This window comes from Ambystoma mexicanum, chromosome 2q (assembly GCF_040938575.1).
Source record: "Ambystoma mexicanum isolate Mex_15411 chromosome 2q, UKY_AmexF1_1, whole genome shotgun sequence".
Lineage (NCBI taxonomy): Eukaryota > Metazoa > Chordata > Amphibia > Caudata > Ambystomatidae > Ambystoma > Ambystoma mexicanum.
Window position 1 is genome coordinate 912,495,403 of NC_090924.1, and position 72,089 is coordinate 912,567,491.

Here is a 72,089-nt window from a genome sequence, read left to right on the forward strand (position 1 = left end):
GGCATGATGGCAGTAGGCAGCGGGTGTGGGCCCTGTGAAAATGCTAGCATCCTGCTAGTTTTCTGCCGGAGCTGGCGTTTGGGCTTTGCAAGCGGTAGTGATGGCTGTTTAAGGGCAGCGCCATGCTTGCTAGGATGTCTGAAGCAGGCTGTTTCCCAGATGGTGGAGCAACAGCAGGACAAGGACACGAGTCATATTGGCGCTAGTGTTTCCTCTGTGGTGCCAGCAGCTGAAATGATGACGTTGGCTGGAGGTGGGCCGACATCGGTGGGTGGAGGACAGGCGTTCCAGCGGTCCCAGCTGGAGTGCAAGTTCCTTTGGAACGCAACATTATCTTGAAATGCAATGTTGTTTTGGCCGGCGTCGGGGGTGGAACCTGCTCTGTTCTGGCGAGGAAGTTTAAGTGCTTGATCGGGTCACGGGCTAAAGTTGCGCGGTCCACAACAGGAGCTGGCAGTCCTAGAAACTGTTCAGCACAAGTGAAGAGCGCGGTGGTTATGACTGGATTGGGAGCCATCTACCATGTATGTGCTGGGAAAAGGTCCAGGCTGCAAGGAGGTGGTGATCCGGCGAGGAGGTGGGCAAGGAGGTGAGCGCTGGATACAGATCTGTGGGCTCATGCATCCTTAAGGACCATCAATGATCTAAGTAAGGTGGGTGTTCGGGGAGGCCTGTGTCAATATTATTGTTGTTTAATGTTTTGGCCTCGGTGTTAGGATAGGTATGGTGGGCTGTCCAGGGTAAATGTTAGTTGTTAAAGGCCTGTTCAGTTTTATTTTACTGTTCTTGTCTATATGTTGGTGGCCTGCTGTTAGGATATTCCTACTGCATTCAGGTATGGACTTGTGGGTGCAGGGTCCATGGGCAGTGGTAATGTCTTTGCATTTTATACAATCTTTTTTATTTGCAGGATGGGTGTGGACATGTGGGCGTGGGGATGACGCGGGGACTTTGGCACCATGTCATTTTTACTTGCCCTGCATTATTCGCCTTGTATTTTGGGGACATGTTGGCGCAATAGGACTTTAGCGCCATGTTATGTGCAATTGTTTTGCATTTATTTGCTGTGCTTTCATGGACATGTTGGGGTTGGCACAGGGACTTTGGTGCCATGGATTTTATCTGGTTGGGTTTTTGCAGGGTTTTATGTGTTGTCCTGTGATGTTCTATGTTGTTCGTAGGGGCATGTTCCATGGTCATGTTTTTGGGGTGCCATCAGTGGTTGTAAGGGGCAGTGAGGTGCTGTCTGGTGTTTTAAAGGGCAGTGAGGTGCTTTCTGGTTATTTTAAGGGGACTGTGAGGTGCTGTCTGGTGGGCAGTGAGGTGCTGTCTGGTCACGTTAAGGGGCAGTGAGGTGCTGTCTTGTGGTTTTAAGGGGCAGTGAGGTGCTGTCTGATGGTTTTAAGGAGCAGTGAGGTGCTGTCTGGTGATTTTTGGGGCAGTTTGGTGTTGTCCATGTTATGGCTAAGGGGCAGTGGGGTGCTGCCTATGTTTTGGTTAAGGGGCAGGTAGGTGTTGTCTAGTTAAGTTATGGGGATAGCATGTTGCTGTGAGGTTTGGTGGTAGGATCAGAGTTTTGTTTGGGAGTTTTGTAGTTGGACATAGACATGGTGGCCACGTGTCTGTGTGGGGCTTGGGGGTCAAGTGGGTTAGTTTGGTTGTGGTGTGTGGGGTCTCCACCGGGGAAGGATTTGTTGTTTGGTTCCTTCCATTGTTGTTGTTCTTCAGCGGGTTTATAGCTGAGTGGTTGTTCAGGCTTTGGGGAGGGCCTGTGGTTTGGGTTTAGTTTTCTTGTGTTTTCCATTGAAGATCTGGGCTAGATTTTTGTGGTGTAGCAGTCTGGCTCAGTGGGAGTTATTTCTGAGCTGGTGTGAGCTGTGTATTTCTTCATGACGATTGGGGTGTTTTTCATCTTGGTGGTTGGTGAGCAGTGTTGCAATCAAAGTGTTGTGTTCTAGTGGTGGGTCATAACTTTTCTTGCAATATTGCGGTTGTGTTGGGTCTCTATTATGGCTTTAGTGTTGTGTCAGTGGTAAGGAGGGAGATGTGTCATAATCTGTGCTGGGGCCTGATTATGGCCATGTGTGTTATGATGGTGTGGTGATGTCACTGGCATTCTATGTGGAGTGTTGGTGTGGTGATGTCACTGACATTCTATGTGGAGTGTTGATGGATGTTTGGAGTGCTGGGTTCTACTGGGGCAGTTGGACCTAATGTGCTGGGCTGGATGGATCTCCCAGTGCTTTCTCTACCTTATAACTACAGAGAATAAACCTACATGTAAACTACTTACGTTCCGGTGTTCCTGTTCTGTGAAGGAGGCTTAGTTTACCTCACAGTTACGATTGGAAATTACACAAGTCCTGTTGTATCTTTTAGAATACGCCTCCAGTAGTCAAGTACATGACATTCTGTGCTTTTCTGGCCTCAATATATCACATTGTGAATGTTCTGTATACTTTTGCCAGAATCTCTCATCCATTTAGATGAAGCAGGGGCTCTGAAGACTGCCTTGATGCTGCCATCAGCAAGACAGTAAGGTTGAAAATGCTTGAGCTGCGGTGCATATTATGTATTTTAGGCACCCTGACCCTCTAGTTTAACTTGGGCCATAAAGATTGGTTGGGTCCCCACTCCATACTTTTACCAAATTCACTTACCCATCATGTATTGCAGCGTGCATTCCCTTGCAGATTGGTTGTCCGGGTATTATGTGTGTTCGTAGAAAATGTTATTTTCTTACAAATATTTGTTTGGACATTCCCTTAGTTTTACTTCTGACAGTATTGTGGTTCCTTTGAAGCTTCCACTGCTGATCCATATTGGCTAAAAGTACAAATACAGGTAAAGGAGGTATAGACTCTCTGCTTTTATGTAATTAGCTCTGGAAATTCCCCTTCCCCGGTATCAAAAGCATGGCACGCTCATGGGATTTTCTATTCCCTAGTCACTGAACAGCAAATGCCACGTAGATGTAGGTTAAGCAAGGTCACTGGGAGTCTGTCCACCTAATACTAGCCATTGGGAGATAGCACATAGGTTGTACACTGTTACATCTCCTGAATGTAATCTCCTTCCTCAAACCAACTCTGAGATTTTCTGTTGGCTTGTAGTCTCTCTTGTCACAGAAAGGGGTACACTCCATTAAAATCAATGAAAGTAATCTTCCGTCTGCCTCCAACCAAGTCTTGGATTTTCTTCTCTTTTGTCACTGACAAGAAATGTCACATTGTGCAACGTGCAAGGTGCCCTTATTGGCATTCACTCCTCCCTAGTGGTCAAAAGAAGATAGTCCACCTATTTCAGTTTTCTACCTCTCCCTCAACTAAGTCCTATTCAGTACTCTTCAGTACCTCTCTGTCACGTAAATTCTATTTCACTTGTGTACCTCTCCTTCAACTACTCTAGCAACACCCTCGTCTGTGGCTACCTGACTGATCATGATCTCCAACCGTGCATGCCGTAGATGACGTGAAAGCCTGAACATACACAAACCTGACCAAAAACCCCAAAGAAAGTTCAGGAAAATGTGGTTTGAATAAATCGGTGAACACTCAGTGCTTCAGAGTTCACCTAAATGAGTTTGCCTGGGCTTATCTCTGAATGAGCTCACTTCCACAGCACCCTGCACTGCCAGGGAGAGCTAAGCAGGCAGGGGGGAAAAGCTGGCCAGACCTTATATGTGGGGCCAGTGGGATGGCCCCTCTACCGTCCTTAGAATGCAGCCTGATCCCATCTACTGGAGTGAAAACCAATGAAGGAAGTGACGAGCATGCCCTGGCTTTGATCCTAGGCGCCATGGTTTTCACTGGAATCACGGAATTGTTCACAGCCATCCCGTACCCTCTTTTTGACCATGGCGTTTGTGTTGCCAAGTGAGATCTATTCTACTGTGCACAAAACTGCATTTCAATTTGCTTTGATGAACAACTGCTTTTGTGACACTCAATCTTTCGGGTGCTAATAAGTCTCTTGACATTTACCTAATTTTTGTGAAAGCACAGCAAATGTCATGAAGTACAACGCATAATGGGAAGAGACAATCCTGTGCAATTGCACAAAATACACTGAAGCGTATAATTCGAACCAGACACCACTCTTGCGTTTTTGTTTCTTTATATATACTTTCATTGCGAGAACTAGAGTCACTAAAGATTTCATGCAAGAAGGAATGCTTGTTGTTTGCTAGCAGTAGCATCCCCTCTTGGCTAGTAAATAAAGCCAACATCTTGCGACCATGGAAACATGATCAAAGGCATGCATTCAGCGCCGGCAAGGGCAACAATCTGGCATCTCAGGGAAGAGCAATCACCGAGCTTGACATTTTGTTTCTTCTGGAGCACAGCCTTTGCCTGAATGTTGACATATTGACTGGGCTACTTTCCAGGGCATGGACACATTCATGTTAGGAAGGCTGTCTGTATCCTAGAAACATCTCTGGGAAACGCGCATGCAGTTCCGCTTTTGGCTCTGCGTCCGCTCACTCGACAGCTTCTCAGCTGGAAAGGAATGTAGATGAGTTCCTTGATCTGCATAGACAGGGGCATCTCGAAGCTAGGAGGCATGCAAGGATAATGAGGTGCGCCTATTTTCTGCAACCTAATGACTGGGAAAATACACATGCTAAAGACATTTCTTATGATGTTAATACTGTTGCTCACTTTTTTTTTTTAGGTGCGTGCACGGTATCTGTCGATCAGAGAATAAACAATATTACAATGTACATTTTAATGAATTCATATGAAATTATATGTTTGTGATTATTTCAAGCAATTTAAATCCATAGGGCGAATTCAGAAACCGTTTTCCTTCTTGGGTGTGTCCACTTTGAAAGCGAATAGAATTAAGCACTGGCAATGGGTCTGGTTTGTTTGTTTGTTTATTTGGTAATGCGCGCCAAATCCATGGGTAACCGGGCGCAACAGATTACATGAAGACTTAAGCTTGTTACAGTATTTGGCATGAGTATATACAACACAACGGCAATGGGAGCAAAAATAAATGTAAAAATATATACACGCATATGCCTATAAAACACAAACGGCAAAAAAGCAAATAAATACAAGGATATATACAAACATATGCCCAGGAACAGGGCATGTCTTGGGGTCACCAGGCGAGGGCTAGGTAGTGGCTCGGAGGGAGTAAGCTAGGTGTTAGTCAAATTATGTGTCATTGGTGCACAGCCAATTGATTATCTTGTGCCTAAATTTCGGGTATGGTTGTTCAATTCTGAGGTCAAGTGGTAATTTGTTCCAGCAGTGAGCAGCTTTGACAGGAAAGCTAGTTCCTCCCCCGGTGGATCGTTTAAACCTTGGAATCTCTAATTTAAAGGTGTTGGCGGATCTCGTGGGTCGCATGGAAATGTTCATGTTGATTTTTTCCATTAGATGGGGGGGCTAGGTTGTTTAGACATTTAGATGTGAGGGATGCTGTTTTAAGTAGGATTCTATCCGTTATTTTTAGCCAGTTGACCTCTTTTCTGCATTTAGTGATGTGTTTTCTGTAGGGGATATTTAGTGCTGCTGTCAGGCATTATTCTGTAGTCGGTGTGTTTGTGTGTGTGTGTGTGTGTGTGTGTGTGTCTGTGTGTGTGTGTGTGTCTGTGTGTGTCTGTGTCTGTGTGTGTCTGTGTCTGTTCATGAGTGTGTAAGTGTGTGTACTAGATGAATGAACATGAATGTGCTTGGTTTTGTATACCCAATTTTTGCAACTTTAACAAATGCATTTTCGACGATTTAAATAAACCAGTTTTTTTACCAAAGATGCTGAGTTTGGGCAAGGCAGATAGAAGAGTGGGGCGTGGGAAGTGGAAGTGGAGTTGTAGGGTGTCTACCCCCACTTTCTGGGGTAAACCAAAGTGCTAAAAACAGTAGAGAAAATGTGGTGAAGTTGACAGTCGGCAAAAAGAATCGGCAAACCTTCATAGAACCCTCTGTTTTGGTATGCTACTGATTTAATTAAAGTGTCTGTTTTTAGTTACCCGCGTAAGACATGAGTGCTCCCATCAGCAGGCGGCAGGCAAGGGCTCAGCATGGAAGGAGGGGAACAGCAGCAATTATTTTTGTGAAAATTGACAATAGTGGTTTGTGCCTATTTCTTTGTGACAATGACAGGTCTAAGATAGTGAGCAGGGGCATAAAGAGGGACACTGGGGCATTAAGACCTTTCTTAGGTGTATCAATGGATTGTGTCACAAGAGTGGTAATAGTTGTTATCAGAGGACTGAAAAGTAGGCAACAAGAGGAGAAGGGGCTCTAAACAATAAGGAGCTCATGTTCTAAAAAAAGGGTATTGGCGGAGGAGCTTCTGCTTCTGGGTTAGGAGGCCGGTCCAGATTTTGGGATTAGGCCTGCATAGGAAGATCAAATGTGTTATTCACTCCGGTTTGCTGAAAGCAAGTATGGAAGACCCCTTTCCCTTAAGGATTTCCTCTAAAAAGGGTTCTGCCCTCATACAGCTGCCATTCCTAATGGGCTTTTTATGGTTTATGCCATAATTTTGCTTTTTGTGTGCCGCCTAAAAAAAGACTGGCCGATTTCAGGCAGTCAGCAAAAATGTGAAATCTCTCCTTGCCTTATCCCCCACTCTCTCGGGCCAGATAACTTCTAAATCAGGGGTGGGGGTACCACCCCCGAACCTACATTCTTCACCTGCCACCTCCTCCCTCCCCACCCCAGAAATCCCTGTTCCCAAAAACACACACACAAACACGTAACACCCACACACATCAACACTTACCTGTTCTCCTGTGCTTGTCAGCCCCTGCACACACTCGTGCGGTCACAGAGCAGTCTTTCTGAATGGACCTTTTTTTGTATAAAGTATTTGAAAAAGGACTTTTGACCTAATACCTTTTTTACAGTTCAACTGATGTTCTTCAGGGTGTGGTTGCGATGGCCACATACAGTCCATTGGCCAACAGACAGAAGATAGTTGGATAATGATGTGTGTTGCCCACTAACAGGTAATGAGCATGCGTGGCTCTGCATTGTGGTTCCCCCTGTGATTTTGATCTAAAGACCCACAGGGGGAATTTGCTAGAGGTCCTTGTTTGTTGTCACCTAGTCTCTCTTGTGATTTGAATCCTTCATTGTAATGATAAGATTTCAAAACTTTGTATATGCTGATTTAAAGCCCCCAAGGGGGGAAAAAATGTAAGATCCCCAAGGGGGGTTACTCAAAATCCTTGTGGTTAGATATGATGATGCAAAAAATTCCTTGTGATTTGGAAAGTCCTCGACATGTGTTTCCCCACTCATAGTTTTGGGTGGTTCTTCAGGAGGTGAATTGGTCTGGAGACTTACTCCAATTGGGTTAGAAATGCTGTGTTAATGATGGTTCCAGTTTAGAGTTCCGCTGAGAAGAGTGGTGAGATTTGTGTTTTGTTTTAGCCTGAGGAAATAAAATGACAGTGATGTATTCACATGTACACTCTTAGTGATAAATAAAATGATTCAACATGTGAAATGAGTGTACTTACGTGAGTGTTTGTCCTTATTGCCTCAAATAATAGTACAATATATTGATACATGAGCGTTTTCTCCTTTTGTTCATAGTATGTAATTGTAGGAACAGGCGATAGAATCCTATGGTAAAAAAAAAACAGATTTGAGAAAACTCTATTACTTTTGATGCTCATATTGGTTAAGAATTGGTGTATATTATGTAGTATTTGCAGTTATTATAAGGATATATGGCCAGATTAGATAGCCAATTGGCATTGGAAAATGAAAGAGACAGGGAGGTGTTGCAACAGTTCCCTGTTGCTGAAAAGTTAATTTGCAATAGGTCAAAACATTATCTTTTTCGCTATAGTTAAAAGTTAAGTCCTAATCATGGTGAGTCTTACCTTGGAAATATTCTGCTGCTTGTTCTGTTCGATCCAATTAGATGGTCCAATTGCCATAGTTACATGAAACAATAGCTGCCTTAAATAGTGTGCATATGCGTCGTTGCATCGGCGTGATGATGTCAGGCGTTTATGCTTAGCGTAAAGACGCAATGACGCCATGCTCCCTCGATTTGTTGGCCATTTTAAGGATGCAATTTCTTAAACTGTAATCATTTGTATTGGTGAAGGATATGGTCATCTATATTGGTAGATGACATGGTCATTACCATAAGTATATTAACTGCCGGAAAGATAATTTTATGATATTGTTCAAAGCGATGTTTTAATAGCCGCCTTTAATGATCTATATTCGCATAGTTACGTCAGCGTAGTGACGTCATGCGTTTACGCTTAGCGTAATGGCGCAATGACGCCATGCACCTGTGATTTGTCGGTCATCTTGAGGATGCAATTTATTAAAATTTGATCCAATGAGGATCTGTTGTATGTATCTAATGTTTACATTTACATTTATATTGGCAGCGGATATGGTCGCTGCTATAAATATATTTACTGCTAGAAAGATGATTTTATGATGTTATTCAAAGTAATGTTGGTCTGCTCATATATTTTAAAGTGTAGAAAAGCTATAGATATTGGTCTGAAGTTCAAATACACTTCGGTGCTATGGATGATGTGTTTCTGTCACTGGAATGTCCAAAAAGGGGTTTGTGGCAGAGATGAGGAAGAGGTACTATATGGTGTGTGTAATATTTATTGTATTGTTTATCTTGTGTGTGAGTTTATACAGAATAGGTTGAATGCAATTTATTGATGGAGAGATGGGGAGTAGAAGAAGAGAAAAAGGGGGAGAAAAGGGTGAAAGGGATTATTATGTGGAAAGGAATATTACAGGGTCAGTTTAGGTGGTGAGTGTGCCTATAGGAAGTGAAATAACTCTTGGTCGGTGTTTAATCCGGTATTGCACGTGTCTATAAGACATATCCAACGTGCTTCTTGTCTTCTTAGAAGAGGTTCGGTGTTGCCTCCTCTTGGTGGTGGTTTTGCTTTTGCAATTGCTAAAAATCTTAGGTCTTTTTTAGAAGAGTTCCAACAACAAAAACTGATGAGGAATTACCAAAGAACAACAAATGCAAGAAAATCTAGTTTGACAGAACCTCGAGAACAAAGCGAGGCAAGAGAGGGGGGAGATTCTTACATTCCGGGGGAAATAGGAGTACAAACTCGTTCACAAAATCCATTTCCCCCAAGCAAAACTTAGTATCAATCTATCAGGAGAAGAACTCTCAACTCCACTTATTCAGGCAATAAATATGGGACTGAATGTTTGTCCCCACAAGAACTAAGACTACTTTGAGGCAATAGTAGATGTATACTCGTTTTGCAGAAAACTGAAACTTAAGACATTTTTGCAAACATCGATGTATGGAAAAAGCATTCTGAAATTCAAACTGTACCCTCTGACCTTCCGGTCCAACATGTAGAGAACACAATAGACCTCCTCAATATAACAGATTCAAATGACCAATTCACAATTGAGAGGTTCACAGATGAACAGAACATTGAAATGAGTCTAGCCACCAACACAAAATTGAAAGACAAATCAACGTTCACGCCAATGCTATCTAAAGAAAACATAATCGACACATTCTTTAAAGTAGTACAAAAAGAATTGAGAGACAACTATCTAAATACAAACAAAGGCAAAAGGAAAAGCAATTATGCATTCAATTTAACGAAAAAACAGACCATGGCACTCAAAGAATTAAGAGACAATGATAACATAACCATAAAATCATCCAACAAAGGAGGCAATATTGTGCTCTTGAAAACAAGTGATTACATTAAAATGGCATTACAACATCTCAACGATTCTGAGTGCTATGAACTGCTTACCATCAATCCATTGACCAGACGAGGCGAGGAATGGAAATCCTTCAGCAGTCATTGGAGAGACATGTCACTCCTCACAGAAGAGAAATACCAATATATGAGTATACCCTATCCCATCATCCCAACTATTTACTTTTTACCTAAAATTCACAAACATTTCACCAATCTAACATCCAGCAGGCCTATAATCAACGGAATTGGATCCATAACGGAACATATTTCTGAATACATTGACCATCAGTTACAACCATTGGCTACATCATTGTCCTCATACATCAGAGACACCTCCCACATCATACAGCAAACAGAAACCAGACCATGGGATAAGAATTATTTGTTGATCACAATGGATGTTGCAGCACTATATACCAGATGCTATATACTATATACTACACAACAAAGGATTTACCACCACTGAATACTTCCTTAAAACCAGATCTGTTTCATTCAACAACCACAACAACATGATCCTTCAAATGTTACACTTTACGCTTCAAAATAATGTCTTCACATTCAATCAGCAACTATATCGTCAAATCCAGGGGATGGCCATGGGAGCAAAATATGCCCCATCGTATGCTAATCTGTATATGGACCACTATGAACTCGAACACGCATGGCAACATCCATCTTTCACCCATCTCAATAACATTATATTTTGGGCCCGCTACATTGACAATATTTTGATGATATGGAATGGAACAATCCAATCATTTCAGGAATATTTAAAATACCCAAACAACAACACCTACAACCTAAAGCTCATGATGGAATACAGCCAAACCAGCATCAATTTTCTAAATGTGACGCTGTACATTGACAACAACATGATATACACAACACTCTATACCAAACCCACTTCAGTCAATAGCATGCTCCACACCTCAAGTAATTGTCCAGAACTCAGAATATCCCATTTGGTGAAATGTTGAGAGTAGAAAGGAACTGCACAAAAGAGATGAGTTTACCAAACACATAACACGAACAATTACCAACTTTAAGGAAAGAGGTTACCATGCAGATCTAGTGAACAAAAGCTATCAAAAAACATTGACAAGATCCAGACAGGCACTGTTACAAGTGAAACTGAAAAAGGACAAGAACATTTCAGATATGGAACAAAAAAACAACTTCATCACAACATATAGCTCGAATAGCAAAGTAATCATAGAAATCTTCAACAGAAACTGGAATATACTAAGAACAGATCGAGACCGACTCCCGGCATTGGGAACACGACCTACCATGACTTTTAGAAAAGCAAGAAATCTAAAATAACAACTAAGTCCCTCACATTTTGAAATCAAAACAACAAAACCAGGCAGAAATCTGAACACCATGTGGCTACAGAAACCACTTCAAGGGAACTACAAATGTGGACAATGTTCTGTCTGTCAATACACAGGCAATGCAAAAACCGTCATCGACAGACCCAATGGCTTCAAATACACCATTCAACAACTTATCAATTGCAATTGTAAATTTGTAATATATGGCATAAACTGCGTATGCAATCGCCTCTACATAGGTAGCACCATATGCCAGCTGAAAACCAGGATAAGTGAAAACATCAGAGCTATAAAGAAACAGGACATGAAATCACCTTTAGCCACCCACTTCTATGAATCTCAAAGATCAGAACAAATCAAGAACTCAAGATTTTTTGGAATTGCAAAACTAAGAACGCCACCAAGGGGAGGCAACATCGAAATTCTTCTAAGAAGACAAGAAGCATGTTGGATCTGTCTTATGGACACGTGTAACACTGGATTAAACACAGACCAAGAGTTATTTCACTTCCTACAGGCACATCCACCACCTACACTGACCCTGTAATATTCCTTTCCACGTAATGATCCCTTTCACCCTTTTCTCCCCCTTTTTCTCTTCTTCTACTCCCCATCACTACATTGCATTCAACCCATTCTGTGTAAACTCACACACAAGATAAACCATACAATAAATATTACACACACCATATAGTGACTCTTCCTCATCTCTGCCACAAACCCCTTTGTGGACATTCCATTGACAGAAACACATCATCCATAGCACCGAAGTGTATTAAAACGTCAGACCAATACCTATAGCTTTTCTACACTTTAAAATATATGAACAGACCAACATTACTTTGAATAACATCATTAAAAAAATCATCTTTCCATCAGTAAATATATTTATAGCAGTGACCAAATCCGCTGCCAATATAAATGTAAATGTAAACATTAGATATATACAACAGATCCTAATTGGATCACGTTTTAATAAATTGCATCCTCAAGAGGGCCGACAAATCGTGGGCGCATGGCATCATTGCGTCATTACGCTAAGCGCAAATGCATGACATCACTATGCCAATGTAACGATGCGAATATAGATCATGAAAGGCGGCTATTAAAACATCGCTTTGAACAACATCATAAAATTATCTTTCTGGCAGTTAATACACTTATGGTAGTGACCATGTCATCTACCAATTAGATGACCATATCCTTCACCAATACAAATGATTACATTTTAAGAAATTGCATCCTTAAGATGGCTGACAAATTGCGGGCGCATGGCGTCATTGCGTCATTACGCTAAGCGTAAACGCATGACGTCATCGCGCCGACGCAACAACGCAAATGCACACTATTTAAGGCGCCTATTATTTCCATGTAACTATGGAAATCGGGCCATTTAATTGGATCGGACAGAACAAGCAGCAGAATATTTCCAAGGTAAGACTCTCCATGATTAGGACTTAACTTGTAACTATATAATTATATATATATATATATATATATATATATTCAGTGAAAAAACTTAGTTAAAGGGACGTTATGGTTCAAAGTAAAACTGAAAAAACCCTGAAATTCGGCAGATTTGGTAAGATAAGCAACCATAACTCGCGCCACCGTGTACTGCTAACACTAATACCCAGGACATCAAAGATGACATCACAAATGTCATTGATGACATCACTGATGACATCACATGTGTATGTACTTTTCATGAAAACTCTGTACAAGGGATTCTTATAGTGCTGACCAAAAACTGTCAAGGATCAATGGGATAAATATCATGAGCTAATTAGTGCATTAAGCAATGCATTGATATAAATAGCATTCTATTATGAAGTTCTATCCAGTATAGTAAGCTACTCATGCAGAAACATAGGCAGTGTGTGCAGCATACATGATGAAGGTGCAATATTCATAATCTTGCCATGTTGAATAGTGAAAAGATAACTGCTTTCTTATTAGAGTTTTGCGTACTGTGAAGGTACCGTGATTAGCACCAAGGTCCCTTTGCGGGTCCAATCCTTTACGGCTGGTAAAACCAGCCGTTAAGGTGGGAACCCGCAAAGGGACCTTGTAATCAGGCGCTAAGGGATTACCGGTACCGGTACCCTTACCGGTACCGGTAATCCCTTAGCGCCAGGGTCGTAATGAGGCCCCTTGACTGTTACTGAGCAAAACCATGTGGCCTAGATATGTCAATAAAGGAAAAAAAGGGGGAGCCAGACATGTGATGTCATCAGTGATGTCATCAATGACATTTGTGATGTCATCTTTGATGTCCCGGGTGTTAGTTTTAGCAGTGCACGGTGGCGCGAGTTATGGTTGCATATCTTACCATAACTGTCGAATTTCAGGGGTTTTTCGGTTTTACTTTGAACCATAACGTCCCTTTAACTAAGTTTTTTCACTGAATTTTATAGATTTTTAGTAGCTCAACTTAACCATAACGTCCCTTTAACAAAGTTTTTTCATTGAATTTCATAGGTTTTTAGTAGCACAACTTAACCATAATATCCCTGACTTCATATACATGTAACATAGAACATACTAACCCCCTCGTAGTGATTTTCATGTCCGCGGACTACCGCCATGTCCGCGGACATATCGAAAATCTGAGCGTGGTGAATGTAAATTTAAATATTGTGCCCCATTTCCCCTTTGAAGTTGGCTCTGAAAAGAGCCGTTTTTTTGTTTTTTTACAGATGCTTGACAGACACCTGTTATTTTGTATTTTTTTTCTTGTTTTTTTTTCTTACTTTACTCCTAAAATCTTTACATAACCTTCTCCAAAGCAACCCTTACATTCCAAAATAGAAAGGCATTTCCCGTAAAAGATAAAGAAATGCCATCTTCTTTAAAATTAACAGCATTACTGGCATCAATATTCTCATTGTTACAGAAGAACATACCAGCTCTAAGCATGAAGGCACACATGCCTCTGTTGATGACACACCTAGCAATGTTTTGCTGAGGACAAAAAACTGAACTATTGTCCCATATTGCCCTAGGTAGTAATCCAGAAAAATTACTTTCGCATTTGGAAGGATCTTCATTACGGCTTGAACCAAGCGTTCCAAATCAGCCAACAAAGTAGGGGTACTGATGTTGCCCAAATGGAAAGCATCATAGTGCAAAACTACCACATGCGGACTGTTCATCGTGGCCATATCCTCACAAACTTGTACAATTCCCTGTACATTGCAATCAGGCACAGTGCTCCACACCACCTCCACTCCTTTCACATCAAAGTTCTTTGTAACATGCCTGCATTCAGCGTAATGCTGTAAACCATGCACAAACATATCTCCAAGCACCAATACCCTGACTTTCTCCACTTCTGCCATCTTCACCACACACAGTCTCTTTCAACACAAATCCACAACCTCGACATCTGATTGGCTGATCCGTACAGTCTTCTTTCCATGTTGGATTTCCTAGAAAAACCCGGATGTAGCACGCCCTGTCCACGAACAGCCGCGGTGTCCGCGGACGGCGTCCACTTTACTCTCTGTGCCATTCCCTCATTGCATACAGCTAAGCAATCACACAATACGAATAACGTCCTCAGAACACCCCCATTTTATGAATTTTCGAACATTTCAGGACAATTATCATTTCATTATTCAACATATTAACATTACAAATATTATACTTTAATCTTGTACTCGGCACACAATGCTATGTTTCTCCATTAGTAGCTCAGTATACTAGATAGAATCCCATAATACAATGCTATTTATATCAATGCATCGTTCAAAGCACTAATAACGGTATGATATTTATAGCAATATCCTTGACACTTTTTTCGCAACATTATAATAAAAATCCCTATTACACAAATTTCATGAAAAGTACATACACATGTGATGTCATCAGTGATTTCATCAATGACATTTGCGATGTCATCTTTGATGTCCTGGGTGTTAGTCTTAGCAGTGCGCGGGGGTGGCGCGAGTTATTTTTCATAGCTTACCATAACTTGCGATTTTCAGGGGTCTTTCGGCTGTACTTAAAACCATAACGTCCTTTATCCAAACTTTTTTTAATATCACGCAAAAAATATACAAACATGGCATGCAAAAACCAACTTCTACACATGGCTTTACACAGAATGTTGCAAAGTAAGAATTTATGCTTGTTTACAGTGAAGGTCAGCTGCTTCCATTTTTTTCTCGGGCCCCGGAGAGGCTCACGAAGCGGACTATAAGGTTGTATTGTATTTTGACCTTGACAGACAGAGATTGTGATGAAGGACTTCTCTTGAAGGAGTGTTGCTAAAACGTAAGAGAAGATAAGGATGAAATTTATGAAACAAAACCACTTTTATATATTATATCACTATGCGAAAGATCGTTGGCACACGCAGAGTCATATTTTGGCACTGCACCACTCGTAGACAATGGAAATTGCAATTGTACTGTAAGTAACCCTTCAGATTATTTTATACCAAATATAATTACAATAGCGTAGCATTAAAGACCGCTCAAGTTGAACTTGTTCGTTGAAAGTGGCATAATGTTTTCTAACGCGCACTATCACCACCGAATTGATCCCCTGTTGTTTAGAGGGCTCTGAAAAAGGCAGACGACACAGGGTGGGTTAATACAAATAATTTCTATAGGCGGTCAAGTGCTCTACTCGCTGTGCCACTTCACTGTAGCCTGTCAAATGGCACAGCGAGTACAACGCTCGCTTTGACATCCGTGCACAGCTTGCTAACGCAAGTTTGAATCCCGGCAAGGCCAAACTCAGCCTTTCATCCTTCCGTGGTCGAAAAATGAGCACCACACACCGTGGTTAATAATAAACACTGCTTAGATACCTCACGGTTCTTAGCGCTATATGAATGGGAAAATATTATTATTTTATTATTAACATACTCCTTTGCACTATCTTCGATAGCAAATAGTTTCACGCCCTAATAAATAAAATTATGATTTTTAATGAAGATCGGCTGGTGAGACTAATTTATGTTTTTTAAAACAGGTAAGTGGCCCCATTTTGCATATGTCACGATTTACAGACTCCAGCGGATGGGGTCTTCAACTGCCAGGTGCAGGTCCAAATATGCAACTTCATGACCCTCACCATTTTATGGGTCAATCGCCAAGGACCAATATGCCCTTACGCAGTACTAGTGGCTACAAACAACATACCAACCGATAGGGTGGTCTAATAGCTCGTTTTTGGAGCAACCTTCCAATTATCAGAGCGACCATTTACTGCTTTTATCATAAACCAACAGCCTATTTATCGCAAAGGAACAACGCGTGGCTCCAAATAAACTTTTGCTGATCGACAGCAGAGACAATAGCAAATCGCTGAATATTCACTAAACATTTCATGTGAAATAAATGTACTTTACCAAATGTACAATCCTGCTGTTTACTTTTAAACCACAGTTTCATATTCCGAATTGTGGCGCACTGAGTTGTAAGCTGATCTAACACCCTCTGTACCGCAAAGGAACATTGCGTGCCTCAACATGAACTTTTGCGGATCGACAACAAAGACACATGCAAATTGCTGAATATTCTCTAAACATTTGATGTCAAATAAATGTACTTTACAAAATTTACAATCTTGCTGTTTGCTTTTAAATCACTGTTTCATATTCCGAATTGTGGCGCGCTGTGTTGTGACATAATATGTGTTGTCTTCCGGGTTCTGTGTAAAGTCACTTAAGACTGGAGAGGACTGGGCGCGTTTGATGACGCACCCTGTAACGTCACGGAGCGAGGCGGGGAATATGAATGCTTTGATAATATCAGGCTTAGGGGCGGGAGATATGATTTAGTGTCGCAAAAGCAAGTCAGCCAGGTCAATAGCGCCAGTCATAGGATTATCACATAATGTCGGCGCACACCAGCCGGATTTATCGTTTCTTTAGGAAATTGTACTATTAGCGGACAAAAGGACTGGTCTTAAAACACTTTCACCCTGACAACGAACAATACAAACAACGTTCTCAGAACACCCCCATTTTGTGTAATCGCAACCATTTCGGGACACCGCGAGTGTTCTTAGAACACATTCAACTAGACAGATTACAATACAGACAGCATCCTGAGGACACCCCCAGTTTGTGTATTTACGAACAATTAAGTACACCGCGAGTTTTCATAGCTCATTTTTACCTTCCTTGCGAACAAAAATGACACATACTCCGTCCTCTAAACACCCCACCATTTAGTTTATTTACAAAATGTCAGAACAGCCGTGTTCTCCGCGGACAAATCGAATGCAACAAAAACATCTAGCACATAAAAAAAAACATTGAACCTATCTCATACTCCCCCACCTTCCCCAAACACTCTTACACACCAACACAGGGCACTAAATACAATTTTTTATCCACGTTTCACCGCGCTGTACACGGTCGACTGCAAATACAAGAAGGTGGGCGCCACAGAAAATCTGACGCGCTCCATGCCCCTCGGGCCAATCGGGGTGCTGTCCGCGGAGCGAACAGGGAAGTCCGTCCGCGAAGCGAACACAGATATCACTAATTTTTTTGCCTTACATTTTGGTCATTTTTTTAAAAACTACTGGACGGATTTACACCAAATTTGCAAAAGCACGCTTTCAGGACCAGGCCGCCACTCCTGCCGCAAATTTGGTGTAAATCCGTCCAGCGGTTTGGGCTGTAGCCGTGCGCAAAGTTTTTTCCCATTCAGTCTATGGGAAAAAAAAAGTTTTGGGACCCCCCCTATAACTTTCCCCCCCCTGGACGAATCCTCACCAAACTTTGCAAAAACATTCAGAGTGGGCCATATACTTATTTCGCAAAGTTTGGTGAGGATTCGTCCAGGGAGAGCGAAGTTATAAGCCGCCCAAAAAGTGCTCTTCCTATGGAAACACCAATTTAACCATAACTACATGACCACTAACGTGGCCATGTAATATATATATATATATATAAAATTGCTGCTAAAGCACTTAGCACTTTACACTGCTGCTAAAGCACTAAGCACCTTATATTGTCTCAAGACTGCATTATTAAGTTCGATTTGTATTACACCTCGCATATGTATGCGTAAACTTAGACTTACATGACTATATATCTTTGTTTATTCGAGACCAACTTTGGACACTTAGAATGGCTATATTTTGTCTAGTGAACACATTATGTTGTGGGGCTGCTTGGACAGCGTTGAGGCAATGGCTGCTTCAGACGTTATAACATGGACAGACCTACAAGGCAGGGCTCGTCATTTTTGGCGGTTGCCTTAGAATGGCATTTAACTTTATTTAACCTTGGGTACCAGCCTTTGTTGACAGACATACCATTGGAAAACACACGTTTATTTTGAACGATGTGTATTTATATATATTTATATATCCTTTTTTTATATATATTTTTCCTTTGATACTCGTTATGTACCTGAGGCCTTCTTTTTGCCATTTTCCTCCACAGTCCTCGCAGCCAGCACATCATCTGTGCAATTGTTGCTATATTCTTAATCATATAACATTTGGTTGATGTATTGACACTTACGATGTGTTTTTATTTTACTAAACACACTGCATGTTGAAGTGCCTTAAATGTTTTAAGATGGCTGCCATGTGTTCATCATTTTGTACCACCTCGTGAATGGGGACATTCTATGCACTTGTATCATAGAGGTTTTTAAAGCATACATAAGAAGTCCTTCTTCCATGAAACACCCTACCTACGTGAACAAGCGGTCAGTGTACCGCGAAACGCGTCATTTTGTAACCAGGCTTTCCCTTTTTGCTGCACCTTTTTTTTAATAAAGAAACACTTGAGCTGCATGGATTTGCTGTCATGCCCTTTCCTTGCTGAGACTGGATTTTGTTTCTCAGCTGCTCTTGGGTGTGCAACCGATCGAATTTTGCCCTGTCCTAGGGCATTTTTTTCCTTTTTTGAAAATATCACCGCGCTGTGGGATTCACAACGCTGGACTTTGCACCCATCCATTATATTTGAAGCGCACAACCTGTTTCCCTCTCGAATCCTGTTAAGGGCTTATTTGCTGTGCTCTGGACTGTCCATTTCGACTCCGTGTGGCGAGGCTGCAGAGTTACGGAGCACCACTACATCCTGCCTGTGTCTCAGAATGGTATTTCGCTGCATCGGAGGACGCGGTAAAGTGCCGGCTGCTCAGGTAGGACTACGTGGATGTTTTGTCTCTGCCTGTTTCTACTTGTGCCTAGCGCCCATTGGACTATCCGCACGGATATATTGGCACGTGTACTGCATTTGCGTTCGTGCTAAAAGAGCTAACACTGTTTAAAGTTGAAGAGGCTTTTCACGCATCCAGGCGGCTCAGTGCATACTAACCATGGCATCACAACAAGAAAGGGAAAACCAGAGAAAAACGCAAGCAGCTTCACTTTTTTGTGAGAAGCAACCTGCCAATAAACCTACACTACCAGTGCCTACCCTGGATTTACCATCTAATAATGAAATTAGATTGCTTAAAGAATTAGAAAAATGTAGGCGTCGCGAGATCAGCAAGTGGTGGGAGGAACACTCCCTATATTGATGTTGGTCGCATGCCGAGAGGCCTGCGTATCCTTACCACACCATCTTTTGAAGAACAGGATCCTGCTATGCTACAGGAATGGGGCAAATCCAGTAATACCTGCTCAGACACATTTTTGAACATTTTGATCAAATATGCCCGTACGGATCGTCACAAGTTATTGGCTAAGATCCAGGACATTGAGGAGGAACTGGAAAACCTCGATCCAAGTGAGGAGGGTAAGACCCTTTGTATTAGCATTGAAAATGGATACAAAGCATACGAGGAGGACATAAAACTACGTAAACAAAGGAAATTCATCAGGGATAAACAAGATTATGAACAAGGAAGAGTACTGACCTTTGCAAAACGGTTTGATACTTTACGTCAGAAGCTCCCTAAACAAACAGCTAATACCACTGATGATATTCCTACTGATATATCCTCCTCTGATGTTGAAACTACTGAAAGTGAAGGTGAACAGCCCTCTAGAAAGCTTAATTTTTTAGAGGAGATGAGACTGTTGGGTATGGAGGGAAGGTTAAACAGTGGCAAGAAAACCAGAGGCCGAGGAAGAGGGAAAGCCTCTGGTCTAAGAGGCCGAAAAAAACAAGGTGGGGAAGGCGCAGCATCAACATCTAGCGCGGACAAAACAGGGCGACTAACACGCTCTGGAGTAAAGAAATAACCAACATGGCAATGGATCAATCGGATATGTCTATTATTAACTTGTCCACCATCTTACCGCTGATGAAACCAATGTATTGCAAATGGGCCTCAACTTTTGCCCTACGACCAGATATGACTATGCTGAAACTCGGATTGACTTCGACAAATACATGCGTAAAGTTAGATTGAAAAAAATCTTTACCATGTATCCACCTAAATCTAAATCAAAATCTAATCTCCAGGGGGGCACTGATGTTTCTATTCACGATGCATTTACTTTAAGGGATTTGGAAGATCTAGAAACCGATGGGGATCGAGACATGGATGTTTGGGACCAAGAATCTGCCTCCATGTATGTTGACACAGCTTGGCCTGGCAAGACACAACTCAAAGCTAAATCACGCTTCAACCGGGTATTTAATCCAGGGGGACATGTTGAGGCCTTTCAAGATTTGGTTGTTCAGGATCTAAAAAAAATCAGGAAGAAACGGGTGCCTCATAAAACTAATCTTACTGCATCACACCAATGCACTATTGAACGTTTGAGTGCCATGACGGACTGCATTATCAAACCATCAGATAAGGGCATGAATATTGTCCTCATGAATTGTGATGATTATATCAAAGAGGCCCATAGACAACTACTGAACAAGGACTGTTAAGCTAAATTACTAAATGATCCATCTCGAACCATGAGTGACAAATTAGAGAACCTCTTACAGACATGGAAAGAGAAAGACCTGTTGGATGAGGACATTTGTTCTTATTTACATCCGAAGTTCCCAGTTATTCCGACTATTTACTTTCTGCCTAAAGTACATAAGAGCCTTATAAGGCCTCCTGGCAGACCAATAGTCACCCTATGTGGTGCCTTGTTAGAAAACACTTCGAGATTCATTGATGAGTCTTTGGTGTCCTTTGTTACCACCTTGCCTTCTTATCTTCGTGACACCAAAGATTTTCTCAGTCGTATAGAAGGTATACCATGGGAATCTACTTTTCTATTAACAACACTTGATGTAGTCTCTCTCTACACGTCAATTAGACATACAGATGGTCTTAAAGCATGTAAACATTTCTTGCATACCAGATCTTTGAATTACCTCCAACATTCTCAAATGATATTGGAAATGATTTAGCTTTGTTTAACCAATAATTGTTTTCTTTTCAACACGCAGTTCTTCAGGCAATTACAAGGTACTGCTATGGGTTCTACATTTGCCCCCTCCTATGCTAATTTGTTGATGGGCTGGTGGGAGAAATTTGTTGTATGGGATCCTAGAAACTGTTACCACACATCCAAGATTGCCCTATGGCTTAGAATCATAGATGATTTGTTTATCATTTGGGAAGGAACTAGTGCAGAATGGTTGGATTTTGTCGCAGTACTCAATATCAATGACCTTAATCTGCAGTTCACTGAGCGCCACAGCAAGACTGCTATCACATACTTGGATATTCTTGTTACTGTGGCTCAAGGTGAATTGACCACTTGTCTGTTTAGAAAACCTACTAGTTCTAATATCCCTCTTCACGCCAAGAGTAATCACCCTACAGATTTAAAATGGAGTATCCCCTATGGGGAGTTCATTCGCATACGCAGAAATTGTTCTAAGATCGAAACCTTTGATTGCGAATGTACCCTCATGGCCAACAAATTTAAGCAATGGGGTTACCCCAAAAAAAGTGTTGGAGAGAGCCCTCCATAAAGCTAGAGCGATTGATCGCTCTCAACTTTTGTCAGCTGACATCCCTGAACACAGAACCACAGACACCAGTGAGACACGTCTTATCTTGACTTATGGTGAGGGTGCCCACAAGATTCGACAAGTCATGCAACACCATTGGCATATCCTTAAATCATATGAGCATTTAAATACTATTTTGGGAGATCGCATTAATATTACTTTTCGCAGATCTACCTCATTTAGGGATACCTTAATTGCCAGCTTTATGAGGCCTATTGACAATGCATTGACTGATGGTTGGTTAAACACCAAACCACGAGGCTTTCATAAGTGTTCCAAATGCAAAGCCTGCACTTATGCAGTCAACAAGACGTGTTATATACATCCTATCCTGGGTAATAATGTTCAAATCGCATCCAGAATCACTTGCGATACAGAATTTGTGGTCTATGTTTTGAATTGCCCTTGCAATATGTGGTATGTGGGCAGTACAAAGGGTAAATTGAAGCTGAGAATGCTGCAACACATAAGAGCCATAAGAAATGTTGATCCCAACTATGCGATGGCTCTGCATTTTCAGTCTCAACATGAAGGTAAATTGGAGGGCTTTTCCTTCTTCGGTATTCAGACAGTGCCTAAATCACCCAGAGGTGGTAACCGGGAGTTGCTGTTGAGACAACTGGAAAGTAGGTCCATTCTCGATTTTGAAACAAAAAAACCCAGGGGCCACAATCTTGATGAAGAGTTATATACGTTTTTAGGTACCAATTAAGTATACTTCGTGAATTTTCTTGCACTTTTTTGCAATACTAGGTACCTGCAATGTTCAAGAGTGACCCCTAGTGTGTATAATATTTTAATACTTTTCCATTCCGGTCCACATTTCTATGTATTAATGTACATTAACTCTTCTTTCTTCTTTTTTATTGATGCATCTTACAGGTTCTTTCTCCAAATGATTGTGAAGCAAATCTTGCATATGATTGTTTTTAACTAGATTCTTAGGAGGGTGTTTTCTTTTGATATTTATTACTTTGATCAATATTTTTGTATAGCTTGGTTTTAGGCTTCTTAATTGCTTTTTTACTCTGTCCCCATATCTCGTTTTTTTGTCTCGCATTGTTTCATTGTCGATTGATTATTTGTAGCTTGGTATGTAGTCTTTTTAAGGTAATAATTTCCCAGTGATGTTATCTTACTTGCTGGGCTCATCGAGCGGAAAGGGTCTTTTTTATAGGGAATAGTTTACCATTCATGGTAGGAAATTTTAAGTAAAGTTTTTTGCACTTGCACTTTATTGGGGATAAGTTTGTTGTCTACTTTACAGCCGTCCATGGATGCACGTTTTTTTTGTTCCAGTGACATGGTTATTTTATCTATTTGTGAGATATATATATTTATTGACTTTCATTCTTTTATCTATTTGACTGTCAAATTGTATTATGTTACCTAGTATATGCACCACACACTTAGGAACATATTTGTGCATCCATGGACGTAGAGCACTGTGCATTTTATCATTGCTGTTGTCTGGACATTTCTCTCCTTTAAACTTTTTCCCTCCTTGCTGCTAAATATTATGCATTTTAACAACTGCTGCTATTGCACTAAGCACTTTAAAATTGCCGCTAAAGCACTTAGCACTTTACACTGCTGCTAAAGCACTAAGCACCTTATATTGTCTCAAGACTGCATTATTAAGTTCGATTTGTATTACACCTTGCATATGTATGCGTAAACTTAGACTTACATGACTATATATCTTAGTTTATTCGAGACCAACTTTGGACACTTAGAATGGCTATATTTTGTCTAGTGAACACATTATGTTGTGGGGCTTCTTGGACAGCGTTGAGGCAATGGCTGCTTCAGACATTATAACATGGACAGACCTACAAGGCAGGGCTCGTCATTTTTGGCGGTTGCCTTAGAATGGCATTATTTTTTTACTTTATTTAACCTTGGGTACCAGCCTTTGTTGACAGACATACCATTGGAAAACACGCATTTATTTTGAACGATGTGTATTTATATATATTTATATATCCTTTTTTATATATATTTTTCCTTTGATACTCGTTATGTACCTGAGGCCTTCTTTTTGCCATTTTCCTCCACAGTCCTTGCAGCCAGCACATCTGTGCAATTCTTGCTATATTCTTAATCATATAACATTTGGTTGATGTATTGACACTTACGATGTGTTTTTATTTTACTAAACACACTGCATGTTGAAGTGCCTTAAATGTTTTAAGATGGCTGCCATGTGTTCATCATTTTGTACCACCTCGTGAATGGGGACATTCTATGCACTTGTATCATAGAGGTTTTTAAAGCATATATAAGAAGTCCTTCTTCCATGAAACACCCTACCTACGTGAACAAGCGGTCAGTGTACCGCGAAACGCGTCGTTTTGTAACCAGGCTTTCCCTTTTTGCTGCACCTTTTTATTAATAAAGAAACACTTGTGCTGCCCTGGATTTGCTGTCATGCCTTTTCCTTGCTGAGACTGGATTTCGTTTCTCAGCTGCTCTTGGGAGTGCAACCCATTGAATTTTTTTGAAAAATATATATATATATATACATAAATAAATATATATATATATATATATATATATATATATATATATATATATATATATATATATATATATATAATTCACACCAAAAAAGATGCATACAACACCAGGATTGTTCAGGCAGGGTCCTCCACTAAATAATTATTCAAAATTCTAGAAGAAGAACTAGAAAACCCTGCTTGAAAGACACATCCGGGTGCACCAGCATCCAAAACGCCCTTAACAACAAAATCACAGGACTCCAAACCAAAATTGAGGACAAATGGCAACAACTCTCCAATAACAAGGTCACCAACCCTGGCCTACCTACTCCCAACAATACCAGATCGGGCTTCACATTTAAGAAAGTTACCACGACTGAAGTTCAAAAAATCATCACCTCCTTAAAACCATCGAACTGCAAAGGGGACAGCTGTCCCGCCCAGATCATAAAAGACGCAGCTAGAGAGCTTTCCCCCTTCATCATCAAACTTATTAACCTATCCTTCATCAATAACTCAGTCCCCAGCAACCTAAAACAATCCTGGGTTCTCCCACTCTTGAAAAAACAATCCCTAGACCCAGCCATACCTACCAACTACAGGCCTATCACCACAGTCCCATTCCTACTACAAATCCTGGACTGAGTCGCCTACATCCAAATTCAGGAATACCTGGAATCCAACCAACTGCTAGGAATACATCAATCTGGCTTCAGACCACAACACGGAACAGAAACTGCCCTTGTTGATCTCAAAAGTCAGATTGATGAAATTAAAGACAAAGGCAATTCCGCGATTCTACTCCTCCTAGACCTCTCAGCGGCCTTCGACTTGGTCAGCCACAAAATCCTTTGCAGTCACCTAGCCACTGCAGCTCACTTCTCCTCCTCTGCCATCACCTGGATACAATCCTTCCTGGCAAATAGAACAATGCGGGTTTTCTCAACAACAGCTGCAGCAGACCCCATCCCCATCTCATGTGGGGTCCCACAGGGCTCCTGTGTATCCCTCACTTTGTACAATATATTTACAAAGCCTCTATTTGACCAACTGGACCATCTGGGTGTCACCTATATGAATTACGCAGATGACACCCAGATACTCCTCACCATCACAGGCAATTACTAAGCAGACGTCACCCGGATCAACGAAATATTCTCCATCATTCAGGCATGGATGGCTTCTCATGGCCTCTGCCTGAATGATGAGAAGACAGAGCTCCTCATTGTCGGTTCCCACAGCAACCTAACTAAACTTAATCCCAGTTATAATAACATCACGATCGATGGTCACACCATCCCTATTGCCGAAAGCGTGAAAACCCTCGGCTTCTACCTGGATGCCAACACTAACCTTTCCAAACAAACCAATATGATCGCCTCAGCCTCGGCCTATACCGGCAAGCTCATCAGGACCAACAGACCTTTCTTATCATCCAATAGCTGCCTCACTCTTGCCAGAGCCCTCATACAATCCAAACTGGACTGCTGCAACAGCCTGTACCTAGGTGCTAACCAATCCGTAATTAACAAATTACAGGTACTACAAAATAACGCACTGCACACAGCCCTCAACATTACCAGGGGAGAGCATATCTCCACTGCTAGGAAATCTTGCAAATGGCTCTCCATACGCCAGAAAATTGATTTGAAAACCATGTGCCTCACGTACAAGTTCCTTAATCACCTAGCACCACCATATCTAACTAACAAATTCACCATGAAACCAGCCACCAGAACCACTAGATCCTCCAACACTCTATGGTTGACAGTGCCCAGATTCCACTTAAAAAGAGCTGGAGGGACAAGGTTCACAGTACTTGCCTCCCAACTCTGGAACACCCTACCTCTCAACATCAAAACTATCGAGTCTTTCCAGATCTTTAGGAAGCAGGTTATCAGCTGGCTCCAGAACAAAGAGTAGCACCACTAACACCTGACCTCACATCCCCTGTTCGGTAACTGCTGCATGTACTATAAATGACTGTATATTTAAATTGTTTGTTGCAAACTGTATATTGTTTAAACATATAACTGTAAATTGTATACCTTTATATAATCTATGTATGTAGTATAAGTATGTATGTATGTATTAAGTATGTAACACAAAGATACTTCACAATTATGTCACCGTCTTCTTAAGCGCCCTTCTACCTCTGGGTTTGGAGCGCTATACAAATAAATAAAACAAACAAACAAACAAACTATAGCGAAAAAGACAATTTTTTGATCTATTGAAAATTTACTTTTCAGCAACAGGGAACTGTTACAACACTTCCCTGTCTCTTCCATTTTCCAATGCCATACACACCTCAATTGGCTATCTAATCAGCTCATATATCCTTATAATAACTGCAAATACTACATAATATACACCAATTCTTAACCAATATGAGCATCAAAAGTAATAGAGTTTTCTAAACATCTGTTTTTTTTTACCATAGGAATATATCGCCTGTTCCTACAATTACATACTATGAACAAAAGGAGAAAACGCTCATGTATCAATATATTGTACTATTATTTGAGACAGTAAGTACACCCACTCACGTGAGTACACTCATTTCACATATTGACTTATTTTATTTATCACTAAGAGTGTACATGTGAATACATCACTGTAATTTTATTTCCTCAGGCTAAAACAAAACACACATCTCACCACTCTTCTCAGTGGAACTCTAAACTGGAACCAGCATTAACACATCATTTCTAACCCAATTGGAGTAAGTCTAGAGACTAATTCACCTCCTGAAGAACCACCCAAACATTGAGTGGGGAAACACGTGTCAAGGACTTTCCAAAGCACAAGGAGTTTTTTGCATCATCATATCTAACCTCAAGGATTTTGATTAACCCCCCTGGGGATCTTACATTTTTCCCCACTTGAGGGCTTTAAATCAGCATATACAAAGTTTGGAAATCTTATCCTTACAATGAAGGATTTAAATCACAAGAGAGACTCAGTGACAACAAACAAGGACACCTAGCAAATTACCCCTGTGGGACTTTAGATCAAAAATCTCAGGCAGATGAAAAAAGAACTGACTGACCATTTAGCTCCTTTTCTACAGGTTTGTGTACTCAATTTTTTCTTTGCTAGTGAATTTAACTACAATGTTTTGAGTTATTTATCATTTGCTATAATGGAAAAGCTCTTTTTGCTATGCATTAAAATTTGAAATGTTTTCAAAAAAACTGAATCAATCATTTAACCCAGCAGAAAAGCACAATTTTGGGACTACATAACTCTGTTGGTAATAACGTTACTGATAATCTTCTCTGCACGCCAGAGATAAGCACATCCTCAAATTCACTTCCACTCTCATTTTCCTCTTGTAAAAGAACTTCCTTTTACCATTCATCCCCCACTTCATTGTACGTGATGTTACCCCTGTTACCGTCCCATGCTTCAGGGTATTATATTTCGCCACTCTGCTCATGCTCCAGAGTTTATCATCACTGGTCACCACGTGTTTCTGACCCACTTTAGTAATTTCTATTTTTTTTTTTTTATTTTTATTTAATGTGATACAGTTTTTTATACAAAAACTTTACACATAAATTAAAAGATAAATTCTTATTACAATAATGTAAAACAACAACTTAGATTTTCTCAACCAATTATAGAATGTGAAATTAAAAAAAAAAAAGGAAAAGGAAATATATTTAAAAATATATTCACTTGCATTTCATTATTACAAATTATTACAAATTTCATGGGTCACAAGCACCTTTAAGTTTTCACATAACTTCGTAAGGCAACTCATTTCCTTCTGTTATTTGCCGGGAGATTGACTGATCCACCTGTTTCAAATTTCAAGTTTTAAATTTCAGGTTTTCCCTTAACCATATAACATACTCTATATAGAGCCAAATGTAGACTAGGATTCAAGGTATTGATACATACATTCCAGAAGTCTTTAGATTTAATATGGTCAAGATTATGTACATATCTGCTGTAGTGTTTTATATAAATTAAGCTTAGTCTAGGACATAATGTGAGGACATGTCTCGCAGTTTCAAGTGAGGTTTTGTTCTTACATATCCTACAGAAACGCTCAATTTTGGGGATGGCCCGTTGTGGGCCCAACACCATTAGAGTAGGGAGATGGTTGATACGTAGAAGTAACAGAAAACGTCTCAAATTATTCGAAGGGCAAAGGTTTAGATATCTTTGTGCCCTACTAAAAGTGTATAATACGTGAGATGTGAACCCATAACTGTGAAGACTCGCAAGATGTCTGAAATTATTCTGCCAAGCCCAGATTTTAAGACGTTCCGCCATTTGGGCCTTCAGATGTTCATAATTATCTCCCCAGTTAGGGGTCCATTCAATCATTTCAAATAAGACAGTCATTTCTCTCATAAAATAGACCTGCTTATTCCCAACAATGTCTTCTTTTACCGTCCTCAGGAGAGGATTAATCGGAGTGACCTGCACCTTAATGTAAATTTCTGCTCTTTTCTTTAAGACCAGAGCCTTTAGGGAGGGTAAGCTGAGCTCTAATCTTAGAATAGCCATTGGTATTCCCTGTGGCAAACCCAGCAGCTTACGCCAAAAACGACCCTCCAGTACCTGAAGCCAATCCAGATCTAAGTGGACTAAAGCTTCCAGCCCATAGGTTACCATAGGAATTAGGCACTGGATGTAGAGTTGGCGAGCTGCCCACACAGAGTATACACTTTTATTGCGCGTGAACTGACATATCATGGAGGTTAATTGTGCTGCTTTTATTTTACGGGCTTCAACACAGGAATGGAAATTTCCCTTACAATCAAATTCAACTCCCAGGTATTTATAGCAGTTGGTATATTGAATTTCCTGTCCTCTTATCATCATTCTGGGGCGGTTCACTTTGCCATGACTATACAGGATCAATTCAGTTTTCGTTTGGTTGATTGTGAGTTCGTTCTCCTCCGCATATTCCCAGAGCCGCTTAGCCGAGCGTAAAATACCACTGAATATGTGGTCAAAAATGACCACATCATCTGCATAGGCCAGGACTAAGCAGTGCTGAGCACCAACTTTAGGAGGGCAATTATTCACAATTCCCAAACACTCGGGGATATCTGAGACGATCAAATTATATAATATGGGTGCAGTGACACATCCCTGTTTCACTCCTCTAGTTTGCTCTACCACCCTAGTAATAGATCCACTTCCGTCTAGCCTCAACTGTACAGAAGTGTTATGATGTAATAGTTGTAGGTAATAGAGCAATCCTTCAGGGCATGCCAGACCCCTAAGCTTCCTCCATAGTTTCTCTCTATTCACCGTGTCAAACGCAGCCTTAAAATCTACATATAGGGCATACAGAGGCGGGTTATTAGGGGATAAGGCTTTTTCTCTAAGGTTATTCATAATATAAAGATTCTGGACAGTTAAATAACCGACTCTGAATCCACTTTGAAAGCGGTCCAGAATCCCTTCCTTCTCTGTCCAGAACTGTAATTTCTGCAATAATAAGGAGGCAAATAATTTGCCAGAACAGTCTAACATGGAGAGCAGACGATAATTACCTGGATCAGACCTGTTACCTTTTTTAAATACCGACACTAAGATTGCTCTTTGCCATGTCTCTGGAATTATCCCGTCCTTTAGGACTTTTTCAAAAAGGATTTTCAGAAAATTAGACCAGAAGACTGGATTACTCTTCATAAGAAGATTGGAAAGACCGTTTGGGCCCGGGGCTCGAGAGGCTTTAAGTTTGGTAATCTTGACTATCAGATCTTCCAGATGAACAGGGAACAACTCAGGGACATGGGAAGTAGTAGCACATATTGCAGGATAAGCTACCGTCATGCCATTGCGTGTCTCCAGGAAGTTAACCCATTCCTCTGCATCAATTGGGTTAATCTGGGGGGTTGCCCTGTTCCCCCTAGCTTCTCCTAGAAGTGCCCAGATGTTCCGGGCGTTTCTTGAACAGATAGTTCTCACAGTTTTTTGCCAATTAGCCAATTTCTGAAATCTTTTTCAGTATTTTAACCATGACCTATATCTGTTTTTTACCTCTCTAACCTTGGTATGTATATCCATGATAGGATATGTGTTAATTCTAATTCTACGTATATCCCTTCTCAGGGTCCGTTTAGCATCCCAAATTGTCTTGTCATAGACCTCAGTCGCGCCCCGTTCTTTAATGACAAATAATGATTTTTTTGTTACATATTTAGCTGTAAAATTATAAATCCATCCTTCTAAGTCTTCAACTGTACAATTGATAAACTTAGTATAGTAATCATTATTCCACTCACCACAATCATGACAAGCTTTAAATATATTTTCCTCAGACCATATTAATCGCGAACGGGCATGGTTAACCAGCAAACTTCCTACCGCTATTCTTGGGGAAAAATCAAAGGCACAATCCAAACTTAGGCTTAAGCCTCTGTGATCACTCCAATCATTATCTATTATTACCATGTCATTGACTAAGGATGCCACTTCAGGACTGATGAAACAGTAATCTAGGGTGCGACAAGCTACACCTGCTCTCCAGGTGAAATGTCCCTGTCGGTCACTCATAGTTCGACCGTTCAGGCATTCCACTTCCCAACTTTTCATAAAACACAGCCACTTCTCCCCTTCAGCGTCGCTGAGATCTTGAGACATAAGGGGGTGCGGGTGTAAACGCTTATTATTAGTCGTACCTCCATCCCCTTTCATAGAGCAATTAAAATCCCCAGCAAGGATAATGAAACTATTTTGACATTCATTGGTCCACTCGATAAAAAGATCATGCAGTTTATCTTGTATTTGATCGCTCTTTGATGCATCTTGGGGGTTATATATGTTGACCAACAAAAGTTTAGTCCAGTTATTCTTAAGGGGAATAACCACCTCCACCGCATTGATGTTATCCTCCGAATCAGTAGCTATTTCTCTGGATGTTATAGATTTTCTTACCCCTATCATCAGTCCCCCAGAAGGTCTCCCCATCGGGCCTTTTTTGGCATAGGTCTGGTACAATTTATACCCATCTATTATGATTGGTGCAATTAACCAAGTTTCCTGGAACATAAAGAAAGAATAATCCATAATAAAAGATAATGACCCATTAGTTACAGTAAAGTGCTTAAAACCCCTGGTATTCCAGGATAGTAGGGAGCAAGTTCAGGGTCTATTTATTGCCAATGGCAAAGCTTCCGCAAGCCACTTGAGAGTGTTCTGAATGTCGCACATTTGCACTTGGTTTCCAGTGAGGGAAGGCAACTTAGTTTTATTATCAATTTTAATAGACTTGGGATTATCTTTGATTAGGGGGTCAGCATTGTCTAGGTTCACATCTGCTCCGGGTCCTACTTGTGCTAAATTGACTTTGTGTTTACGAATCAGTTGAGCCGAGGCCAGGACCGTGCAATGCAATGCTGTCACGTTAGGATTAGTGGTGCATAAAGGCTCCACAAAGGAAAAATCCTCCGATCTAATGACTCTTAATTGGGGTATTAAGTGGAGTTTCTCGAGCATAGCTGCACGAGGTAGCCATTTATCGCGACATTGCTGATTTAGGCTCTTCACAATGCAGATCTTGTTTTCCTCTCTGTTCTCTTCCCTCACCGGTATCTGAATATCCATTTCAGTGTCCGTGCTTTCAAATGAACTATTAGAATTGTTCCTTTGAGGAGTAGAAAATTGATTAACTGCAGAATGATTGACTGTAAGAATGGAGTCTTGGCTCGCATTACTCACAGCTGAGATTTCTTTAGCTTTCTCCTCTAATATCCAGCTAGTGAGTGTACCCCTGCCTTTATTTCGATTGTTCTTTCTTTTGAGTGCCCTTTTTTTTGCCTTTTTCGATTTCTGCTGGGGAATTGCTGTGTCAGGGAGTGGGGAGGCCGTCTGTACAGGGACATTTCTTAGGGCTGCTCTTTTTGCCATTCTGCGCTGTTTCTTAGTCAGATGGATAATTTCTTTGCCTGTGGATTGTTTAGCCTCCTCATCATTAGGTAGCCCAGCCGGCATCTCGGGCTCCTTTGCCTCTGCAAGCGCTCCTTCGTATTCTACATCCGGAGTGGGAAGATTCAGCTGTAGAACTGTATTCACATGTATTCTCCCACATAATTTGAGGAGAATATTTAGCGCAAATTGAAGGGAAACTAAGGAGGCCTGTATCTCGGTGATGGCTACCGAGTTAAGCTGAGAAAGCTCGTTAGATTGGTCAGCCTTGGTTTGCCCCTGCTCGTCTAAATCGATCAAAAGGTTTGGTGATTCAGATAATCGACCAGAGCATATGGTTCTCGGAGGGGAACTCGTGGGTTGCAAAACTTGTGCCTCCACAGTAATACATGTAGCTTTCTTGGCTGTCCCCATCACAGTGGACCCCTGTTCTTCAGAATTAGATGGAGGAGCCATAGATTTCTGTATGGACAGGCATAAGTCTAATAATGAATTGTTATCAATGTCGTCAAAGATCGTAATATCCAATGGTCGGCTTCCATTATGTGCTGCCGGTAATCTTTCCTCAGTTTGATCGCCAATACATGCAGGAAGGATTTTTTTGAATAGCTCCGGAATGGTGGCTCCCCCATTTACTGGAAATGTCAGGCTCTCACCCCCGGTCTCGTTGCTAGTAGGCATATGAAGAGGGTTTGTCCTACCTTTTCTCAGGTTATAGGACGCTTTCGCCCCACGTGTTTTAGGAGGCATAGACTTAATTTAAAGTCCTAATAGAGAGATTAAAAATGTATAACCGGGGGAGAAAGGGTGTTTCACGCAGAATAAGTTATTCAATAGTCAATTACGTGGAGTGATAGAACAGAATACCTATATTGTTGGATTATCAAATTCGCTTATGGGTTCAAAGGAGATTATATTCTCCCGCAATCTCCTGTATACTATTCATGTAAAATAGAGCGCGGCTTATAGTACCTGTGGGTGGCAAATATCCTCGCCGAGCTGAAGAAGCGTGTGATACGAACTCCAGATAGCACAGCTGAATATGGCGCCCCAGCGCAAAACAGCCGCACAACAGCCAATAGGCTTGTCTCCAGCCGGGCTTAACGCCACAAGGGTGTCTTCAGGTGGCTCAAATAGTGTTCAAAAGTCACGTGATTGAGCACGGGAGCAACACAGATCCTGCCTCCTCCTGGAAGCACGTGACCAGTGGCAAGAGCGCGACTCGCTCGCAGTGCCACTCAGAAATAAATTGCTTGTGCAGCTTGTACACCGTTCAAAAGAGCAAAAAAATAAAACACACGTTCTTTCAGGTCGGAACACAAAGCACCACTCGGGCGTCTTCAGGTGGCTCAAATAGTGTTCAAAAGTCACGTGATTGAGCACGGGAGCAACACAGATCCTGCCTCCTCCTGGAAGCACGTGACCAGTGGCAAGAGCGCGACTCGCTCGCAGTGCCACTCAGAAATAAATTGCTTGTGCAGCTTGTACACCGTTTAAAAGGGCAAAAAAATAAAACACACGTTCTTTCAGGTCGGAACACAAAGTAATTTCAATTGTGTTAAAATATTGAGAACATCCTTTGGGTATTTTAAAAGGCTTTGTATCTTTACTGCATGACCCACCTTTAATCCTTGCTTCCTACTCACATCCCTACTCATGTCACTCTCTTTTGATTCATTAACCAATCCGGAAAAATGTCAGAACCCATAGCTCTACCTCTCATCATACAGAATGGTGATATGCCTGTTAATACATGTGGTGTGTCACGATGTGCCATCAACATGTCGTGTATACTATTTTCCACTCCAGCCCACTAACCAAAGACAATTGTACAGATTATTTGAAGATGCGATGTGTGCCTTCCACTAAGCCATTTGCTCTTGGATTGTACAAAGCTGTACAATGGCTTTCAATTCCATGTATTGCATCATTTGATTTGATACCAACTGAACACCATTGTTAGATACAATAATTTTGGGATAACATTCACTGGCAAACAACTTTTCCAAAATGTCAATTACAGCTCCTGTTGCTATCTACAAACTCGACTTCAAACCACCTGAAAGTATAGTCAACTACCACTATTGCAAACCTATTCTCTTGCCCAAGCCTGCACATGGGCCCCATAAAGTCTATTGCAATGTTCTCCCAAGGCCTCTCTGGAATTTCCACACTGCCTGTCTTCACTTTATGTGTTTTCAAGGATTTGTCACTTACAGAACATGGAATGCAATGTCCCACCTCAGCTTCTGCCATAGCATTCATTCCCGGAAACCAAAAACTTGACCTCAATCTTTTTTTAGTCAAACTTATTACCAAATGACCATTGTGTGCTCTGTTCGGAAGTTCACTCCAATGGGCTAAAGGGGGAATCAGCCTCACACCCCGAGCTAGACCCCACTGCGAGCTGCTTAACTCATCTCTGAATTAGTACTAGGGACTATTCTTAGCGTCACTTCTGTGCCAACCTGGCTCCATGCCTACTACAGCCTCTCTCATTTCTTGATCTTCTTTCACACCCTCTAGCTACACCTTCTTCGAAAAGACATCACAAACCAAACTCTTAATTTGTGCAATCCACTCATCCCCCTGCATCATCCTGGGGCTCCACCCCTTCCATGGGTGCTCTAGATAAATAATATGCCACCGGATTGCATTTCCCTGAAATATACTCTACAGTGAAATTGTAACTCTGTAATGCTGCTAACCACCTAGCTATTCTGGGGGTCACTAGACCTGATCCTTTTGTAGAGAATAGATGTGCTAAGGGCTTGTGGTCATTCCTGCTTTTGTATGGTATGCCTCAGATGTAAGTCTTAAAATATACAGTAGCCCAATAACAGGCTAGACTTTCCCATCCAATAGTCAAATATCTTGATTATGTGTCAGATAAGGTTCAAGATGCAAAAGCCACCAGCACTTCTCTTCCTTTCCTGACCGGGTTCAAGACCACCCCCAACCCTGACACACACACACATCCACTGACACAATAGTTTCTGCCAAGCGGTCAAATCTACACAAAGTGGGTGCATTCATAACACCTTCCTTAATACCCCTGAAAGACGTTGTTTCCTCCTTACCCCAGCAGAACTCTTTCTTCTCCTTAAGGAAAGCTCTGAGAGGTTGGCTTGGTACTGCCAGATTCCCCAAAAATTTGGAACAAAACTCTACTAAGCGTAAAAAGGATTTCAGCTCATCTTTGTTGGTAGGCAATTTCACTGCCACAATAGCATCCACCATTTCCAGACGTGCATTTATGCCCTCTTTGGTGAGCCTATGCCCTAAATGTGATACTTGATTTACTTCAAATTGGCACTTGTTTAACTTGACGGTCCAGTCTCCTTAATAATTCATAATCTCTGGCATCATGTTACTTTCATTCTTTGCACCGATTAATATATCGTCCAGAAAACATTTCACTCCTGGAATGTCCCCCTGCATATCCTCCATAATCTTTTGAAACACGGCATAGGCTGATGCTAACCTGGACGGCATCCTTTTAAATTGGTACGCAACCATCGGGGTGATGAAAGCTGTTAAGGCCAGAGATTAAGTTTGTAAGACTATCTGGTAATACGCTGATGAGAGATCCAGAGTAGTTTACTCTCATGGCTGGGTATTCCTTGACATTCATGACGTGTTTCTCAAACCCGCACCTGCGGCATTGTCCCTTGCGGTTAACGTGTACAGATGAATTATTCCCGCCAGACAAAATGGGTTCACTCCCTCCATAATCCCCCCTAACCATTTTCATGTATTTTTTCACTAAACATACTTTCGATTCATCGCTATCACTCGCAATTTCTGCCTCTGTATCTACTATGGCCTGTACACTCTTCTTGTTATTCTTGGAATTAACGTCCTTTAAACACATGCTAGTTCATTCTATGCCCTTGGCTATTGCCAATGCATCCAGTAAAGGAGGATTCTTTGCCTGCCACCACCTTTCTTGAATTTTAGGGTTGGACGTATGCATCATGAGTTGGTCTCTGAAATACTGATCTTTATTTCCCACAAAGTCACATGATGCACTCTCAGATCCACTACAAATGAGTCCACTACCTACCCACTCCCTGTCTTCTTGAGAAAAACGTTTACCTCTCTAAAACTATGTTAATCTGTTTGCCAAACTGTACCTTCATTTGCCATTATATACAAACCTTTCTCACCCCCCCTCCCCCATCAGCTGCACTATCATCCACATCTGGCAATTTTTCGATAATTCGTACTGCCCCTAAACAAAACATTAATGTTGAATATTTCCTCTTGTCCATGTATTTTTCTCCACCTGATGACACAAAATAAAATTTAACCAAATCTCTCCAATCTTCCCAGGGAATTAGAGGTTCCCCGGGTGTAGCAAAAAATGTGGGTGAATGCTCTAAATTTTGCATGGTGTTGTCGATAACTTAAACTGAACAGTTCCCAGCTATCTTCTTAGCAGAATGTCTGCCACTGTCACTGTTCTATGGATGAGGACTGTCTCAAGAACTGTAAATAAGTTATCTCCAGGTTCAAACTCCAGTTCCCAGCTACCCTCAGACAGTAGTTCCACCCACTGTCACTTACAGATGGTGCTGGGACAGTCACATAATACCAAGAATGTTCCATGCCTTTCCTAATCCCAGCTATCTTCAGATAGGATTACCTCCGACCGTCACTTCAGAAGGTGCTGGGATAGAACCTCACTCTGTGTAAAATCAGCCAGGTATGCCAATGCTACAACCCAGGTCGATTCCGCCAGAACACGTTTTTGGATACTGATTCAATATAGATATCCACAGAGTAAAACCATAAATTATGAAAATCACCTTCTTGTATTCACCATTTAATTTCAACCTGACACATCTATCCTTCCTAAGTGCTTCATATAAATATGCCCAGGAATCAAACATAGAACCATGAAAAACCTCTCACCCTCTGGCCTACTCCTGCCATGTGCCACTGCTTGCTATCCCTGTCACTGCTACTCCATGTTACAGAGAGCCACGGTCCACTGCGACATCCGAACTGCTTCACGTTATACAGGCTCGCCTCTGCTGCAGCATCGCTTGCAGCAGCCGTGCTTGGGGGCGAGGATGCACTGGGATGCGACCCAGTCAGACACCAGGCCGCTGCAAGCCAAATCGAGGATGGCCGACTGCGGTACTCACCCTGATTCCTGGATGCATGCAGTGCCTGCAGGGTCTTCCTCCTCATCCCTCACTTCGTCGCCATTCATAAAACGAAGGAAACAATAATAATGTATTCCTTATGATGTGTTTATTTATAAAGTCCGTAATAAAGAAAGACCCATTCGACAGCAAGGGGCCAGCAAGATTGTAACAGTTGAACTGTCATTGAAATGAATCCATCACAGAACGATATGCGGGGATGACTCACGAGAGGAAGAGCTGTGCAGGCCATCCCGCGCACCCAAGTATACAACAGATATCTAATTTATTTGATTTTTCAGTCAGATGAGGGCTGTGGTTTTCAATTTGTGTTGTCATGAGTGAGTAAAGAAATAAGTGGTTTTGTGGTGTATAATCTATGAACGGCCACTATTATTATTCGTTAGGGTACCAACACTGTAGTCTAGTAAACCATGAATGATATGTCAATATGCCATTTAGTAGTTCACACTGTGAACCGAATTATTGTTGCGATTAAATTATCTGCCCAGATGCCACACACTTTCATTAAGGACTACATAGGCACTTGACCACATATCTTGCCACAGTTAGATGTCCTGCAAGGCAGCATAATACAATTGTTTATTAATGTGTGGATTTAAACAGATAAAATAATGCTCTATATTATATAGTTGAATTGCAAAGGACACAGATCACATGATAATTCGGATCTACGTGATTACATCAAATGTTGTTTTCAAATCCCAAAGCATTGATTGAATTTTTGTTTAAATGCATTTCACCGCAATTTAATGTGCAGATTGACCCCCATATCCACCCCACACTCCTGTCATGCCTTCGTGGAAGATCTGGGATCGGTGGCGCCGCCATTAGGATGTCCCATCAAGTCTATACCGTTATTCTAGTAACAGTCTAGTTGTTATTCCCAAAATGGCTGCCACCCGGCATATACATAGAGAGTAGCGGCATTTCGGTGCATTGCACCTTGGATTTATCCATGCGCCTACACTCTCTCACTTTTGCCTGTGCTTGTGCTTGAAGTCCTGTCTCGTCTTTGTCACAATCATATATATGCCAAACCGGAGAAGTGCTTGTTCAAGGTACCCTCATTTTCCTACCAGGGTTACATTCTCTCATCCAACGGTGTACAGATGGACCCTGATAAGATCAAGGCTATTTTGAGATGCCCTACCCCTAAGACGGTTAAGGACACTCAGTGCTTTTTAGGACTGGCAGACTTTTATCAATGATTCATAGCAGACTTCTCAGACAAGGTCTTAGCACTCACATCCCTACTAAAGAAAGGTGTACCGTTTCTATGGGGTCCAGAGGCAGAACAAGCCTTTGTCCACCTCAAGCACAACTTCACCACGGCACCCACCCTACCGCAACCTGACCAAAGCCTCCTCTTTGTGATAGAGACAGATGCCTCGAATGGAGCAATAGAGGCAGTCCTTCTCCAGGAAGAGGAAGATGGGCAAGAACACCCTATAGCCTACCATTCACGGACGCTAACCACCAGCAAACTTAACTACTCCGTGATAGAGAAGGAACTGCTTGCCATCCGCCAGGCCTGCGAAGAGTGGTGGCATCTTCTAAAAGGAGCTGTATATCTCTTCTTGGTCAGAACCAATCACCAAAATCTCTGGATTCTCCAACAGATGGAGTGTCGGAATGCTCGCCATGCCTGCTGGGTATACTACTTTTCCCAGTTTGATTTTGCACTTGCCTACATACCTGGCAAGGAGAATACCCTAGCAGACGCACTGCCTTGCAGTATTGGAGAAAGTCCTGACTCTCCACACAGAGGTGAGCTGCTGCTGGCAGGCAAAGAATTTATTGCTGTTGTTAATACCTTTCTTCAGGCGGTCTGTGACAACTCTGCTCATGGAGTCTTACCTCACATTCGGAAGTCCCCTTTTCTTCTTAAGGACGAAATCTATCTAAAGGGACATGCCTTGTATCTACCTACCAAGAATCTCCAAGACCAAGTCCTGACATGGTGTCATGACCTTCCTTCTGCAGGCCATAAGGGTCAAAAGTGTGGGTGCGATTTCTCGCCGTCCATAACCAGTACAAGAGGGACCCTGCAATAACTCAGACAGAAAAGAGCCAAGTTAACATTACTTTATTAATGCACAAGCATTCGCGAATGGGCAGCAAGTTCAAACGTCTCGCAAAGCAAGTCGTCAAAGTGCCGCCCTTTGCCCTGCACATCGTGGTCCTTTTATACCCATCTGTTTTACATTGTCATACATTGCTGCACATAGATTATGTCCACCACAAGGCGGTTCCTCCCAGTCATGACTTTGCATCAAGGTCAACAGTTCAACATCTGCTATTGTGGTTTCCTGTTATCTGTTATTCGCTCTCTCTCTCGTGCCCCTCTGTGTATCTCTGTGCACGAGGCTGTGCTTACTCATTCCTTCCCCACCCGTAATCTGCAGATAGTTTTAGCAGGCTCAACATGCTTCGACATACAGTGACCAAACACAATTCTTCTGTTAAAAACAAGTTCTTGCCAGGTCAGCAGGTCTTAAATGTCGCTGTATAAAGAGAAGGCCTCTTCTTTTAACAAAGGGTACATTCTTTTAACACATATGGTGACTAGTACAAACTCCAAGTGTGAGCACAACATTACATATGTATGCGTACCTTCAATCCACCCTTTGCTCACACTTGAGCATCAATCTAAACCTTCCTAGCATAAGCAGATGGCAGGAAAGCAACATCATCACATACTGTATGTACCATAATCTTCTCCAGGCCTCCCATGTCAAAAAATTCCTGTTGTACATGGCTTTTATCCATTGGATTTAGGCGCGTTATGCTGGAAGAACACATGGAAACACAGCACGACACACATACCGGGAAGCATTGGATGCAGAGACAAATACCTACAACTATTGCCGCTAGAACCAGTATAGGCGTAAGAAGTTGCCATCCAATTTCTTTCAGGAGCTTCATCCACCAGCTATCTCCTGACCCTTCCTCCTGGTGGATGCTATCCGCCACTTTATGCAGTTTGTTTACTCCATCCAGGATTCCTGTACTCCCTTCTGGTATGTAAACACAGCATTGGGATCCCACCAAAAAACAGACTCCGCCCCTTTCTGCAGTGAGTATGTCTAAGACATACCTATTTTGGAGAGCCACTAGCCGAATTGCTTTCATTTCATAAGTAATGTTTTCCATTAGGTCTGCAGATTCTTCGATTACGAACTCCAGGGCCCTGTTTAGCTTTTGGATTTCTTGACTGTTCATAAAGATGCCCGCTGGAGGAACCAGGACCCCCATCAGATCTATAAACGTTTCCCATCCTGTAGGTTGATACGTAGGAATTTTTGGGTTTACTGCTCGTTTATTTCTGCTGTGTATTTCTTTATGCAGAGTAGACGGGGCATATACCATCACAGCCGGCATTATTCTGGCTATGTAACATACCCCAACAAAATCTTTGGCTAACCACAAATAAGCCCTCTTGTTACAGACGTAGGCATGTCCTTCAATCTGTAACAATCCCTTTGTGTAGTTATTTAGATTCACCATTTGACTGCACCCCGAGATCATTCTTTGATTACCTCTTGCGCTCCTCTTAAAACATATATTCTTTGGCCTAAACTCTTGTGTGATGGTGATAGGGGGAGGAGGTTCTCTTACTATCTGTACCATAGCAGGTGCAAGCCCGATTCCCTCAGTTTTGATTTTATAGCGTATCTTTTCCTTTAGAAGGGTTTTGTTCTCTCCTCTAACATAACAAGCGGTATTCGGTATCATGTATTGCTGTGCTGACACTATTCTCATGTAAATTAATGTACACCCGGCATCCTCAGTAACTGGCGATGCGTACACTGGGATGCCTTCACTGCTATGTCGGGGCATGTGGGTGCAGATCCAGCAATCAGTTTTATTCACTACCCCATATGTTGTGTTTATTATCTTCACGTATTCATTTTTAGCATAGTCTTCCGGGTCGTGTTGGTCATAGGCATCTCGATTCCTGCTCTTGACCCAATCTGTTCTCCCTGTTTCATTTGACTCGGGCAACAGGTTCTTTAATTCATATCTAGATGGATGTTCCAGATACCAGAATATTATGGCAAATGCTATTAGTACTACTATCGTGCATACAGAAAACAAAATTTTGCCTCTTGTGGTACAAACTGGTATTTTCCTCTTACCTTCTGTGTTTGAGGAGCATACACTTATCCGTTCAGGGACTAAACCAGCATACACGGGTGTAGACATAGTTCAGTATATGGCTCAGTATACAGCGTATATCAGTTGCAACCTAGCGATATAGCAATATCCCCTATTTAAAGCACCAGTGTCCTTATTACTCTAGTAGTGGTAGGTCTCACTGAAAACCTTCATCCGATCTGTCCCACGTCTCGTAGTGCCTGTCCCAGGAGGGGAACGCCGAAGGCCCTTCAGGCTACAAGCCCGTCGTCTTCAGTAAGGCACAATTCTGCTAAAACCAACAAGAGAGTCCAAATGTTCATCTCCCTAATGATCAAAGTTCAAAACAGTGTCCTTAGACGTTGCTTGGCACATACACGTCACGGGATCGGAGACGATGGGCACACCTACTAATGGCGTCTGGCAGTACTGTTGCAACCTGGGGTTGGTTGGTTCCCTTTTCTGGATTCACGTGGTACCAGTGCGATTTGCCATCAACTTTTACCGCAGTTTGTGTTGCGAGGAGAACCTGAAACGGGCCCCTCCATCTGGGTTGCAGTCCGCTGGTGCGATCGAAGGCTTTTATAACAACCCAGTCACCGGGCTGCACGTCGTGACCTTCTCCTATCAGAGGAGATGGAGCTACTGCGTTCACCTGTGCATTAATAGAAACCAGTCTATTAGTTAACCCAATACAGTACTGTTGTAATGCAGGCCATACTTGCTCAGACAATCTCTTTGGTGATATGGGGGTCCCAATACTTGGTGGGCGCCCCATAACAATTTCGAAAGGAGATAAACCATGTGTACGCTTAGGCATAGTACGCATACTCAATAATGCAATAGGCAATGCATCCGGCCATTTCAGTCCCGTTTCAGCACAAGCCTTTGCCAGTTTGTTCTTCAATACCTTATTTGTGCCCTCTATAATCCCAGCTGATTGAGGATGAAAAACTGCGTGGAAACGTTGATCAATACCAAGGGCCTTGCAAACTTTGCGTACTACTTCACCAGTAAAATGAGTCCCATTGTCAGACCATAGATATCTGGGGACCGTATACAAGGGCACCCAGTGTTTCAATATGCATTGTGCTGTGGAGGTGGCACTATTGTCCCGCAGGGGATATGCTTCCACCCATCCTGAGAACCCACATTTCATCACCAAACAGTAGGAATGTTTATTTACAGGCTCCAGCTGTATAAAGTCCATATACACCACCTCAAAAGGGCAGGTGGGTAACTTACTGTGGCCCGCCGGGGCCGGTACACCTTTCCCCACATTATATAAAACACATATTTCACATTGTTTTGCCCATTGGCGACAATACATTCCCAATCTTTTATTGTACCACACAGTACTTAAAACTTCTTCCATAGTTCTTGCGTTAACGTGGGTTGGACCATGAGCCACGCTCACTATCACAGGTAAGTATGCGTCAGGTAGTACCCAGGTGTTCGTTTTGGTATGTGCCCATAGCCCATCTACCGTCTCCTCATATTGATCATCCTTGTGCCAAGATAGTCTTTCTTCAATGGTTGCATCTGCTTGGATTTCCTTTACGCGCTCCTTCGTCCCTTCCATAGTCACATCCCTCCCCACTATGAGCTGTCGGGCTTCCCACCGAGTGTCCCTTGTGGCAGCTAGTTTAGCCATCTGGTCAGCCAAAGAATTTCCCTGCGTGACATAATCCAGTGTTTTTTTATGCGCTGAGCACTTCACTACGGCCACCATTTTGGGCAGCGTAAGGGCTTGCAATAATTCAGCAATCAATCGGGCATGTTTAATAGTATCACCTTGGGAGGTTAAAAACCCACGCTCTCCCCAGAGTTTACCAAAACTGGAAACCACCCCATGAGCGTAGGCTGAATCAGTATAAATTGTCACTTTCATACCGCTGCTTAACACTAATGCTCTCGTTAGCGCAATTAATTCTGCTGCCTGGGCCGATTTTTCACACACTTTCCCACTCTCAATCAACCGTTCCCCTGTAGTTACTGCATACCCTGCTGTTGTCTCCCCATTTGGCAGTTTGAAACAGGAACCATCACAGAATAATAAACCCTCATTATCAACCAGCGGGGTGTCTTGCAGGTCTGCTCTACCCTTAGTGTGTTCTTCCATTTGAATCACACAATCATGCCTAATGTCATCAGGTGAGGTGGGCAAAGGAAGCAGTGTCGCTGGATTCAAAGTGTTACACCGTTCAATTTTTACATTACTGGCAAACAGGATCATCTCATACTGTGTGAGTCTAGCTGTAGTCAAATGCTGTGTATGCACTCTATTCAGAAGAACATCTACCGTATGTGGAACCTTTACTGTTACTTCACTCCCTAGGATGATACCTGCACTTTGTTTTAGGGCTGTCGCTGCTGCAGCTACTGCTCTCATGCATGGGGGTAGGCCTCGAGCTACTGAGTCCAGAGTGCTAGAAAAATATGCACATGGTCTCCGTTTACCCCCTTGTTCCTGTGTCAAGACTGACACAGCGCAACCTTCCTGTTCATCCTCCCATATAGCGCACCTCCTTGCACTGTACCTCTTCCTGTCCCTTGGCCCCCTATCATGTTGCTACTATAGCCCTGTGACGGGCCGTTATAATTGTAGTTATACCTGCCTTGGGGCCCTTGATGCAACTGTTGCATCAACACTTTGGTTTTTAAATCCTTCTCTTGTCGTGCCTTTTGTTGTCCCTTCACTCTTTCCCCTCTTTCGTAATACCTAGCCATTTCGAGGAGATCCCGGGGGTTCCTAGTCATCCATGTACTTTCTGCCCTCCTAATGTTCTCCTGAATTGGCCCGTGGAGCCCCTCTACAAAGTTTGTGGCAAAGTACCGTTGGCCCGTTTCAGACCCTATCTCTAGCCCACTGTGCGCTTTGAATGCTGCTTCATAACGCAGAAAGTACTGTGCTACTTCCTCACTTGCACCCTGTATCACAGCGGACAGTTTCTCCACATTCACATCAAATGGGGGTAACACCTTTTCTAGAGCCCTCAGGACTGCCATGCCATGCCCCCTTAGGGGTTCAGGATATTCCTCATGCAGTTTTCTATTTTTGCTCGCATCCATTACATCTTTCCATTTTATTGTTTCATTGTCTTTGGCACGAAAGGGGGTCCATATTTCTTCTGGGACAATGGCTAACAATATGTTATCTACATCCTCTACGGTAAATAACCCTGGTCTGAATAACTTTCCTACTTCCTTGTAGAATCCTGCCGGGTCTATACGGGGGTCGGGGATGGACTTGGTGATATGCATTAATTCAATTCGGGATAAAGGGACATACACATAGGTGCGCATCATGTTACCAGTGGCTGCCTCTATGGTGGGTTGGCACTCTCTCATTGGCATTAATAGTAACTTTTCCGTATTTGTTTGTTCACTCACAGGGGCCTGCGCTGGTGGCGAAACAGAGGATTGATGACTAAGAGCTTTCTCTTTTATTTTTCTATAATCTTTTAATAGTTTCTCCACCTTAACCATCCTCCATTCTTCCGCCCCTGAATCATCCACTCTTATATTAGATAGCAGTTTCTTATCCAATTCCGTCCTAATCCTATTCCACTGGGACACATATCTAGGCTCCTTTTCCTCTTCTATATCATCCACCCTAATAAGAAGATATTTAATTACGTTTACTTGTATAGGCCAGCCAAGGCCCTCCATCAGACTCACCAGGGTGGACATGGACTGCGAGTGTATGGATGCTATCATACGATTAGCTACGTTTTGGCCCGCCTGGTCTGCATCTTTGAGTTTAGCCTCTCTTTCCCTCACCTCTCTTTCCCATGCCCTCTTTTCCTTCTCCCATTCAACACCGCCCCTTATGACTTCCGCTATTATGTCGGACATACATCCCCATAACTGAACACTGGACGCAGTCACTGGTAGTAACGCGACAGCGTCCTGATATGCTGAGGGCAGATCCGCAGTACTCTGTCCTCTCAATTTACAGTTACCCTCATAAAAGGTATATAGTTTAGTGGCCACTGTCCTAAATTCCAAAGGTGTCAAACACCCCAATTGGTCCCGTAGGCTGTCATTGAGGGGTGTGCCATACAGCCCGGTCATAAGGATTTGCAAGTCTCCATCTCTATCCTTTTCTACAGTAGTCGTTCTCCTATGGTCTATCAACCTATCTGGGTCTCCATACTTCATTGGGAATTCCACCCTTTCACCCTCACTGTCTGCCGGTGGAGCTGTAGCTCCTGGAAACAATAATTCAGTCGTTGTTTGTTCTGCTTCTAGCCCTATCACATCTTCATATCGAGGCACCGGCACGGCAGGATACATACCCCCACTGTTCTTAATCATCATATGTCTATCCAACTGATCTAGCCTCTCACCCTTCTCTTTTATCTCTAGATCATGTAATTTTTGATTTACCGTTCTCTTCTGCTCCTTTGCTTTTTGTTTATTCTGAGCATTGCGCCTGCGCATTGCTTCTACCCTCCATAGTCGTATAGCCTCAAACTGTGCGGGTCTAACCCGTCTTTTTACTAATTCTATTTCTACTTTGGATATGCGGTCCACATCAAAGGACCCGGTGTCTGGCCATTTATGCTCAATCAAATCTTTTGTGTATTCGGACCATTCTTTTAAGAACAATGTTGAATTCAATCCATGTTTAATCAACATATCAAATGCAGGGGTTCCTTCAAGAGGGGCATAGTGTCTCTTGCCTATACCACTCTTGCTGGAAGCCGCTTGACCCATTTTGTTGGTATACCACAATTGCCTAAAACACTCACCTTTCCCAAATATGCACCTATTGGCTAACAATAATAATACATCCTCCTGGCGTATCTAACATATCATATCATCATTTCAACATTACTTCTTCTTAGACGGACTTACCACCGTCCTCTTCACAAACCCTGAATCATTATTTCCTTATTCCATCATGCATCCGTCCATACCACTTATCTTAAGGGTCCCGCCAGAGTGTTCCGGACCCGAAGGGCGACAGCCTGCTGTTCCACCGCCAACGGAGCCGGAAAAACAAGGATGACGCGTTGGTTGCAATCAAAGGTGCGGATTCAGTTGTTGGGGCCCCGTGATCAATTCCTTCTCCGGTTCCGCCGCGGCGTTCCTCACCCAGTGACGGACTGTCGCTCCTTCGCGTCCCACTTCTGACACCAAAATTGTGGGTGCGATTTCTCGCCGTCCATAACCAGTACAAGAGGGACCCTGCAATAACTCAGACAGAAAAGAGCCAAGTTAACATTACTTTATTAATGCACAAGCATTCGCGAATGGGCAGCAAGTTCAAACGTCTCGCAAAGCAAGTCGTCAAAGTGCCGCCCTTTGCCCTGCACATCGTGGTCCTTTTATACCCATCTGTTTTACATTGTCATACATTGCTGCACATAGATTATGTCCACCACAAGGCGGTTCCTCCCAGTCATGACTTTGCATCAAGGTCAACAGTTCAACATCTGCTATTGTGGTTTCCTGTTATCTGTTATTCGCTCTCTCTCTCGTGCCCCTCTGTGTATCTCTGTGCACGAGGCTGTGCTTACTCATTCCTTCCCCACCCGTAATCTGCAGATAGTTTTAGCAGGCTCAACATGCTTCGACATACAGTGACCAAACACAATTCTTCTGTTAAAAACAAGTTCTTGCCAGGTCAGCAGGTCTTAAATGTCGCTGTATAAAGAGAAGGCCTCTTCTTTTAACAAAGGGTACATTCTTTTAACACATATGGTGACTAGTACAAACTCCAAGTGTGAGCACAACATTACATATGTATGCGTACCTTCAAAAGGCTACAATCAAGCTCCTATCTTGATAATTCTGGTGGCCAAAATTGTGAAAGGACGTGGCGGTCTATTTTTCCACCTGCCCGAAGTGTGTATTAGGTAAACACATCACCAATAAGCACATTGGATTGTTACAGCAAGAAGGTCTCCAGTCTCAACCCTGGACTCACATCTCCACAGATTTCGTTGCGGATCTCCCTAATTCTGATTGATTCACAGCCATCATGGTGACTGTTGATACTTTCTCCAAGTTAGCCCCTTTTTCTCCACTTCCAGGTCTACTATTCGCTCCTCAGACGGCTGCTGTTTTCATGAGGGACATTGGCCATTTGCACGGAATCCCTACCACCATTGTGTCTGACCGTGGATCCCAATTTACAGCTTCCTTTTGGTCTTCCTTATGTCAGCAGATGGGTATCCAGCAGGCCCTCTCGTTACGATATCATCCCAAGAGTAATGGGCAGACTGAAAGGTTAAATGCAACTTTAGAACAGTATTTGCTGTGTTTTTGTTGCCACAAGCAAGACGAGTGGAGCAAGTTCCTTCATATGGCCGAGTTCACCTACAATAACACGCTTCATATGGCCATAGGAATGAGTCCATTACAGTGTACTTATGGATACCATCCCTGACACCTTCCTTTGAATCTCTCATCTTCTACCAAAGTCCCTTCTATTGAGCAACTTGTGGAAACCATTAATTAAACCCACAAGTAGGCTATAGAGACACTAGAGGAAAGCTGGAAGGGTTAGAAGAAGAGAGCGGATGCTGGTAGACAGCGAATCCATCCTGGAATAAGGAGATCCGGGTGTGGTTGTCCATCAGGTTCGTACCTAGTTGGATCAGAAGAGGAAAGTTCTCTCTCAGATACATCGGACCTTTCCCTATTCAAGCTCAGATCAATCCAGTGGCATTTCTTCTTCGACTTCCAGCAAGCATGAAAATAATACACCCAGTGTTCCATTCTTTCTTATTGAAAGAATATAGACCAAACCCTTTCCAGCGTAAAAATTCCAAAGCCTGAAGTTTCAATCCCACCTGAAGAAGAAGAATATGAATTCTCCCATCTTGTAGATTCCCGATACAGGAGAGGAGTGCTCCAATACTTGGTACATTGGAAAGGGTACTCTGAAGCAGAACACACTTGGGAACCAAGAAGGAATATACATGCCCCTTTTCTTATTCAGAAGTTTCACACACGACGCCTGGGATATCCGGGAGGCCTTCTGAGAAAGAGGAAGTATATTGTCATGCCTTCATGGAAGATCTGGGATTGGTGGCGCCGCCATTAGGATGTCCCATCATGTCTATACCGTTATTCCAGAAACGGTCTAGTTGTTATTCCCAAGATGGCCACCACACAGCATGTACAGAGACAGTAACGGCATTCCGGTGCGTTGCAACTTGTATTTTTGCATGAGCCTATGCTCTCTCACTTTTGCCTGTGTTTGTGCTCCCAGCCCGCCTTTGTTGTGAGCCCTTTTGAGGAGTTCCAATTCCCGTCCTCTGTTGGGAACCTTTGCCTTTCTTTCACAGTTGTGAAGCCTTTCATTCCATCTTTCCTTTTGCTCCACGGCGTACTGCCACGTCTGTTTATACCTTTGCCTTGTCTACCAGCTTTCTGTGTGCATTCTGCACAACTGCCTCCCGAATCTCGGGTATTCCTTTCGACCTATTTCTTCTCCATCTTTTCTCACAGGCTCTCTCTCCGGAGCTCTGGTTACCTGTGTTTCTCACTCCACCTTTCATATGGTCCGTGTATCTTCCAAGGCGGATCTTTCTCCTTTCAAGTACATTCCGCTTCTGACAGTATTCCATCTGTGGGCAGCTGCCAACTACTCTTCTGCAAGTATTCTGGGAAGGACCCGGATTGTTACCAACATTATTGCTTCCCCAACATACTTTACTGCGAGTCCAGATTTCAATCACTGGACACAGAGGGTTTTTCAGCCGGGAGCCTTTTCCCTGTTCTGGGGCTAGCTCCAGGGAAGACCACGCTGTTGGATATCTACCTACCGACAGTGTGGCATCCTGAGGAGAGAGACCCTATTTACTCCAAAAGAAAGAAAAGAAAGGAAACATCAAACAAAAGAATCCTAGAAGGAAGAAGAGGGATCCAGAAGAAAGTTCCACAGAAGACCCAGGTGAGGAGGAAGGGACGGAGGTTTGTTCAGATTCTGAAAACCCCTCACCTTTTTTCCCTAACCCAACCCCCATCGATATTGCAGTGAAATACGTTAAAAAAATTCCATGTTAAGGGATTCGAAAAAAAATGGGATTCGATGTTTTGGTAGGATACCCATAATTCAACCTGACAAGGTATGAAATATCCTGATAGAAGCATCTTAAGTAAAAAGAGTACTACATAATTATTTCCCCTATTATTTCCTGAAAGGGAGACTACAAGTAATGTAACGCACAGTGGTCTTGTATAGTACACCTCTGCCATTGTGATGCCTTTTTATCATAATGCAAAGTTTTGTAAAGGTAAAAAGTCTCCTCTGTGTTTTACTGTTGTACATTCAAAATGTAAAGATACACAAGAACAGAAACCTTATGAGAATATCTCCTGTCTGTAGTCATTTAACCCAAGTATGCAGCCTGTTAATTTATCAAAGCTTTGCACTTGTTTCAAAACGCAGAGCAAACGAATATAGCACCGTGTTTGCTGTTTAGATAATACCGAATGGAGCAAACAGGTTTAGCTCCAATCTGTAGTATGCCCCAAAAACTTTCACTAGGGTAAAATTGAAGCAGGCTGCTTTATTTAGTACGTTTGCTGCAGTAGAGGAAAATAAATGAAGTAAACATCATTTGTTGTATTCTGTGCTGCACAAATAGTAGATAGAGTCAGATTCCGTTTTGCCCTAAAGCAAACGTTTTTGAGATAATATGGATTGCAACAAAACAAGTTTGCTCCATTTTGTATTGTCAAAGTATTTGCTCAATTTGTTTCACTGCTGCAATTGTTAGATCATCCGGCCGCTGATGTGAAGAATATTTGAAGAAAAATTGATTTTATTTTTGTTGGTGTGTAAAAGAAACAAACATCATGCCAATGACATGACAGTTTAAAACGGGGGATTATTTTGTGATGTGTTTGAATGTATTGAACAAAGGCACAAGTAGCATGCTGGAGCTATTGTTCATCTCAGAGTTCATGTATACGATTTATAATAGACTGCGCACCCACCCCCACCCACACCCAGAAATGATTAACACTTTGATTTTGTGACTGAAATGCAGGATTTGGTTTTGAGAGAGCTGCACTCCATTTCTGGTCTTTTTTCAGTTTTTGAATATAACACCATTTATCTGGCTGTATTTTGTTCAGTACATTTGTTAATTTGCACATTTTCCTGGCACTGAGGAATGCATGGGTACATCCACTCTAATTATTGAAGGGGGCATTGTCCAAGTCCCCACAAATTCCCCAGAGGGAATCGGGTATACAACCTCTTCCAAGCATGCCCCCCACAGCATGCAATGTGCTATTGTTTGCACTCTGAGGTGCAAACCATACATGGTAACCCAGTTGGTCCCGGGTTTCTGTGCATTATTGCTCCGTGTAATGCAAACACTGCTTTTAGAAATCTTGAGCATCTCAGTCTGCGACACAATCAGATGAATGCTGACATATTGCCGGATTTGTATGGCAGAGCGGTTGGGGTGGCGGGATCAGATATTGCAATCTAAGACACCTCTTTGCCATACACATGCATCTTTTATGCCTGCCTTTCACACATTGCTTTATGAAACACATTGAGTTTAATCAGCCCCCATGTATTTCATTATGCTCCTCAACCGTGAAATAATTGCTACACCACTTATTGTATGTATCTGTATTTAAGAATATAGCATATTGCATTGGAAATAAATAACAATGTGCATTATGACATGACAATCGGTGAAAGATGAGCTTTGTTTATCAACAGATTCTACCACAAAGCAAAAGGTATGTACATGCAGGAGGTGTTACTGGCCTAGAACAAATGAATAGCAACTGTTATACTTTATTTGGAAAAGTTGCATTCAATCATTTTGACATCTAACACATGGAAACAATGCTTTCTGAAAAATGACATAAATGAAAATGAAAGCCATTGAAGCCTTTCAAGTTCAATTAAAATGCAAATGCAAAGGTTACTTTCAAAATACATAATGCAGCAAAATGTTTTTGTTGTCTTCATGTGAGTTGGTGAAAAACCATGACCGGAACCATTTTTGAATATAATAAATGTCTCAGACATTTCATATTTCTGATTCCAGTGTGATAATCTCATCTGGGGCTGATTTGTCAAAAGCCACTTCTATTGTGTATGCATTTAAATGAAGGAAGTGCATGACAAAGAGTTTAAATTGCCTATATGGTTGGGTGATGGACAGGTGATAGAGTGTATTCATTTGATTTTGTATTGCTTATATTGCTGAAAAGAAGGCTTGGGCTGATCGTTTGTAGAATTGAGAGATTTCGAAAGTGCCAGTGCCTGTGAATAGCAATTAAAACTGTCACAGAAAGAGTGTGGAAGCCACACAGTCCTGAGATGTTTCTCTCTCTACCAAGGGTGCCCCAACTTCCCAAAATGTGCTCCATGTGAAGTCAAGCTTTTCTGGGCTTGTTGGACCAACTGGGCGCGATTCCTATGAGTTTACCCAAGTGTTGAAACCCATCATGTGTCTGAAGTCTGGGTTCGAAGTCTGCCATCTAATTGCAAGGACAAGATTTGAGAAGTGAGCTCCACCAGCCAATTAGAGGCACTCAACCATTCCAAAAGAAGCTCAATAACATTTAAAAGGACAAGCTTTCTTCCTTCTTCAATTGTGGATTATGTTTGACTGTCAAGTTAGGAGTGGACTGGATTGGCCCTACAGTGGTGGTTTTAGGGGAGTTTTGGAGTACTTTAGGCAAGTTTGGGAGTGTTTTTGTGGAGTTTGCTAAAAGTGTTTTTGGTATTTTTTCTTATCCTTTGTCTGTTTGTGTGTGCTATTTAGGATCCCAGCCTAATATTCCCATTTTACCCTTACTCAATTTAAAGAAAAATACAAAAATAAAAGAATGTTCCTCTTGTACTTTCTCACACTCCCTTTGTGTCACCCTGTGACAAAAGGATTACTGCTCTGGAGGAGCACAGTCATGAATAGTGGATACATCTCCCAATCAGACCCACACTACCACTAAACCAGCAGTGATCCCAGTCATAAGGTGAAACAGGCACAGCCCGACAGGTATACCTCCTCTGCCTGTATAAGATAGCATGGTCTGAAGGCAGGCTGTACACTTCAAGTGGAATGTGGGCTAAAACAGAAGCAGACTACACACCAGTACTACTGGGGTACTAAGGTAAAAGAATGTCCAACCAAGGTCTAAAGAAAATGGATAATTTAATTAAACTAACAATATAAATACAGGAATCAACAACACTACAACCCATACTACAACTCATCTGTGTAAGGAAAGATACAGGAAAATGCAGGAAAGACACAGAACATGCAAACTATATAAAAGTGGCTCTCTGGGTATGGGACAACAGGCAAACAGTTTTTACAGCAAATAGTCAAGTTCATGGTACACAGAGGACATCATTACTATCAGTATCTTTGTTCTTGCTTTCTAGTTTATTCAGTGTTAAACCAGAAGTCTTGCACTTTTGGCAACTGATAAGTGTTGAATCAGGGAGTGGTGTTGAAGGAATTCAATGGCAGAGAAAGATTCAGCAGCGACAATAGCTTGCAGGCCAAAGAGGCTGGGAAATGGCAGGTGGTGCCGGGTCAGAGCACTGAAAGACCCAGCAGGGTGGGCTTGGCCAGCTCCACAGTGTTGTGATACTGTTGGGCAAATGGCTTAGGACCTGAGGAAGCAGGTAGCCAAGGATGTGATGTGAAGCTGGGGACCCTAGAAGACTCAGCGGTTTCTGGATGCAGAGACAAGGAAGCTCTGGTGTCAGATTTGAGTGAAATTGGAAGATGCAGAGGCAATCCATTGATGAATTTGAAGAGGACTCTGGCGGTTCCCTTGCAAAAGCTTGTATGGTGTTGATGTTATTCAAACCGGTGTCAAAGTAGTTCAGAGATGCAGGGAGAGCCAAGGGTTATTCCCTTCTTTGGTTCTTTTGCTGGAGGGGGAGGGCCTCTCCAGGGTCTCCATGGGCAAGGTTGACTCGTTGATTTACACTTCCTAGCCAGGAAGGTTTCTAGAGAACACTTATGGGGTCTGTCACCTGCAGTGAGCAGGTTCCTGGCTGCTAGGGGGTACTAGTGGCCTCAGCTTGTAGTAGGCCTACCGAACCAGCAGTTTACCCCAAATATTCTTCTGGGATGGTTGAGCGAAAAAGGTTGGCCCTTTTCATAGAAGTTTTTATCATCCCCTGTATGGAGGAGGACTTTGGAGGAGACTATACCTTAACAAAGTTCCAGGGGATTTGCTTCTTTTTCAGTAGTATAAAACGATTCAAGAAGTGGTTTGGTCTCAGCCCTTAAATAGGCAATCTCCTTCAGTAGATTGGGTCAATTCTAGCTTCTAGCTTTCTGTAAGGGTACTAATCCTGGCAGCTGTTTCAGAGTCTTCTGCCTCGTGATGGCCTACACAGAGGGATTTGTCTGCAAGAAGTGAGGAAGGGTTACAGGGGGTTTTGGAAGCCTGGGAGAATCCAGGGTGGTGGGACCCTCTGTGGACTGATGATTCTACCCTTGCTACTCTAACTCTGCTATCTTCTCTTGTCTGCCTACATTAGAGAGTCCCTATGAGTTACCACTGTGGTTCCATTTGCCCGTCAGAGCCTGTCCCTTGAAACATTGGATTTTTTCCTGACCCCTGAGGTCACTTCTTGCAACCCTGGAAGGTGACAAACTTTTCCCAAGTAAGCCAACATATTTCACTGTTTTGGCTTTGAGCGCAGGTACATAAAGTAAACACACATGAGACCCTGACAGGAAGGTAACTAGAAACCAGCCTGACAATAAATGCAGACCTAATGCTTTTGGAGAGTATAATTGTAAATCCAAGAGCTCAATATCTCATAACCAAACATGGCCTATATTTGGTTCTTATTACTGCCACCAGGTTTTGGGAGCACACAATTACATAATTTGAAGTAGGATCAGAATCACCCATAGTTAAACGCAAATCTTGTCACTGAGATTTGGGCACCACCAGCCTCTTGGCAGGAATGCACATTCCACTTTAACGGTCATGTAGTCAAACTACAAGGCATTTGCTGAGGAAGACAGGACCAGCAGAGTTACATGTTTGCACCATTCTTTTCAACTTGGAGTATTATGACTTTCAGAAACAAATCTTGTTGCATGTTTTTATTATTAAAAATCAAAAAAGCTCAGGCTATTTTTCCTTTAAAGAAGAGATTCCAACACACAATCAAATCAAAAATGTTTCTTGGCACTTTTCCTTTCCAGTGTGTGTAGAGAAACCATTGTGTATAAACACGAGAGGTCTTCCAATGATCTGCCCATTCACTTTTCCTACTGTTTGTGTGCTTCAAGAACCCTTTCCTATTGTGTGAGAATCCCTTTGTTCATCTTTGTCACTTGTTTTGTGTTTTGCACATTGACACCATATAGGCATATTTGGGATTTTCACATTGGGAATGTAAGCAACATTTCCTCTTATTTGTTGGGAGTGCTGGGGGGAAATGAGGAGCATGGCTGCTCCTCTACCTCTGTGCCCTGGGTTGAACTAAAGCCCAAAGAGGAGGGTGGACATAGCTTGACATGGAGTGTGAGAAAGGGAAGACAGTTTTTCAGGATGGGAAGGCAGTGCTTAAGGGGTGGATATGGTGGTTAAGGGCCGGTAATGGAGCTGAGGAGGGGAAGACGGTGGTTGAGGACGCAGAGATGGTGGATGGGAAGGAGGAGATGATGGGTGAGGAGGGAAGGCAGTGGTTGGGGAAGATGTTGTGGATACTAATTTAGAGTAGGTTGTTTTGTCTACAGAGTCACTCAAGAGCTACCTGCAGAAGATGTTCAGTACCTTGATCTTGGAGTTGGTGGGAGGAGTAGGTACTTCAGGAGTACTCATTGCTCAAGGATGTAGTGGACTGCTCTTTGTCAGACTGACTTGTAGCCTTCCTTATCACTCTCCTCCCTCATAAGACTCTCTTAATCCCTCATCTTCAGATTCTGCCTTCTGAAGGTCGGCGGTTGGCATTTGGTGTTCGTGCCATGCTACATTGTGATACAATGTACAAAAGTATTTTTCGTCCAGGGGCCTGGCCGTGCTCAGCAGTAGCAGTGGTAGTCGGTATGCCTCAGATGGCTTGTCTTGTTCGTTCCACTCCTGATGCTACTTCAAGATATAGAATCAAAATTGAGAGACAAGGCCAAGAAGTAGAACAAAACATCTGAGGCTCAGTTTCTCCAGACACTTCAGCCGATGCATAGGAGCCTAGAGGTAATGTTAAGTATGTTGCCATTGCTAATTGAGCAACTGAGTAAATGATTGATTTTCTATCACATTTTGCACTACACTCACCTTCATCTGTTTTTTGTTAGAACTTCTCCTAGTTGCATTGCTCATGCTAGCTGCTTGCATCCATTCTCTTGCAGTTGTCAACCATTTTTCCAGGAGCAGAAGGGAGATGTCATCACAGTGGTGCAGGGGGACAAAATGAAGATGGGGAGGAGGGGGAATTTGGTGATGGTGCCGCAGACCAAAGTGCGCCTGGAGGAGGAGCTAGAGATGATCCCCCAACAGATGCCATTTTATTAACTCAAAAGGTGGATAAACGCCTCACTATCCCTACCCTGACAAAGATTTCCCTGCCTGAAGTAATCTAAAGGAAACACTCTAGCAAAAGTTTTTTGTCCCTCACACGTCTACATACACCAACTCAATAACATAATATATGGCAGTTCAAGAGAAACAAATGTAACAGTTAAGTGTACATCAAGATAATGGTTTCTCCTTGTAACCTGGGTGAATTGCCCTTCCCCAGATTCAAGCAGGATTTAGTTTAGCTGTACCAAAAGGATAACAAAATCCTGTCGCATAACAAAAAGTTCCACTTCAGTTCTCTTTTTATTCCAACTTATTTAACACAAAGTTACAACTTGGATTCAATCAACAGTTCCCAAGTGTCGAACAAAGTGTTCCTCTTTTCACTTGTAACAAAGGTCTTGAAACAACTTATTCTCATCAGCACACAATATTTTTGTACTTTATTCGTTTCAACAAAAATGTCTTTGTCAAGATATTTTTGCACCAGTTCACAAAACTACTTGTTTGACAATTTTTAATAATTCTGCAACAGTTCATACAACACTTGCTTCATTGATATTAATTTGTCAGGATGATTATGTATTAATCCACCAAAACACTTTAGTGATTCTTCAACTGTTTCTTCTAGAATTTTAACCACACCATAATTCCACCTGGTGTACTTGCCTGCCAGGCCTACTACTACCAGGTTTTCTGTTCTGGTGTACCCTCCTGCCAGAACAGAACAAAGTGTCATAAACTTCTCTGACCTGGTGTGCTCTCCTGCTAGGCCAGAACAACTACTCATAACAAGTGCATATGTGGTAACAGTCAGCTTCCAAGAATTTAGCAATGTCTCTGACTTTACAACATCAAGTTTAAGAATTTATTCAGGGGAAAAAAGAACTGCAGTGGTGCTATTTGTTAAACATGTGTGATTACCACACGCAATACAAGACATGCTCCACTCCTCCTGAATACCTTTTATCAGAAGCGCAGTTATCCTGCCACTCTTATCTGCCCACTCCTGTTCCACAAATTTAAATACAAATATGATTTCTGGGAAAACAAGAAACACAATCGTGCTGTTTGGTACACCCTTTGGATCGCCCCACACACTGCAGGTTAAGCTCCTCTCCTCCTGAATATCTCCTATCAGAGCGGCAGCCTTCCTGACAATCTTGTTTCTCCCCTTCTGCACTAACCATATGCTGGTGAGGAATCTGTTTCACTTTTACACTTCTTTGGTTTTGTAAATGTAGGTTAAAGCCTTCTCCTCTTGTGGCTTTCTTTACATATGGGCAGTAGCCTTTACAAACACTGGCATTCTCAATTGCCTTCTTTGACTTGGTCAATACTGGCTGTATTAAAATTGCCTTGGTATGATATTCTTTTGGCTTTGGCAATAGTTGTTTGCATTTTCTTTTCAGGTAACTGCCCTTTCTTGTTGTTGGCTTTTAATATACCCCACTATGTTATAATCACACTCTTCTGGTTTGACTAAGAAGTGCTTGTTCTGCCGTCTGCTCCCTTTTAAATCAGCTTGGTCTTCAACAGAATAATTAGCCGGCTTTACATTCATTTGATTTTCATAATGTTTCCTCTTCTTTACCGTTACTCTGTTTATCTAATTTCTGAGGTTAAGATCCCTGGACTTGGCAGGCGGCCGGTTACGGAGTGCTCCGGTGTTACATTGTAACAGTGAACTCACCAGTTCTTATGTGCGTGCCCATTTGCCTTGCTGCCTCCAAGTCGTCTGCCCGGGAACCTCTAGTTAGCGGCATTCCGTGGACCACATCTGTTAATATCAGAGCACTCATGGCTCCCACAGCTATCTGGCACTCGCCTGCCACCGGTGCTCATCTGATAGTTGGGAAAACTGCTAAATGGTGTGCTTTTCATTGCACAATCTCTGCAGCGGCAAACTCGAGCATAGGAGACCCTCTCAGGACTGGCATTAGTTTCATACACCACAATGGTCCCAGCATCTCTGCTCTTCTTCAACGTCTGCTTCTGCTGCCACATGGAGGGGTAAAAACTCCTCCACTTTCTGCTACTACTCTTCTTCTGCTTCTTCCTCTTAATGGCCTGCACCTGAGGGGGGCTATTATGCCTCCTACTCTCCCTCAGGTGTGGGTCATAATCTTTTAATTTTATTTGTATTTATTGTAATTAGTCGAATCAACGACTTTTCACAAAGAGACAAATACAAACTAAACCTAAAATCACCATTATTCCTTTAAAAAAAGAAAAATACAGTCAAATTGAAACATTTTACAGATATGAGATACATTAAAACATATTAAATAAACGTTTTCCCTCAAAGACTATTGAAACCCACAATTCCTCTCATGGCCTGCTAAACCTACCCATATATTCTTTACACACATTTCCGGTGCCCCCACACAATATCAGCAAATGATGTACAGTTTGCACTACATTCAATCCACAAAAGTAGTGAAATGTTTTACATGGAGTTGTCATAAATTGACTGAATCTGCCCATTCTTCACCAGATTCGCCCGGAATCTCAAAAACGCAGTTCAGAACTTTGAGTTGGGAAAGCGTTTAAAATAGTTTAGTAAAAAACCTCCTGGTTCATCAAACGCAGATGTTGAGACAAATGTAGACAGCACTGGCATCTCTATTATAGTTTCAATCCAGTCCCCACGTGTGAGGGCAAACTTTACTCCTACTAGATTTTCTATTAAGTCTCCTCCGGAGCGCAAACAATACAACAATGTTACATCAACATAACTTCTCAGTTGGACCAGTACAGTATTCAAGGCCAACTACAACTCTACAAGTATTTCCCTATATAAAGAATCAGTGGTTGCAGTCAGTATACATCTAAACAATGCCAGAATCTTCCAGTCCATTACCATTTTCAGCAACTGGAGCCCCAGTTTGTATCTCCGACTAGTCACTGGCAAGCCTTGTGGCAGATGCAATACTTCCCTCGAAATCTTTCCTTCAATACATGCCCAATTAAGGGTCTGGGAATGAGGTATCATGTCTAAACCATAAAGTAATGAGGGAAACACTTTTGCTTTATAGTATTCTATCACCGGGCATATAGAAAATGTACACAGTGAATTATGTATCTTCTTAATTTGAGCCATGAAAGTTCTCACCTTCAAATCCAAATCATCCTCCAAGGACACAATCTTCCACTGCCACTTAAATATCCATATTCTATATTGTGTAGGGTTCACCTGCAGATCGTTTGTCTCCGCATACACCCTAAAAGCTGTAAGCAGATGCTGCAGGCCCTTAGGTGAATAGTCCAACAGGACAATGTTGTCTGCATAGGCGATCCCATGCAGAGATTGACCTCCTGTTTTGGGGAGGGGCTAGTGGTTGATATTCCAGACCTTTAGATAGATCTGTGAAATGGAGGTTAAAAGACAGGGTGCCAATATGCAACCCCGCCTCACGCCTCTTTTGGTGGCTATCTCGCTTGATAAATCACCCTGTGTATGTGTGTGGGTCATTATTCCTAATGGGCCGCAACTTGCAGTCTTGTGCAGTCTTGTGCCTTGCAGTACTGTTCTTCATCCCAGAATTGTGGAACTTGATGTCCAGAACATAAAATTCAGATTTCTCAATGAAATTATCTTCACCAAGTTCACTTCTCTCCTTAAATATATTCCCCAAAGGAGTACCATAAGGATTAAAAGGGGTTTTCTTACTCCTAATACATGACTGGTTATAATTGTCTTCACCCCAATTCTGACAGTTAATTTTAGAGAATAAAAACTCTCTTTGATCACAAGTCATTGGCCCTCATTATGACCCAGGCGGTAATGGCTTAACGGCGCCGTAAAAGGCGGCGGCGCCGTTAAACCATTACCGCCTGATTACAAGGTCCCTTTGCGGGACCCGTACTTAACGGCTGGTGTAGACCAGCCGTTAAAGTGGGTGCCGCAAAGGGACCTTGGCGATAATTACGGCAACCGCTATTAGCGGTGCCGTAATTATCGCCTTCCCCATTCCCATTATGCCCTATGGGGAAAAATGGGTATGGGGAAGGGCAAATGGTGAATGGGGAATTACCGCCCCCGCCAACCTTGTGATGGGGGCGGTAATTCCGCCATCCACCATGGCGGAGACCGGCATGGACCATGGTGCTAATAGCACCATGGTCCAATGCCAGGGTCGTAATGAGGGCCATTGTTACGCTCACCTGGTCTCTACAGGGATGTTGGGGCACGGTTGCAGCCCTCCCTGGAACTGGCTCACTTTGGTCAGGCTTCTTCCCCTGCTCCTGTGTTGTGGACTGCTCTGGTTGTTGGTACTGCCCCAGTGAGAATACGAGAGGCCGTGAGAATGCTGTGATATGACTGTGGTCTCCCTCAAACCCTTCTTCCCAGAATGTGGTGAGCATGAGCCTACCCATATAGTCTCACCTGTTTAATTATGATGGCGAGCTCTCCGTCCTGTTTGTCACTGCAGGGGTGCTTTTAGATAGACCGAGCTTCTTCACTGTTCCATGTGCGTGGGAGCCCAGACCGGCTGTGGCTGAACCACTTCAAAGGTAAGTGTCCTTTGATAATGATTATTGTCTATATCCTATTGTAATGTCTTTTTCCGTGATTAGTGTCCGTATCTTCTTGTAATGTCTTTCCTTTTCCCCAATAGGTGATATGAGGCCCAGCGGTAGTTGCGGCGCAAGAAGCGAGCCCCAATGGAGAAAAAGGGAGTTCACGATGTCCCAATAGGTGGTAAGTTTGGTTCTTAGGTAAAGCGCGAGGAATGGTTTGAGCGAGACCTTTGCATAATGTCTTTATAGTTTTTCTAACCTTATTTTGTCCTTTTCTCTTGCATGTATGGCCTGGCGAAGTCAGACGGGAATACTGTTATCCGGAGATCTGCCAGCGGATGAAGGATGCTTGGATCCGCGATGAAGCTGGCTGAAAGTGGGCTCCCGAGTAGTGTGTGGCTTGGAGCCAGAATAAGGTAAGGACACGCTCCGACTGTGGTTGCTGCTGGAATCAGGTAAGGATGCGTACCGACTGAGTTTGCTGATGGAATCAAGTAAGGATGTGCTCCAACTGCAGTTGCTGCTGGAATCAGTAAAGATGCGCTCTGACTGCGGTTGCTGCTGGGATCAGGTAAGGATGCGCTCCTACTGCGGTTGCTGCTGGGATCAGGTAAGGATGTGCTCTGACTGTGGTTGCTGCTGGAATCAGGTAAGCTGCTGGAATCAGGTAAGGATGTGCTTCAGGCGGTGGTGAGCGTCACACTGCTGTTAGCAGACTAATGCAAAGTGCCTGCATGCAGGTGGGGCAGGATTAAATAGCCTGGTCAGGGCCATGTCCATTTGTCTGACTCGTGGCTCCACCCTGCCCCTCCTAGATAATGCTGCACGTGCAGCCCAATTAACTCCTATGGCCACGCCCAACCTGGAGGCACGTGGAGGCCCTGCAGGGAAAAAAGGCACGTGCACCAGAATGAAGTGTGCAGAGCACACGTTCTCATGAGCCTGGTGACAAAGGTGCCAGTACTGGGTCCAACTGGACCTTTTATGTAGAGGAGCTTGTGGTCCTTGCCCAGTGGCCATGACAGTCATTACATATTCCAGTATCATTAATATTCCCTTTCCTTAAGGAAGACAAGTACATCGTCTCATCCCACTAAGTCCTCCTGTTCCCCTGGGGCCTGTCTCCTCCCTGGGGATCCTCCCGGCTAATACCATCCCCAGGGACCGGATCAGGAAGCGTGTGCCTTTCCATGGCCACCTGGGAAGATACTTTAGGTAGGGTTTCTGTAAGGACTCCACAGGATTCATCACAGAGTTGACCGGGTCCACTGCACCAGTGTCTGCCTTTCAGAGAGGCACGGCAGGGTCTGACTATCCTCAAGAGTTTGAAGTTAGGTCAGAAGGCATCTTCACCAAGACATCACCATCCATTTGCTCATGGAAGCGGATTACATTAGTTTTTTTACTCTGGATGACTGTCAGGGGGGAAGGTAGGCATTGAAATATGAAATCTCTGCCAGAAGACAGTCGATCAGGGTTACCCAAGTAAGAGTGCATTGGGTACCTCCTGGAAGTGCACACACTTTAGGCTGTGGAGCAATGATGTGTTGAAGGCATTCACATCAAAAGCCAGGAATGCAGCTAATGCAGTACCCTCCTGATGTGGTGATGGTGACTGCAAGTAGAGACAAATGACACTCCATCTTGCCATTGGTTACACTCTAGTAAGTGAATGCTTCCCTGGGCCAGTCTAACCATCTCCCTGCCATCGCATGTCTGGCTCAGCATAGCCTGAACCTTAGTCACCATTGTTTAGCAGAGCGCTTTGCCGCCACTCACAACACAGACTCCTATTGGTGGTGGTAGAATTGAGTGTGTTATGATGAGAAACACAGGCACATACTGCATGAATTGCCTGATTTATGTCAGTCAGTGGTAGCTGGATGATGAGCTAATGGTTGGTGTCAAGGAGACACACGTGCTCATGCACCACCCTACCCCCTTCTAGATGGCAGGATAAGAGGGTAGTAAAAAGAGAGACATGGTGCAATGGGAGAGAACAAAAAAAGGCATTAGTAGCACTGCTGGTTTATATATTTATTTTAACATTTGTATAGCGCACTAATCCCGTAGGTATCAAGGCACTGTTTACTTGAATACAAGGTTACATGATACAAGCATTGCATCACTTCACAGCCAGCACATCATCACAGGGGTACATTTTGGGAAACATGAGAGTGCTAAGAGTTTCATGGAGGGTGTCCCAAAGGTAGAGTATCCTTGTGAATAGCAGACTCAAAAGTTGTTCCTGAAAAACCCAATAGGATTGTTCTGATCTGTTCTGATCTGAGGTTGTAGGAAGGGAGTTCCAGTTCTTAGCCGCACTGTCCGAGAACCTCAGTCCCCCAGATCTCTTAAGCCTTAATCTCAGGGGAATCAGTCGGTTGGTATAGAATGATGGTGTGGACCTAGCTGACAGGGCTTTTAGGAATTTTTGTGACAGGTTCCTAGATGCAGTTTTTGCAAGGCATGTGTGTGTAATTGCCAGTGTTTTGAAGATGATCTGCTCTCGGTTGGGGTGCCAATGTTCACTTCTTCTGGCCTCAGTGATGGGCTCTCACCTCAGGATGTTCGGTGCAGCTCTAAGAGGATTATTCTGAATGATCTGCAGTTTAGTGAGGTTTTGGGCAGAGTTGCCTGCAAATAAGGCATTGCCGTAATCCAGTCTAGACCATATGAGAGCCCATGCAATAGTGAGGCAGCTATATGCCCAAAGAGAGGATCTGTAGACATTAATCAGTTTTGTGGTGTGTGCAGCAGAGGATGCAATGGTGTTGACATGCCTGTTTAGTGACAGGGTGGTGTTTAGGTAAATGCACAGGGTGTTGCCAGAGCTTGATATGGGTATATATATTTATGCTGTCAATGGCAAAGGATTTGCAGTTTTGGTCTAGTTTGTGAGCCAGTCAAGTGGATTTCCGTCTTTTCATCATTGAGATATAGCAAGTTTGTGGCCATCCAAGCTTGGATGTTTTGATAAATAGACTACAAGGCATTAGAATCAGAGGTCTAGTTACCCATGAGCAGTAGGATAAAATATGCATGTTGTCCGCATAGTTTGTAAAGGAAATGCCCAGGTCAACAAGGAAATTGAAAAATGGTTTAGTGAATATACTGTACCGGGTGAGTGAGACACGTGAGCCTTGAGGGATGCTGCAGCAGTATATGAGAAGACTCTGGAGGATCTATTAGATAGGGAAGAGGATATCCAGGTGGTGGCCTGCCGAGAAAACGCAGCTGGTGAGGAAAGGTGTTGACACAGGATGTGGTAGTCCACGAGGTCAAAAGTTCAGTAAACGTAGCAGGGATACTTTGTCAGAATCTTTGAGTTCATCCATTTGTTTTTTTATGTCTAGTAGGGCCGATTCCGTGCCATTGCCCTGGCCTGAAGCCAGATTGCCATAGACGTAAGAGGTTGTTTGCTTCCAGGAATGACTGGATTTGGCTATATGCTTCTCTGTTGAGTATTTTAAGGAGCAAAGGCATGCTTGTGATTGGGGGATAGCTAGTGGGTAAAACCAGGTCTAGAGTAGGTCTTTTAACGGGGGGAACCCATGCATCCTGTAGGTTAGTTGGAACTGTGGTAGTGGTGAAAGAGGCATTAATCAAGGAAGAGAAGAACGCTGCCAGGGCTTCTGCGCAGTCCTTGACCACTGCAGCTGGGAAGACATCCCATGGCATCTCGAGGGTTAAAGGACTTTGATCATTTGTATAGTCTCTAATTCCAAGACTGCCTTAAATTTGAATAGCAGTGAGTTGTGCAAAGAAGCTAATGGGTGAGAGGCTAGCCTATCCATGGAGATACAATGCATTTATGAGAAACTTCTTTTGGAGTGATTCCAATTTATCAAGCACGGCATTTTGGATATTAAAAAAAAAAAAAATAATAATAATATTAGGAATATTGGCAAACTATGTGCTGTCTTTGTTGCAGTTAGTTGGGGTAGGAAAGGGGGTCTCTAACTCTAATAAAATAGCAAAGAGTTCACAATAGCTAGAGCAGCATTAGAAGTTCTTAAGTTGTAGGTGGATTTTTTGACAAGGAGTAGTGCATTTTTGTAAGCCTTTGATGTGTCTGCTAAGTGAGCTTTCTTATGTTCAGAAGGGGAGTTCCTCCAGTTGGTCTCTGCCTCTTATTTTATCAGGCGTAGAGCTTTAAGGTCTGGGGTGAACCAAGATTTGCAATGAGACAGAGTGGCAGTGTCGTCTATAGGTGTCAGTAGAGAGATCATTTTGTCCAGCAGTGGCAAGATGCTGGTCTCAGTTATGTTCCGAGAGCACCAAGTTAGAATGGGGAGCCTAATGTCTACAGAAGTAGGCGCTGGCCTGGGTGCTGGTATTGTGAAAGATAACACATTATGGGCTGACCAGGAGCAGGGTCTATTATCTATGACTTTGACATTGCAATTCATGTCTGCTAGCCTGCCCATTATTCAGACCTTGGGGTGCATAGGGCTGAGGATACATTGAGTAAAACCTAGTGCTGATATGGAGTTAGCTAAGGATTGAGCATTACTGTCGGCTTCGTCATTAAAGCCTAATTTAAGGTCCCCCATGAGAATAGTCCGTGGTGAGGGTTTAGAGTTAGTTAAGATAACATGAAGAATGTCCTCGTCAAATGAGAGTAGAGGGCCTGGAGCGCTATAGACTAGGTGTATCAACAGTGGGTTAGTGTGTGAAAGGGTTTTCTTAGTAGACAGCAGTTCCACTGCGGTGAAGATGGTGATGTTGATTTCTTGAATAGATAGAGTCTCTCTGGCTATCAGGGAGACCCCTCCATCTCTGGAGTCAAGTCTGTCGTTCCTGCAGATTGTGTAGTTTGGAGGAATGGATAAGGAAAGGGCTGAGCCTGAGGCAGAATGCAGCCACGTTTCCAAAATCGCTAGTAGGTCAGGTTTTCGAGTGGAAATAAGGTCTGAGATATCAATGGAGTGCCCCAGAACAGATCTAACATTGATTAATGCTCCTTTTAGGGTGACGGCTTTAGGTCTTATAGATGTTTTACAAAATCTAGCAAGGGGTTGTGAGGGTGAGGCAGAAGGCAGTCCTTATATCTGGAGTGGGATGTGGTATTGGAGTTGGGGTGGAGATAGAACTGGACTTAAGGGAGAAAATACAAGAGCAGGATAGGGTGTGTGGTGGTACAGGATTGTTAGCACCTGCTGTCCGCAGAACAGGTGGAGGGCCACACTCTAATTGATAGTATCATGAATGGCAGTAGCTGAGTTACTAAGTCTCATAGTAGATAAGGGGGATCACACTTGGACAAATGGGTTTTCACGATTGTGGTAGCTCAGGTGTGTGATAGGACATATTCTTGGTAGGGTGGAGGGTATGGGACGAAAGGTGCTTATTTCTGCCCATTCTGGTCTTTAGACCCAAATAAATTGATGCAGAACCTCCAGTTTGCGAGAATGGCATTTGGACATAGAGCATGGCTCCGATGATTGGCAGAGGCAAATAGTTTGAGGCAGAACTTCCATTTTGCGAGTATGGTAGTAGCACTCAGAGGGGCTTCACTGGTTGGTTGATCCAAATAAATTAAGGCAGAAGCTCCAGTTTGCGAGCATGGTATTTGGAAATAGAGACTGGCTCTGCTGGTTGGCGGAGACAAATATTTTGAGGCAGATCTTCCATTTTGTGAGCATGGTACTAGCCTTAGAGAGTGGCTCCACTGATTGGCATAAGGCCAAATAAATAGAGGATGAAGGAAACACTTAATATCTTTTTTTACAATGCACCCAACAACAACTGTCTGATCAAAGTCTCCTACACCTTTTGTTGTGCCGCTCCGTCCAAATGTTTGTAGCTGTCTTGCACAAAAATCTTCATAGCCATTGTGTGGCTTTCCAAGAGATTGGCCTGCTGTTTCCTCCCACCAAAGATGTTGCTCCAACAGCACATGTGAAAATATATAAATGTGCAAGATTCTTTGCTTTAATGGTGTGCTATGGTGGTGAAAATGTGCCCATTGCCTGCAGTTGAGGGGTTGGGGCCTACCCTTTCCTCCTTTCCTTTTGCCAGGCATGCAGATAATGTGGTTTTATGTGCGCCCAGAGGATTGAGGTACCCAAATTGGTGCCCGGGTTCTCTCACAAGGCAACTTTTCTGCAAATATGGCAGGTGGGAAGATGCTCCTTTTTCTAATTCACCATAAGATACTCCCACACTTCTGATTTTTAGTGAGGGTTGAGATGGGAACAACCCTCTTCTGCTCCTTGGAGTCCGCTGATGAATGAACTTTGCAGTAGCTCTTGTGTATATGACTTTGGCTGATGCGCTTTTGATGTGATGGACTGCAAAGTTGTGCTACCAAATCATGTGTTTGTTTGGACTGTTTATTGAAATTACTTCTACATGGAGAGTGTCTGAAGCTTGTTTCCTGCATGCAGTGTTTGAACTAGACAATTGCATGAGTTAGTGAATGCAACTCCATCCTTTTCAGTGTCATGATCTCCATCTTTGCCTGTGGTGTTGTCAAATGAGAGGGGTCGGGGGATGGAGCACAATCTTTCTCATGTTCATCATTGTCATTTCTTTCAGGAAAATGGGCAATATTTAGGAATTACCTCTTCTTCTTACTTCATGGATTGCTGTCTTTGTTTTCGATTGCTATCTTCTCCCACTTGGGCCTCTCTGATGGTGGATCGATGTACTCCCCCTCCTCCTAAATGCCACCCCCTGGCACCTAGTGCATGTTGAAAGGGTCTGCATGCACCATTACACTTCTTCCAAAATGTACCAGAGCCGTCTGAAAAAAAATCCATGTTCTTTAAAGAGGAGGAAATATGTGGCTATCGATTAATCGCTGTGACTGAAGCAGAGGCCCAGCTACAATCTAGGCACATCCAAAGCACACAGGTGCTGCAGTAGACAATAGAAAACAGCCACCCGATACATTCTACCCATGATACTTAACCCATTTGGGTCCTGCAGTACATTTGGAGTAGTTAATTTAATCCACATGTGCAGTTCCCATTGCTTTGGTCTTCTCCTCCACCTATAAAATGCATGTGGGGTTCCAAATACTTTGGATGTGTCCTGTGTCTACAAAATCCAAATTGGGTTCTTAATGGTTTGGCCTTCTCCTTCACCTACAAAGTGCATATGGGGGTTGAATTCACACTCCCAAACATTCACTTATCCAAAAATAATCGAGTGGACTAAAATGCACGAAGAACCAGCTTTAATCACTTCGGCTGGTCAAAGGTGCAAGACATTCTCAAAAAACTTTTGTTACATCAAAGGTTATAAACCAAACACTATAAAATGTCATAATTCTAAAAAAAAACAATACTGCAGCTTGCTAATTGACTGTTAGGAAACAAGTACCTATATTAGTCTATATATTACAAATGCTGATTGGGTGGTTCATATTCTCTGGATATGCTCATGGTTCTTCCCTCTAAATGAGACATCACTACATGAACATCATCAGCACAATTATTATTGGCAGGCACCACAATGTGCTGACACTATTAGAAAAATGGTGTGCCATTGGCTAGCGGTTACTGATATGACCTAGCGTGTTGCATTTGTTCACAACAACCCAATTATATTTTAAATTGCAGCGCGAGATGAAAACGCTGCAGTGAGCTGAAATAACAAACATACTCCCATCTCGCTTTCTCACGCCGGTCTCCAATCTCCCAGTTTGCTAACCTTGGACAGTTTGTCATGCCCTCCCTCGCAGCACATACTCTTGTTTGCAGGTGCATTATATAATTGGATCAAAATTGTTACTTTATCTTGGTTTGGGGCCAACATACAAGGCCCACTTCTTCCATGTATTCATATTGCCACTGTGTTCTCCGGTTGCACACTGGACATTTTCTACCATGAGGGGCACTTTGTATTCATCTTTATATAATATCTTTGTCAATGCTACTGTGTGCATCTGGTGATCAAAGCTTTGTGTGTTTTACTTTGACATCAACAGAAACAAAATAATTGTTGCATGCCTAGGCTGAAACCCCGGGAAAGCCAATTCATGCAGTTTCAGCTCCTTGTTGCGTCCTCCCTCCTTTCTCAACTGTATCCTCAGTGTCCCAAGCACTGTTGTGGAGCAACAAAATCTCTATTCAGCAATTTAACCTCCAGTGCTGTGTATTTTGACTACCAATCCTGCAGGGCCTTGCTCACTTAAAATGGCAGTCCACCTGTCATGTTCAATATTCTCGTATGTACCCTACCTAGCTATGCCTGCCGCCATTTTCTACATTCCCTCTCTGTGTATTCAGCAACCTAACCTTCCCTATAGTGTAACACTCATTTACAACAGTGTGGCAAAACAAACTAACTCTATCCTACTTGTGTGATATTTTGCTAAATAATCAAGATGGCTGCAGAAAACGATTCCAGCTTCCGTATTCTATATGTACTTTTTTTTGGAGACTGCCGGGGGCGTGACCTTGTGTGCCACTGGTCTAATCTGTACAATTACAGGGTTCTCAGTTCTTTGGCATTCCCCTATGTCTACACAATGTGTGTAGGGTCCTCAGTGATCTGGCATTCTCGTAAGCCTACACAATGCACATGGTGTTCTCAGGGCTCCGTTCTTCCCCTATGCATCGTAAAGGCATGTGGGGTTCTTAGTTGATTTGGCATGTTCCTATGACTAGTATATGTATGTATAGTTTTCAGTGCTGTGGCCTTCTCCGCCCAGAAAATGCATGTGGTATTCTCAATGATTTGACCTTCTCTTACAAGTGGGCTATACAATCCCTCAACTCACAATTTACAAATGGAAAAGGGTTGTACTGCCACTTCACCCACAATTTAGGCCTTCCAGCACCCACAAATCATGTGCCTAGAAACAACTTCAAAAAAGTAAAACCTAACTCTACCTTTGTATCTTTTGCATTTGTATTGTATTTGCATTTATATGGTGCTTTATGCCAAAGCCTAGGCCCCATTTCCAATTTTATTCTATCGTAACCTAGCTATCCAACAAATTCTGTCTCTTCAAATGCAAAACGATTGACTTTCTGAGTTTCAATGCACATGTCCCCTATCAAGCAACGTGAAGTCATGCCATAATAGTGGTCATCGGTGTCATGACTGTGACAACTTGACACGCTCCCGAATCTGTGTTTTTCAATTGGACAAAAGAATCTCCTACAAAGTCCATGCGTCCAAGAAAGCCTAGCAGGCCTCCTTCAAGCTTTGGTTTGTCCACAAAATTAAACAATCTTTCAGTCTGGAGTGAAGTCACCTTTAAATGCATATTATATATGGTGGCAATCCCCATTGGAGTTGTTTGGAGTCTCAAGGGATGTACTTTGACTCTTAAATTCTGCCTTTCTTTTAGTGGCTCACCTTGTGATTGCAGGATAATATTTTGACCATTTTACTCCCTCTTGTGTCTGCTTCATTGGCTACCATTTGAGTCCAGAATTCCTTTTAAGTGGGGCGATGAAGTGTTTAAAGCACTGGTGTAGTAGCCTGCTCACAAATGACACTGGAGCCTCTGGTGCAGTGACAGGATAATGTACTCTTCTTCTTGATTTGCAAGTTAGTGCCAAGATACGTAGAGAGGAACACCCTGCGGGCACATCATCACATGCAGCTCTCAGGGACCAACTGACTCTCTCAGAACACTCAGCAAATACTCACCCATGTGACAGTCTGAACATTCCACTCTTCAATGCAAGCAAGTCCTACATTCCAGATACGCACATTACAAGCATACAATAATTAAGCAATAGGCACCCGTTCCAGGAGCTGTACTGGATGGTAAAGACCCAGGCATGAGTTAATAGACCTAAGCATAGTGAAGCCCTTCGACAATGTTCCTAGGTTGTTACCACCCAGTACAGCTTGTGGAATAGGTAGTTAATGCAATTAGCACCCCAGGTTTCTAATCCGGAAGCCCGGGGTGCTAACAGCAATGTATTTTGTATGACTGAATGGGGCGCCTCGCGCTGTCCTGTTCATTCATACAAAATACTTAACTAAGATGGCCACTGTGGAGCTGGAAGACGGGGCTCAAAGTGGAGCCTCTCTTCCATTTTCGTGGCGACCCGGCAGGCTGGAGGAGCGGCGGCGGTTGAGCCACCACCAAAGGAATAATATGAGTGGAGTATTGGGGCCGGGAGGGGAGGGAACGGTAACTAAGGGAAGGGAAGAGTGAGAGGAAGATGGCGGGGGTTAGGGGAGCAATCATCAGATTGTTGCAACGTGGGCTTGGATTATGGGACTCAGCCCGTGATCTGAGCAACCTGATTGGTTGGCTCCCTCACCCTGGGTGCTAATTGATTTTACAGCTACCCAATTAACCTAACTCTAAACTGCAGTTGCTAGGTAAAGATTGTGTCTCCCAAAACTGTGAACAGGTAACTGGTTTTATTCCTAGGGGAGAGAAACTTTCAAACCCAAAAGCACCAGGAAGAAGCACCGGTGAAGCACCACTTTGCACCGGACCCTGAATGTTGCTCACTGGACTTTTGTGGATTTTGTGCTTACACTTGCTGTTACTTTAACTGTGAAGCCCCGCCCCCTCTGAGGCATCGCTACAAATAGAGGAAGCCGCACGCACCAGCGCGCGCACCAGGAAGAAGCACTGGTGAAGCACCGCTTTGCACCGGACCCTGAACGTTGCTCACTGGACTTTTGTGGATTTTGTGCTTATACTTGCTGGTATTTCAACTTAACCCTCCCTGTGATTGCCACATATTATTTAAGATACGTAGTATATACTACAACTCATATACCCTTCTATAAATTCTTTTTTTAGTTACTTTAACTGTGAAGCCTCGCCCCCTCTGAGGCGTCGCTACAAATTGAGGAAGCCGCGCGCGCACCAGGAAGAAGCACCGGTGAAGCACTGTTTTGCCGCTTCACCGCAGCATCGTGCGGTGCGGCGCCGGTGCTTGGCTTTTACCTCTGTTTGCTTGATTCTAGTCTTTCACACGTCTACTTTTGCCTCTGCTCGCCTTGTTGATCTTAAACTAGTTCGGGCTTTTGAGTGTGCTTTCCTTTGTGCCCGCTCCCGCTCACTATGAATTTGCCTATTTACACTCTGCGGACAGGCATGCCTGTAGCGCCGTTTAACGGGAGTGAAAATTCAAGGTTGGATGTGAAAAAACGAACAACTTCACATAAAAGTTTCTTTGATGACAATAATTGTTCCACTCCGAAGCGCTTTTTGGTGGAAGCTTCAAAAGCCCCTGCAAATCCATCAAAGGGGCCAGGTGCTTCAGACATTCGTGTTTTTTTTCAGCAAATATGGCAAAGGTGCCTGATACCCCCCCCGACGGCTTGTTTAAATCAAGTGCGAACTGCTAATGGGAGGGCGGGTGTGGAGTGTGCCAAAGTGGTGAAACCTGTGATTGGGGGTCTTGCAGACTGTACGGTGTTACGAAGGGTGTCTATGACATCAGTTGCTACCTCAATTGGAGAGAGCTTTGTTATGGC